At 33.1% G+C, this 71,662-nt stretch overlaps 6 protein-coding genes across 7 annotated transcripts; 3 read left to right on the forward strand and 3 right to left on the reverse strand.

The window, feature by feature from the left end:
- Positions 1–8,552: 8,552 nt before the first annotated feature.
- Positions 8,553–15,108, forward strand: LOC126661057 (beta-amyrin 16-alpha-hydroxylase CYP87D16-like). Its single transcript, XM_050354813.1, has 9 exons — positions 8,553–8,796; positions 9,120–9,447; positions 9,750–9,899; positions 10,310–10,558; positions 11,384–11,473; positions 12,807–12,885; positions 13,143–13,249; positions 14,187–14,314; positions 14,793–15,108. The coding sequence occupies exons 1-9, from the start codon at positions 8,588–8,590 to the stop codon at positions 14,884–14,886; spliced, it is 1,434 nt and encodes a 477-aa protein (XP_050210770.1). The 5' UTR covers positions 8,553–8,587; the 3' UTR covers positions 14,887–15,108.
- An 8,410-nt stretch (positions 15,109–23,518) lies between these two features.
- LOC126661904 (uncharacterized) lies at positions 23,519–25,875 on the reverse strand. Its single transcript, XM_050355785.1, has 6 exons — positions 25,524–25,875; positions 24,888–25,381; positions 24,457–24,773; positions 24,280–24,379; positions 24,058–24,205; positions 23,519–23,976 (listed from the first exon to the last, which is right to left on the reverse strand). The coding sequence occupies exons 1-6, from the start codon at positions 25,873–25,875 to the stop codon at positions 23,519–23,521; spliced, it is 1,869 nt and encodes a 622-aa protein (XP_050211742.1).
- Positions 25,876–31,124: 5,249 nt separating this feature from the next.
- On the forward strand, positions 31,125–33,515 carry LOC126662322 (OVARIAN TUMOR DOMAIN-containing deubiquitinating enzyme 4-like). Its single transcript, XM_050356265.2, has 5 exons — positions 31,125–31,703; positions 32,217–32,338; positions 32,446–32,486; positions 32,570–32,668; positions 33,095–33,515. Exons 1-5 carry the CDS (start codon positions 31,205–31,207, stop codon positions 33,270–33,272), a joined length of 939 nt encoding a protein of 312 aa, XP_050212222.1. The 5' UTR covers positions 31,125–31,204; the 3' UTR covers positions 33,273–33,515.
- A 1,039-nt stretch (positions 33,516–34,554) lies between these two features.
- LOC126662320 (glucomannan 4-beta-mannosyltransferase 9-like) lies at positions 34,555–39,771 on the reverse strand. The gene is made up of 9 exons (XM_050356262.2): positions 39,180–39,771; positions 38,632–38,730; positions 38,025–38,277; positions 37,261–37,371; positions 36,655–36,791; positions 36,409–36,522; positions 35,708–35,907; positions 35,405–35,599; positions 34,555–35,030 (listed from the first exon to the last, which is right to left on the reverse strand). The coding sequence occupies exons 1-9, from the start codon at positions 39,498–39,500 to the stop codon at positions 34,868–34,870; spliced, it is 1,593 nt and encodes a 530-aa protein (XP_050212219.1). The 5' UTR covers positions 39,501–39,771; the 3' UTR covers positions 34,555–34,867.
- A 9,167-nt stretch (positions 39,772–48,938) lies between these two features.
- On the reverse strand, positions 48,939–54,402 carry LOC126662319 (ATP-dependent RNA helicase DBP3). The gene is made up of 7 exons (XM_050356261.2): positions 54,121–54,402; positions 52,482–53,111; positions 51,937–52,025; positions 50,998–51,097; positions 50,604–50,858; positions 49,799–49,968; positions 48,939–49,589 (listed from the first exon to the last, which is right to left on the reverse strand). Exons 1-7 carry the CDS (start codon positions 54,268–54,270, stop codon positions 49,289–49,291), a joined length of 1,695 nt encoding a protein of 564 aa, XP_050212218.1. The 5' UTR covers positions 54,271–54,402; the 3' UTR covers positions 48,939–49,288.
- Positions 54,403–67,693: 13,291 nt separating this feature from the next.
- LOC126662321 (uncharacterized) lies at positions 67,694–70,357 on the forward strand. Of its 2 annotated transcripts, XR_008789774.1 has the most exons (4): positions 67,694–68,160; positions 68,678–68,854; positions 68,946–69,042; positions 69,569–69,657. XR_008789774.1 is itself a non-coding variant. In XM_050356263.2 (3 exons), exons 1-3 carry the CDS (start codon positions 67,779–67,781, stop codon positions 69,899–69,901), a joined length of 1,080 nt encoding a protein of 359 aa, XP_050212220.2. In that variant the 5' UTR covers positions 67,694–67,778; the 3' UTR covers positions 69,902–70,357. The 2 variants fall into 2 exon arrangements, 1 of the variants encoding a protein (XP_050212220.2); XM_050356263.2 differs by having other exon boundaries at positions 68,678–69,042; positions 69,569–70,357.
- Positions 70,358–71,662: the final 1,305 nt, after the last annotated feature.

Consider the following 71,662-nt stretch of genomic DNA (forward strand, 5'->3'; position numbering starts at 1 on the left):
AAGTCAAGTACACGAGTTTCGGTAGAATATCCACGAACCCGATGTTTTGGTCCGATATACGATAATCTCACCCATAAGCAAGTGATGTTATCTAGTCGGTAGAAAAGGCATTTCCTAGCTGAGTTAGGTGGCGACTCTATTTTCAAACCTTTGCAGATCCGAAGTCAGCCATAAGTTTGGGCAAGCGCCTCCCGAATCCCGTTATGCTCACAAGTTTTTTCTCTTTTAAAAATTAATGATTATCACTCTAAAAATAAATTACAAAACCATCATTGATAGGGTCAAAATAAGAAAAAACGATACACACAAAAAACAATCTGGACTCCAGTCCGAGATAAACTCGTCAAAAAAGGGCACCGAGCCTCTCAGTATGTTCGTCAAGCTCCCCAGCAGAATAACATGGGCTCTCCGTCCCAATAGAGTTGTCCACTTTAAGAAATTTTTAGTCTTAAAACTCTTGTCCACTTCTAAAATGTAATAATTTTGAAATTTAATCTTCTTATACTACACCTATTTAAAATCGACTAATGAACTAATATTTACTGATATCTATGAGTAAATTAAAAGTGGACCCTATATTAAATAAGGGTATGATAAGAAAAGTAGAGTAAATATTACCAAAATCAATAATAATAATTGTATTTTTAAAACTATGTGATAATGATAAAGTAGACAAGTCTATTGGGACGGAGAATAGTATTTATTGTATTCCTAAACTATAGGTGAACGACATGTGTCGCCTTTCAAATAGAATAGAGGGAGTATTTATTTGTTTAAAAATATATTATTGTTTTTATTTTTAAATTTTAAATTTGGATTCCTCTGAAGAAAAAAAAGTCAATCACTGATTTTAGGACATTTGGAAAGCAATTTGCTTACATCATACATATATTTCTTTATTACTCTCTCCGGTCTATAATATTTGTTGTATTTGAGAAAAACAAAATTATGGTCCATAATATTTGTCACTTTAAAATATCAAGAGATCAGTAATTGCTATTTTCCCATATTTGCCCTTCTTTAATTCGCTGCAAGAATACAATAAATAAATAAAAATAATAGTTATAAATATAAAAAAAATTAATATCGGGTTGATTTAGTAAAGTGTACAAATTAAGACATATCAATTGTTTTCTTAGTTCTTGTGTCAAATCTAAATACGATAAATAATATGGACCGAAGGGAGTATATAAAGCCAACCATTTCTCTCTATTAAATGCAACCCAAATTTAAGGAAAGAACTTGTGAGCGGAACGGGATCCAGATTTTTGACAAGTTTATCCTGGACTGGAGTCCAGATTTTTCTCAATATAAAACTTGTAATGGGAAATCCGGTTATTGTATCATCAGATAATGGTTTTAACCATTATCTTCTTCAACAAGAGGGGAAATTGGTTGAGATATGGTTTATGGAGTCATTTTCTAAGCTTCTAAATCATGACACTACCAAAATAATATCAAACCCAAATATATACAAGTAATTAAGAGACTTTATTTTGAGTCATTTTTAACAGAACATACGTAATAAGCTGCTTCAAGGCTGTGAATTAGTTGCTTATGTGGAAAAGACAACTAATTACATAACATAATTCCTAATGATCTTGCTGCTGCAATACGACATTCATCTTAAGTAAATCTAAGGTCCATAATTCCTTAGAAGTGTGCTTCTTCTCCTCCAATTTAAAGGTTCATATTGAACATGTCATCAATCCGTGTGAAGAACATGAGTTATGCATTTGTGATATGCTGAATTTGACTTACTTAGCTCATAAGATATTAGCTGTTAATTAACTAGCAAGATTGGTTAGTTAGATTTTTTGTGGCACACTGTCTATAAATAGTGAGAGCATTAGCTTGTAACAATTTGATTTTCTTGAATAGAAATCCGAGTTTCATTTCGTAACATGATATCAGAGCGGGTCCGAGCCCGGGATCAGGCATTGCCGCCAGAGTTGCCGCCGCGTTATTAGTTTCTTCTCTGGTTAACTATTCTGGAAGTCCGGTCCCAGCAGTTCCGTGATTTCAAATTTGATGATTTTTTTCACCGTTGTAGCGAATTGGATGTCCAGTCCAGCGGTCCGAATTGAGTTTAATTCAGTTTACAAGCGGTGACTCAAAGTTCAATTTCAAGTTTTTGTCATTGCTATCAATGATTTTCAGCTTCAATTTCAAGTTCTTTTTGATCAATTTTGATAAGTTTCGATTCGTTATTGGTTCAGTCTCAAAGTTTAAGTTTTGTTTCAGTTCAATTTGATTTTTTGATTGATTATTCATTGATATTGATTGATTGATTTCTATTCTTCTCTGTTCTTGTTTGGAGCTGCATTAATGGCGGCTAATAGATCAATTCGATCATTCCTATTGTTCAGGTTCCTCTCTGTTTTCTATTTTCTTCATTCTTCTTTTGATTATGTGTCTTTGTTCTTTTGCTATAAGATCATTCTTCTTCAAGTTTTAGTTTGTTCTTCGTCTAAATGACTTTGAAGACAATATCAGGTTCTAATCATTAAATCAATTTCTATTTGTTCTCTATTCATCATCTAATTCATTATCGTTTTCAATCCTATCAATTTCTATCATTTCAATTTCAGATTAATAGTTGTGTTGTGATTGGTCTCATTTTCTAGTTCTCTTTATTCAAGGTTCTCTTTAATCAAGTCTACATATTTATATAATTTACTCTTCTATCGATTCTTTTTAGCTGATATGAATTTGTTTTGTTAGGTTTTCTGAGAAATTACAAAAATCAATTCGTCACAAATAAATTTTTCAGTTATGCTCCTTAACTGTTTGTTAAATTTCCTCAATAAAATTGTATTCACTCTGAGTATTGTTTAGCCTTTAGATCCTTTAGTTCAATTCAATGCTTTATTTGCTTATTAATGATCAAGTAAAATATAGAATTAGTGCATTCTACTGTCCATCACAAGAAGAGGATAAATCCTTGATTGGAAGAGACAATTTTAATGAGTATCTCACTGCTAGGAAGGCTATGGATATGGTTGAATAGATGTTGATGCACATGATGTAAAACAAACTGGAGTTGTGGTTGTAATGTTACATCTAGGTCTGGAGCAGAGCATTCATGGTCAGTTTATGACTGAATTGTAGCATCTTCCTATGTGCAACAATTCTTGCTTTGTGGTTCAGGAATAGAGGCAACTTTTACAATCTCATAGGCTATTGCTTAAGTTTGAGCACAAGTTTTTGATGCTTGAGCTGTTATGGGAATTGGCATTTGAAATGGAATTTCTATTAGCATTATGACCAATAGATGTAATCAAAAGTGAATTAGTTGCTGATGTGGCAAAGGTGCTGGTTTCATTTTGATTATTTTTTCCTGCAATTCACCAAGCTGCTGCACATCAAGGCTGAAATGGTTCTCTTATCAAGCTCGGCATATATGATATATATGCCTAGCTTGAGGGGGATAACATAAGATATGTATTAAGTTGCTGCAAGGTTGTGAATTAGTTGCTGATGTGGAAAAAAACAACTTATTACATAACAGAATTCCTAATGTTCTTGTTGCTGCAATACGACATTCATCTTCTTCTCCTCCAATTTAAAGGTTCAGATTGAACATGTCATCAATTTGTGTGAAAAACATGAGTTATGCATTTGTAATATGCTGAATTTGACTTATTTAGCTCATAAGATATTAGTTGTTAATTAGCTGGCAAGATTGGTTAATTAGATTCTTTGTGGCTCACTGTCCATAAATAGTGAGAGTATTAGCTTGTAACAGTTTGATTTTTTAAAATAGAAATTTGAGTTTCATTTCGTAACAATTTTGGCCTCGAGCGGACATAAATTGAAAATTAAAATATATGCTAATTAACTATCATTTACAAGTTGATGAGGCAAATTGCCTACTAAATCTGAAAGTTGACAACACGTTCTGCGTCTGTGCAAAAATGAGTCAAATTAATAAAAAAAAGGTGATATACTAAATTGATCACATAGTTAAAAATTATGTTAGTTGACCATAGTTTGCAAATTGAAGGGGGCAAATTTCTACTCAAGTTCACCATTTATTATTATTAAACGCAACCCAAAGTTTAGAAAACAAAAAGATTAAACTTGTCTTCTACATTGTTTTGATAATAATGGATATATGGTCTATTTGTTGGATTTCCATAACACATTATTTTCAGTTCAGAAACCATAAAATTCATCAATCCAAGCAAATCTAGACATTCCTCATTTTGTCACGAAGAGAACCAAAAAGTCTAATTATATTTAGAGAACTATTCATTTTAAGTTGGATAATTATATTCTAACTTTAAATTTTTCATATATTGAAGTATTTTATATTCAAAATTCAACTTTACTGAGATGTAGTCTAAATAATTGATATAAATGTAATTATTTTACTACTTTAAATATATAAAAATTAATTGAAAAAAGTTGATGTATATAAATTAATGTTGAAAAAATATAGTATATTTTACATTAAATATAGTAAAAATATTTTAGCATAATAAAAGGATTAAATTGATTAGAAATAAATAAACAGATAATTAAATAATTATAATTTAAAATTAGGCCTAATGGTATCAAAAAAGCCAAAGGTTTTTTGACTTTTTAAAAATTTATCTAAATTTTTCAAAAATTATAAATATATTCAATTTGTTACTTAGCTGAAAATTTTGTCCATTTTTTTTTGAAATTGATTCAATTGTTCCCATGAGTAACTTAGAAAAACAAAAAAAGAGTTTTCAATTGGAATTCCACAATATAGTTTGGATGAATTAATTTTAGACTTAATTATTTAAAAAACCCCCACCTTGTAATATTTTTTCGTTTATACCATGACCTAGGAAAAAGTTCATTTGTACCTTTTTTTTAATTTATTGTTTTCAACTCTACCATAAAGCACTAAATTGAACTTTTTTTATCTAGAAAAAGCTTAAAATAATCCTTCATTTTTTAACTTATTTGTATTTTTTCAAATAGAAAAAAGATGGCATAACCCTTCTATTTAATTGTTTTTAATATTTTCATCCTTTAATTAATTAAATTGTCAAAAAATAAAATTTTGGGGTACAGTTGAAAATAAAAAATCAAAAAAGGGTACAAATGAACTTTTTCCTAGGTCAGAGTATAAACGAAAAATTGTTTCAAGGTGGAGTTTTTTTTAAGTAATTAGGCCTTAATTTTAAGAAATAGGGAAAATTACCCTCTATACCTAACTTTTTGAAAATTTTGCAAAAATACTCCTTTTTGGTAGTTTATTAGTAGATTATACCAATAATCTACTAATAAACTACCAAAAAGGAGTACTTTTGCAAAATTTTCAAAAAGTGAGGTATTTATGAAAAGAACCCTAAGAAATATTAGCTCGATTTTGCAAAACTTGATAGGTTTCTATTGAATTGGGCAAATTCGATAGATGTATAGTTTTTAAAAAGTTTAGATAGATATTCTAAAAATGTAAAATATTTACCTTTTTGGTACCGTTAATTTTTTAAATTATAATGATTAAAATTCCTTCTCTACCTACCTTGAAGAAAGGACTCAATCTTCTCTGATAAATATTAAAAAACGAACTTTTACCATTATAAAGCATTATAGTTAAATATAATTTTACCTATTAAACACAACCCAAAACTTTTTATTATATCAAACATATGTATTTCAGCTCTCTTTTTTCTGAAACATAATTAGATTCTATTGATTTTTGTGAGTTTGAAACCTGTATTACTGTTGATGATAATGAGGGTTTGATTCGTCCTGTTACTGACCAAGAGATTAGAAGTGCAGTCTTTAGTATGCATGACGATAAGTACCCTGGTCCCGGCAGATTTAATCTGAATTTTTATAAGAAGTATTAGGGAGTGGTGGGTGATGATATAATTAAACTATGTAGGGATTTCTTTGTTAATGGTTGTTTTCGAGATGGGTTGAATGATACAAATTTAGTGCTTATTCCAAAAGTGGGCAATCACGAATATATTTCTGATTTAAGACCGATTTCTTTATGTAACGTGTCTTATAAGATTATATCGAAGGTTATGACGAATAGAATGAGGTTTAATGTCTAATATTATCTCTGAAAATCAAAGTGCTTTCATTGAAAATAGATTAATTATAGATAATTTGATTACCTATGAGATCGGTCATCTTTTAAGACATAAAAGAAGGGGAAAGTTGGGTTTGGCCGCTCTTAAAATAGACATGAGCAAAGCATATGATAGAGTGCGTTGGGATTTCATTGAGTTTATGCTTCGAAAATTGGGTTTTTGTGACGCTTGGGTAAATTTGGTGATGTTTTGTGTTTCCTCGGTTATGTACTCGAGCTTTGGCGATGGCGATTCTAGTGACCCAATTATTCCAAGTAGAGGATGACACGGAGATTCGCTCTCTCTTTATCTCTTTATAATTTGTGCGGAGGGCCTTACCTTGATGCTTAAGAAGGAAGAAAAGATGGATAACTTGCATGGTGTGGCGGTTTGTAGAGGAGCTCCTTCGATTAGTCATCTTCTCTTCGCGGACAGTTGTTTTCTCTTTTTTCAAGCTTCTATAGAAGAGATGTGTGTGGTTAAAAGGGTTCTTGATAAATATGAGGAATACTCGGGGCAAAAGGTGAATTTTATTAAATCGAACATTATGTTAAGTGCTAATGTGGTGGCGGAGGAGAGATTTCTCATTAGCTCGGTGATGGGAGTGAAAGAGTCAAAAGATGGAGGTAAATATTTAGGTCTTCCCTCACTGGTCGGTAAGAATAAATTCGCAATTCTTAGCTTCCTTTGGGAAAGAGTACGGAATAAGGTGAAAGGGTGGAATTCAAAATTCTTATCTAGATGAGGAAAGATATTTTAATCAGGACGATTGCCCAAGCAATGCCTAACTACGTCATGAAAATTTTTTTAATTCCTCTCCAACTTTGTGAGGAGTTCAAAAGGATGCTTAATTCTTTTTGGTGGGTTAGGAATCGAGAAAATCGGAAAGGTATCAATTAGGCAAGTTAGGATCAGTTATGTGCTCCGAAGAAGTTTGGTAGGATGGGGTTCAAAAAGATTCGAGATTTTAACGTCGTAATGTTGGCTCGACAAGCTTGGCGTCTCATTAGCGTGGAGAACAATTTGATGGTTAAAGTGTTTAAAGCTAGATACTTTCCTAATTCCTCTTTCCTTGAGGCTAAATTAGGTTCAAACCCGAGTTACGTATGGAAGAGTATCTTTGAAACCCAATCAATTATGGCTAGAGGCAATAGGGTGCATATCGAGAATGCTAGAAGGACTACGGTTTGGAACAGCCCTTGGTTGTTGAGTGAAGGCAGCGAGTACATATATAATATGCCTATGCCTAGTAGACTTGTTAAGGCTAAGGTGTGTGATTTTTTTGAGGTTGGAGGATGTTGGTGGGATGTGGGTCTGGTCGCGGACGTCTTTGACAGCCAGGACGTGGATCAAATCCTCATCATTCCAACTAGTTCTCAAAACGTCGAAGATGGGTGGCTGTGGAGGTTTGACGCAAAAGGCAAATTTACCGTCCGCAACTGCTATAGAGCAGTTTTTGGCGATGCAGGAGGACAACCGAGCAAGCTGTGGGGCCTTAATTGGCAGTTAAAAATTACGTTACACATACAAAATTTCTTATGGAGAAGCTGCAAGGGTTTTCTTCCTACGTTGGAAGCTCTAGCATCTCGGAAATTTTTTGTGTTTAACCAATGTGTATAAGTTCATCGAAATCTATATTGGCGGCAGCAGTTCCCAATTGGCAGCGTAGAACGTTGCTCATTCTCCGGTAGTTCCTCTCCATGTAGCAGGGATATGCAAAGAAGACAGTTGTATTCAGTGGAATCCTTCAAAGTTTGGCTTCTTGAAAGCTAACGTTCATGCAGCAAATTATTCTGATGGGATTGGGACTGGATTGGAATACTTGTGCGGGAATGGAATGGAAGGGTGGTGAGTGATCGTCAGGTCCATTTAGTCGGCAGCCCGAGTTCTAGAGTGGCGGAGACCATCGACATCAAGGAGCCGCTTAGCTTTATTAAAGAATGGCCAAACTTGATTATTGAATCTGATGCGATGGATGTTGTGTTGGAGTTGAGGAACCTGAGCTTGGTGGATCCAGACTTTATTATTGGTGATTGTTTAGATTCGGCAAAGCAGTTATGTAATGTTATTTTTGTTTTCGTGAAAATATCTACGAATCAGGCAGTACACTTATTTGCGCAAAATGCCCGTTTCATTACAAGTCATTAGGAATTGTTTAGTCACTTCTTATTTTTCTCACAAATAAAACTGTTTTGTATTATCAATAAAGTCTAAGTTTACTCTTAAAAAAAATATAAAGCCCACAATTTCTCCAAATAAATATTAAAAAATTACCATCATATATACACTTCTTTATTATATAAAGTCCACCATTTTTCCAAATAAATATTAAAGAATTACTATCATATATACACTTGTTTATTATATAAAGCCCACAATTTCTCCAAATAAATATTAAAGAATTACCATCATACATACACTTCTTTGTTATATAAATCCCACCATTTCTCTCTATTAAACGCAACTCAAAATTTAGAAAACAAAAAAAAATTAAACTTGTCTTCTACATTACTTTGATAATAATGGATATGTGGTCTATTTGTTGGATCTCCATTACAAGTTTGAGTGTTATAGCTGCGACACATTGGATATATAAGTGGTATAACCCTAAATGCAATGGAAAGCTACCTCCTGGCTCCATGGGTCTCCCTTTAATTGGAGAAACCATACAGTTCATCATTCCCAGCAAATCTTTAGACATTCCATATTTCATAAAAAAGAGAACCAAAATGTGAGTTTATATTCCTACCAACTTTTTTTTCTTGATCTTTAAAATATTAGTATATATTTGGTAAAATGTTCTCATATACTTAAAATTATAGGCGTTTGTCAAATATATCACAACTTTAAAATCGTATCAATTCGATCCTAGTTTTTGATTTATGTGGCGAGATGTTATATATGTCAAGTAGGATAAGTTTTTACACGTAAATGTATTATATTTGACAAAGATCGGAGAAATGATGACATTTTTTACAAACCATGCATAGTTGGAGGTAGCATATATATTTATTATTTAGGGTTTGACATTTGAAATTCGACTCGTGATTGTAGGTACGGACCCTTATTTCGAACCAATTTGATGGGAAAGCCGGTGATTATATCATCCGATCCTGATTTTAACCATTATCTTCTTCAACAAGAGGGAAAATTAGTTGAGAGATGGTTTATGGATTCATTTTCTAAGCTTTTGAAACATGACGCTACTAAATTAATGTCAAACCCAGACATATATAAGTATTTAAGAAACTTGGTTTTGAGTCATTTTGGCCTCGAGCGACTTAAGAATAAGCTTATACCTGAGTTAGAAGCTTGCATCAGAAAGAGACTACAAATTTGGTCTAAAAAGGCATCCATTGAAACCAAAACTGCATGTGCAGCTGTAAGTATTTAATATATAGTAAAATTTTATTTTATTTTTATTTTGGGAACAAATATTGATAGATGATTATGTAAAAATTTGAAGCTGAGATGATTTTCGGGATAGTCAAACTACTGGTATAATTTTATATCAATTTGATAATCAAGCTTTTTTTATTTTGATTACTAAAATCTTAATTTCATTTTCACGATAAATTTGTTGACTAAAAATACATACGTGTCAATCGATATTTACTTATTTTTATCACATGGCAACCGATTTTTCACATTAACTTTAATTTTTCATTTATTTTGTGATTACAGATGGTGTCTGATTTTTCAGCGAAAATATTATTCGGTTACGACTCAGAAAAATCAGGGGAAAATTTAGGTGAAAGTTTAAGCAATTTCATGGAAGGATTTATGTCAATCCCCTTAAATATCCCTGGCACAGCTTTCCATAAATGCATGAAGGTGAATATATAATTATTTACTTTTCTTGAATATATACGTATTTTTTCTCTAAAAATTGAACTGTTACTGAATTTAACTATTATTACGTTTAGGGTTAAAATCACGAACTTTATACGTTTTTTCATTTTAATCACGCAATTTAAAGTTTTTATTTTCATGCACGAACTACCACTTTTTCTCAAATTCATGCACGGTGCTGAGTTGCGACTCATTCATTGGTGTAAAATGATCTCCACCTCAGCGAATTACACCAATGGAGCCGTGACACCTCAGCACCGTGCATGAATTTGAGAAAAAAATGGTAGTTCGTGCATGAAAATAAAAAAATTTAAACTGCGTGATTAAAATGAGAAAACGTGTAAAGTTGGTGAATTTTTATGACATTAACCCTATATTCTTTATAATGACAGACTCAAAAGAGGGCAATGAAAATAATTAGAGAGTCAGTAAAAGAAAGACGGAATAACCCTGAGCATCGTAAAGGGGATTTTCTTGATCAAATTCTGGAAGAAATGAAAATAAATAGCTTTTGGACTGATGAAATAGCGATCTATGTGATGTTTGGGATAAATCTTGCAAGCTTTGAGACTATATCTTCTACTCTTGGGGTCGCTATTCAATTTCTGACGGACAACCCTTATGTTGTACAAAAAATGAGGGTTAGTTACTAAATTACTCCAATTCTTTAAAAAGTTTATTTATTTATTGGTACGTAATGACTTATGTGCTTCATACAACGTAATATAACACGTAAACGATATTATAATTTTGATTAATAACTCAATTCAAAGTTAAACTAAGTAATAATGATTTATTTAAGAATTAACATTAGTTTTTAAAAAATTATAGTTGATAGAATAGTAGTATTAGTTTTTTTTTAAAAAAATATTAGTATTAGTTTCAATATATCACTGTTATGCATATGATATTCAATTAAATAATATTTATATAACGACTTTAGATATTGTAAATTTTAATGTAGTAGCTTTGGTTTTTATAACCTCCTTAGATCATAAAGAAAAGAATTATTTATACCTCTAAAGTTTGACTCGAGAAAAAAATGAGCCTCATACGTCTAGAAAACTTTAAAAAGTGAGTATTCATGTCCCAATTTTAACTCATAAGTGAGGCATTGGGTTCCTAATTATCAAAATTGGAGGGTCTGGTTTTGTTTATTTTTAAGGTGTTAGGGATATATTTAAATATATATAACTCATATATACTAGACATAAAGGACGTTTTTGAACTTTTTTCCAAATGAACAAGACGTCAATTTAATATTTTAAGGTACAATTGAATATAAAAATACAAAATAGAATAAAATTGGTGATTTTTCAATATCAAGATAGAATTGAGAAAGGGTTTAAAGGTTGGAGTTTTTAAGGCATTAGGTCAAAGAAATATTAATAAAAAGTATCCACATATCCACTATCCAGAATGTTTTTGAAATTTTAGTATAATTGCATTTGTGTGTTAAATTGCAGGAGGAGCATGAGACAATTATCAAAAATAGGGAAAATAAAGATTCAGCACTCACATGGAATGAGTATAAAAGCATGACCTATACGCATCAAGTGAGTTTTAAACTTGAACCTTTTTCTTTTGTTCTTTTCGTACAAGAAGACTAATTTTAGGGTTAGTATCATAGTAATTCACCAATTTTATAATTTTTTTTCAATTTAATCACAATTTATAAAAAATAGAGAAAAGGTTAAAAAATGACTCTTATGTATACCTGTGTCTCTTATTGACATTTCATGTATTTTGGATTTCAACTATGACCCTAACGTTATTTAAAGTATCAAAAAAACACAAAAATGGAAGGCGTTAAAACATAAATTTGTACGGCATTAAACGGAAATGTTAACAGAAGGGTCATTTTTGATACTTTTTCAAGACGTTAGGGTTATTTTTAAGATCAGAAATACATGAGGTGCTAATATGAGACGCAGACTATACATTAGGGTCTTTTTTGCACCTTTTCCCTAAAAAATATCTAATTGATATACTAACTTTCATTTTGTATCAAATCAATAATTTCAACTTAGTAAATTATGTCGAATTTTGAAACAATATATTGATTTGACACAGAAATAAAAGTTTTTTTTTGATGAATAATATGTATATTAAGCCACAAGAAGTGGCGAAGCCAGTTCAAAGCTTTCGCACAAGAAGTGGCACGCTCAAGGCGGCGCACTAGAGGCTATGGCTAAGAGAAAGGCTAAAGATCAAAATCATCGAACAGAATACAAGACGGATTCCGAAAGAAATCCAAACCAGAATAACAAAAATCCTTATTGCTAAACTTATAAAGGAAAACTGCTTTGTAGAAGCAGTTAAAAATAATGGCATCCTTATCCTGTAGCTTGTTCTGAAACACACGGTCATTCCTGCACTTCCATATCTCCCAACTCACAAGAAAGCATAAAATCTGCCATAGTTGCCAGTACGAACCTCTTGGAACTATAGACTGCCATTGCAGTATAAAATCTCTGAAGGAAGAAGGGAAAATCCAAACTATGTTTAGCTTTTGAAGAATGCCACACCAAATGCTTCTAGCCATCCTAATGAATTAAAATATGGTCTTGTGTTTCTATCTCATCACAAAGAGTACATAGCGAATTTTCTATAGGTATAATCGATCTTATCAACAAAAATTCTAGCGATGGAATTCTGTTGTGCATAGCTAACCATAAAAAGAATTTAACCCTTGACGGTACTTTTGAACTCCAAATTTGAGTGAATGGAGATGACGCTTCTCTGACAAGAAATAAAAGTTAGTGTATAAAATTAATACTTTTTATAAATCGAGTGATTAAATTAACAAGACGTATAAAGTTGAATTTATATAACAACCGTTATAATTGTGAATGATACTATGATCATATATATGTGTGTTTACTTTAGGTTGTCAATGAAACAAACCGATTGGCAAGCGCTACACCTGGAATATTGAGAAAGGCAATAAAAGATATCCAAATTGATGGTATGCAAAAAATACTCTTAACACTTTCCTTTGTTAATTAGCTTCAAAAGGTCTTATTTATTTATATAAAAATCATCATTGTTTCTAAAGTTCTGTTACAAATAACTTAAAAATTTAAAGCCAATCCTGTAATGAGAGGGGGCATGTCCCCTCGGATGTTTATGACTATGTATTGGCCGATCAAAGGGTTCAAAGTTAAAAAAAATTAGAGATTTAAAAATCAAATTAAAATTTAACTAATTAATTTCAAATTTCAGGATATACAATTCCGAAAGATTGGATTATAATGGTGGTTCCGACATCAATCATGCTGGATTCGAACGTATATAAAGATCCTCTTACCTTTGATCCATCGAGATGGGATGTAAGTCTCTACATAATGAGTATGGATGGATGAATTTAAATTTCGAATTTCAATTCAATCCTCACATTTTAAATTTTATATTTAAAATTCATAATTTTAAATCTTTTGTTAGGATAACATATAAAACTTGAAGTATCAAATTTTAATATAATATTTATATAGCAATTAATTCCAAATTTAATTTTTAAATTAAATCTTTTTAAATGGTAGATTAGAAAAATTGAGAAAACTGAAGGAAAAAATTAAATATTTAATTAAGATTTCTTTTATATAATTTAAAGTTGTTTTAGCCCAAACAACAATCCCAAATAAATTAAATTTAATTCCAAACTTCTGAACAATTCCAATTTGTTTCTATTGAGTTTCGGGATTGTATTTCAGGTTTTGACTTTTGAGATTTGAATCTTTGACTTAAATTTAAAATTTTGAAATTCAGATTTTGGGCTTTTGTTTTTATTTGAATTTTGGATCTCAAGTTTCGCGTGGTTAAATCGGGAATTTTGAGTTTAAAATTTTGGATTTTGGGTTTTGAATCGTAGATTTTGATATTTTAGATTTTGAGGTTTAAATTTTCAGTTGTAAATCATTTTATATTATAGTTTTAAATCTTTAATTTTAAATATGTAAAATGATAAAATAATTTTTGTTTTGAAACTATCAAAATCATTTTATATTATAGTTTTGATCTTTTTGACAGATACATCTCTAAAATAATTTAAACATTTTATTCTGTCAAATCAAATAAATCTACGTAACGTCTGACCAAAAAAAAAATAGAAATGAGCCAAATTGACGGTTTTTTTTAATATTATAGATATATAAAATTATTATGGAATTAATTCAAATAAAATACATACAATTTTAAATATTTTGTATATCAAGTATAAATTACAAGAACTTTATTTTGTCCTCATAAATATTTTGTTGATGAATAAAGAACGTGGGTTCTATTTCAATGGGGAAGAACTTCGTGGCATTTGGAGGAGGCCCAAGAGCTTGTGCAGGAGCAGAGTTCAGCAAGGCTTTAATTGCTATATTTTTCCATGTCTTCGTCACTGAATACAGGTACTTTACTCAACAATTTATTTTTGGCTAAACCTATTTTGAAGTCCCTAAACTATATATTTTTTATTCATTAGGTTCCTTATCTTTTATTTGATTTTTTTGGATCCTTAAATTTTTATATTTTGGTTCATCAGGTCCTTAAACTTTTATTTGTCTTTCCCAAACTCCCAATTGTTTATTTTTTAATTCATTGGGTCTTTAAATGAATCTTCGTTTAAGGACCAATTGAACCAAAAAACAAAAATTTAAGGATCTGAAAAAGTCAAATAGAAGTTGAGGAACCTGATGAACTAAAAAATGAAAATTTAAGGATTTCAGAAAGCCAGATAAAAGTTGAAGGATTTGATGAATCAAAAAATAAAAATTTAAAGACTTTAAAATAGATTTAGCCTTTATTTTTACATATTTTTCTATACTACAATAAGCAAGATCCAAAATTAACTATTGCTTTTGAAAATCTTATTAAAAATATATGAAGGTGGACCAAAATCAAGGGAACAGACATGGTTCGAACTCCAGCTCTTGGATTTGGAAATGGGTATCACATCAAAGTTACAGAAAAGCAAGGATAATTTGTTTTCGAAACATATTTAAAATAAATGTTTTATCTATTTTCTGTTGTGTAATAAATCCATATCGATGGGTAAATAACAAAATGTCGTGATGTCATTATTCATCACAAAGTATCTGTGTATTTCACTATTTTATTTGTCGTGTGTATTTAAAGAGTGTTTATTCCATGGATTGTTTGTGTCATGTCATATTTATAATAAAGCGATGAACATTTACAGTAACGAATTTTTTAATTATTTTTTAATTTTTTATTATCAATTTTTCCACAGAGCTAACGCATCACTGGTTTGTTGTACGAATGATATGGCGCAACAGTTACGTGCAATACTTTTCGTATTTATTATAGACAAAAAAAATTATAAAAAAAAACTATTCAGATAAATTCTATTCAGATAAAAAAATCTATTTTGATCACTTACAAGTTACAATCATAATTTAAGGCATTTTAGGAATTTTATATAATAGTAAAAATATCATGACTATAATAATCTTAAGTAAAAATGGTAACAATTCAAATTAAAGTAAATCATATATTAGATAAACATGACAATTCAAAATAATTCAAACTGTTTATTTTCTTTAAAACTATCTCAACAAATTAATTGTACAACTATCCCAAGTACATGTTGTATTTATTTGGGATTAGACAATTTAACTTTTTATTATAGATTAATATTCCGTACATAATTGTTAGTGGATTTGTTTTTAGGTTAATATTAAAAAAAATTACAAACTTTACACGTTTTTTTATTTTAATCACACAATTTAAATTTTCTCAACATGCACGAACTACCACTTTTTTCAAATTTATACACGGTGTTGAGGTGGAACTCATTCATTAGTGTAAAATGACCTCCACCTCATCAAATTATAGCAATAGAGCTGTGACACCTCACCATCGTGTATGAATTTGAGAAAAAAATGATAGTTCGTACATGAAAATGAGAAAATTTAAACTGCGCGATTAAAATGAGAAAATGTGTAAAGTTAGTGAATTTTTATGACATTAACTCTAGAAGTATCAAAAAAGGCTTCCGGGACCGTATGGTTTGATATGGTCAATTTTAGTCCGTCAAACATACAAATTAGCTCATAAACTTCTAATATATTGCAATTAGTCCAATTTCTGGACTTAGACTAAAATCTATTTGAATTTTTATATGCTATTTACGGCTAATTACGTTTTAATTCTCCAATTTCACAGCTACGCAGCGATTATGCCTGTTTGGATTCCAGCAAGTAAGTTTATAGCTCGTCACTCGGACGATTTTTTCTTAAATCATCATTGAACGATTCAGTCTCTTATCACTTTTTACCTATCCGGATAATAAGTGTCTATAAATGGGTTGGTACCTATCCGAACAATAAGTGTCTATAAATTGGTTGGTGTGATTTAATTTGTAGACAGGGAAAAAAATTGCCACCTCTAGAATAGGTAAAGACACACAATTAGAAAAAGAAATAGAAAACGAAAGTATTATAAAAGACTAGTCAAGTTTATAGGTATGCATCGGAGGCAAATTAAACGATTCTAACATGTATCTTTGTAAGCATCATTATTCTGAAAATATAAACTTCATTATGCTGAAATAGGACGAAACTAAAAATTCTACTATGAAATTGCTAATTCGTATAAAATAAAATTTGAGAGGGCTAATTGTATAAAATTTAAAATTAAGTAACCGTATTTAAAAAAAAAACACTTGAAGGGATAATTTTGCACATAAATGCACTGCCACTTTATTGTTCTGAAAATGTAAACTTCACTATGCTGAACAAGGACGAAACTAGAAATTCTACTATAAGATTGCTAATTCGTATAAAATAAAATTTGAGAGCGTTAATTGTATAAAATTTAAAATTAAGTAACCGTATTTAAAAAAAAATAAACTTGAAGGGATAATTTTGCACATAAATGCACTGCCACTTTATTATTTTGAAAATGTAAACTTCATTATGCAGAAAAAGGACGAAACTAGAAATTCTACTATGAGATTGCTAATTCGTATAAAATAAAATATGAGAGGGCTAATTGTATAAAATTTAAAATTAAGTAACCGTATTTTTTATAAAAAAAACCTTGAAGGGATAATTTTGCACATAATTTTTTTTTGCAGGGCCGGTCACTACCCCAGCCAAAGGGATGCTTCCGCCCCTGCTGTAGCAACACCTGCAAGAAACCAAAAAGCAGTAAAAAGTTATTTCCATATGCATCTAAATAGCATGTCTAAACGGCAGGATCTTCGCCGGACCCTCGCTAGAAGCTACTGGACCTTCAGGAGTTGCTGCCGAACCAACTCGTGAAGACCCAAGATAATTTTAGTATTGAAGGTTAACAATCCAAACTAAAAGTTAAAATTGTCATTTTTTAGTATAAATTTATTTTATTTTGGGTTATGGATGATTTATGAAAATTATTCTTTTTTTGATTGAATTCTGCACATTTCTATTTTGTGAGATAAAAACAATAGAAAGAGACTCTTTTAGGGGATTTGTGTACACTATCCTAATTTGTATAATAAAAAGTTCAAATAAACTCATAATTGAAAACTAAAATTTTAAAACCAAATTGAGTGAACCCATAAAATTTATCGAACACAACCGATCAAAGTCATTCAGTCGGTTAAATATGGCCATATGTCCCGCTCACCAGTGATATAACTTGAAATTATCATTAGAGGGGGCAAATTGTAAGAAAAAACTGTAATTGATGAAATTTTCATACCAATTAGGACAAAATTTAGAATCAATTTTTTTCGAAATATATTTACATTTTCGATCAACTCCAATTAAGACGGTCGTACATGTCTGTTTGTGAGTGGCTCCGCCACTCTTGCTCACCTATAATTATGTATTAGAGAATGATAGAATGAGTATTATGTATTATCCATATCCAATTATCTTGCAACTCACATATCAATAGACTATAAAAAGATTGACTTATTTATCATTCAAGTCCTATAATTCATATTCTATATAGTGGACGGGTATGATTTTATAATTTAGACGGGAAAAAATTGCCACCTCTTGGAAAGGTAAAGACACTCAATTAAGTGTTAATGTCTAGAAAAAGAATTAGAAAACGAAAATATATGAAAGACTAGTCAAGTTGATAGGTTATTGCATTGCAAGCAAGTTAAACGATTGTATTAAAACATGTATTCTTTGTAAGCATCTCCTGCCTTCCACGACTCTACAAACAATTAGTTGTCATTCTACTTACACGTATTCCACTAATACGCCGCATATTCTATGAAACAAAATGATACGGAATATCAAATAAATTATTTTCGAACTAAAAAAATTAAATAGACCTACAATTTGTTACTTTCATATCAAATTCACCCCTCTAGAAAAAAGGGTGGGATTATTTGATTAAAAAATTAATTTTCTCATGAAAATTCTAATTAAAACTCTGATTACTTCTATCTCATTAAAACTCTAATTAATAAAAAGTTAAGAATCTTTTCTATTTTTTTTCTAATTAACCTAATTAAATTTGACTAACCTAATTAAACCCAAATTAAATCATAATTAATTTTAATTAGAACTAATTAAATCTAAAATCTTAATTAACCCTAATGTATCGCCTCTCTTCTTCGCCAGCCACCAAGAACCCAACGGAGTAGACGATTCATATGGGTTCGTCTCGATGAAGACAGCGATGGCGGAAGAAACACATAGACCGGCTGCGGAAGAAGATGTTGGACAGCGGTGGAAAAGAAGAAGAAGAAGAAATGAGGAAAAAAAAAGTCCCTAAACTTTTATTTAAAAATGAAATAATTACTGAACTATTAAAATTAGAAATACATAATTGAAATTTAATAATGATTTAGAATCAGCTTAAGAAGTAAATAAAATTTTAAGAATTTTTTTAAACATTTTTCTATTGAATTGGAGAGTGTCATACACACATGAGGGTGAGAGTGGGGAGAGGCTTTTTGATATGAAAGTGATAAACTATGAGTTTTTTGATTCTTTTTGCTCAAAAGTAACTTATTTAATATTTCGTGCCGAGTTGAGGGGTGAGTTGATCCTTTATTTTTTATAATCTTATTACTAATAGACTATGAACAAAACTATTACCACTTTGTCATTATTATCATCACATATTCAAAATTCTATTATGTCTATTTTATAAAATTAGTTATGTAATTTATTTAAGCTGAAGTATTTTAGTTACGCAAATTTCAAAATTTATTTATAGGTCGTTATAGAAGTATATTTTAGACTAAATTTTATGTTAGCCAAAATAATACATAAATAAAAATAAAATTAATTAATCAAAAAAGTATTTATAAATGAAATTAAATCATTGATTCACGTGAATCGCACATTTTTCTTAAAACAAAATCACTTTCACTGATTTGCGAAGTACACCTGCTGCTTTGAGGGATAAATCGAGCTATAACAATCACATAGTATTGTTCGCACCAAACTAGTATTTTTGTTAGAACTCTATCAAGAAAATAATTAAAATATGAAGTGGGATTGTGTAAACCTTTCTCATATCAAAAGTGTCGAAAAACAAGATATATGTAACCAAATGAAATCGCAACCTCCAAATTAATAAGGAGATAAAACTTCCTCCTTAATCAAGAGACAAAACCGTTACTATATTAATTAATCAGAACTTTTCATTTATAAAGAGACAAAATCGTTATATAATTTATTAATCTGAACCTCACACGTTCTTCTCCAAAGAACAAACTGAACTCTGAGACTTTGTATCCTCTTGGAAAAGGGTAGAGCTTGTCTATCCAATCGGGATATGGTTTCATGTAAGAGGGACGAGGCGTTGGCCTTAGGACTTCTTCAAGTTTCTTTCATAAATCCACCAACTGTCCTTGGTTGTATGCAGTTGGCTCGCCCATCACTGTGGGTTGGTACTCGTCAATATGCGCGCACTTCCTGCATGTTGGCTTTGGACGCGCTCCTTTAAGGCTTAGTTTCCCCCTGAGGGGCCGATGTACTTGAAGCCATTGGATTCCCTTTGCTAGTCGAATTCGCCTCAGGTTTGGTCAAAAGCTTGACGGATCCGTAAGTGTATCCCAGCTTGCTGGACAGCTGTTTTTGTTTGGTCGAACCACCCGAGTACCCAAATCTATTCGATGTTTGGTTTTCTTCGGCCAGTCCATAACTCTGATCGGCCACTGATTGTTCGGAAAAGAATTTTTCCAAGTTTTCCATCGCCTTACTCAAGCTGTCCAAGTTATTTTAAATTTGTCTTTGGACCGATGCTTGATCATACATGATATTCTTCATGACCTCGAACATTTGATGCATGGCGTCATCAAACATCTGTTTGTTTTCTTGGGCGATCTCGCCTCTCATAGCCGAGAAATTGGCTTGTAAAAGAGAGAGGCGAGATGGTTGAAACTGGCGAGAATAATCTCCAGAATCGTCGTTCACCTCAACAGGTTTGTCCGTAGTGGTAGTTCCATCAGCGAGAGGAGGAATCGTCCCCTTGTGCGACTGTGGTTGCGGTTGTGGCTGCTTATCCTTGGCCATAATCTCGAAGATATCCAAATCCGATTCGTTTGTTACCTTATTACCCCACTTCAGCTGGTGTCGGTGTATGGACCGAGCGTGCCTGGAATCGTCTTTAAAGTCTGTTTTTGTGCTAACCATAAACAGGTGCCCATTTGAGTTGCCAAAAGATGTTCGCCCAGAAATATTCCTGACTCAAATCTTTAAATTTATAAGTGGGATCGGTTTGAGGTCTGATACTTTAACAAACTTGTGAAAAGATACTCCTGGGGCTTTTTGGTTAAAAGGCTTAACTGAATAAACTAATAGAATTAATGTAAAGAAACTCAGGCGAGATTAATATCAAAACTACTCCTAAATTAAAACAATTCGGGGATTACGAGATAAAAAGCACTGTTTTGATTAATTGATTGATGATCCCTAATAATAATAATCTGAGCTATTTATAGCTCTCATAATGATAAAGTCCTAATCTAAGTCCAATTATTATTTCTAATAAAAGAGTCCTAATCTACTTCTAACTAGTGTTGGACAGAACAATTTAACTGAAAAAGGCTTTATTTTGGGTCCTATGCCCTGATTTAAGCCCATTTTACTCATCTGAGATCTATTTTTAGGCCTGTGTAAACAATTTCCAAGTAGGAACATAATTGTGAAATCCATGTCTTCTTTTACCAATCCTCTGAAATTCAGTCCTTTCTGTAGATTTGAGCGAATTCTTTCGGATTTCCTTTGACAGGCGAGTCCTTGAATTCGCTCTGAAGGAAGGATCTTATACGAATCGGTTCCCTATATTATTCTGAAATTCGATTTCCATCAGTCTATTTTAGAATGAGAAATTGAAATCAGAGATAAGGAAGAAAAGATAATTAACGAAGAGAGAGAAAAGTAAAAAAAAATTATGAGCCAAACAGTTGTTCTAGTTGTATTTATATAGATAATATAAATGAAATTTTTACCTTTGTGTGTTGTAGTTTTATAATGTAAAAATATGAGCTGTATACTTGAAAACCAAAATATTAAGTTGGTTATATGTTTTTTGAAGCGCTTATTTTTTTAATAGGAGGTTAATCAAAATGATTAGTTTTTCATAAATTTAAATTAACAAAGTTTTGCATTATTTTTACATTATTATCATTACGTAAATAAAACTTGAATAAATTACTATGAGGGTTCCAACATACGTTATAACTCATTTTTCGTCCCTCTTATTTGAAAATCATACAATATAGTCTCTCACTATTATTTTTGTTAACAATTTGATCCTTCCGTTCATTTTGGTATTAGTCAACTGGATAAAAGGATTAAATTAAAAAATATATATAAAAAAAACGATATGGTCTCCCCACTTTTGTTTCTGCCAACAATTTCATCCTTCATGTTTAAAAATTAATTTATTTTTAAGTTCTTTAATTCAGTTGAGTAACACCAAAAATGGCGGAGGGATTAAACTATTGACCGAAACAAAAGTGAAAGACTGTAACGTGTGATTTTTAAATAAAAGTGATTAAAATGTGAATTGTGACATCTGTGGGGATTTCATAATAATTTGCTTATAAATATTATGTAATTTATATAAAGGATGAATATATAGTTTGATCAATAAATTTGTACTTTTTTACCCGTCTAACTTCTTATCTTAACGTTTCATCTATCGAATCTCTGAATTTGTTAAATAATTTGATTTGACCCTTAAATTTGATAAATACATAAATATTAAATTCTTTTAGAATGTTTCAAGTGCTGGGTTGATACGAAAGGGTTCTTACACATCAGTCAAATTGAATTCACTACAAGAAAACAGAGATTTAGCGACGGAAAAATCCAACAAGCATTTTCAATCTAATATATCATTTCCGAATTATTAAATTCAACTTAGAGAATTACAAGTTTAATAAAAACTTACAGTCATATCCTGAGCCCGTTTGTTGACCGGCTTCTTGTCAGCCTTCGTGGAGTGAAAGCGAGTGTACAACTCTGTCGCACTCGGTATCCGGCCAAGCTCCCTTTCCTAACAGAAAAAATACAATTCAATTAGTATCAAAATAAAACAAATACGTTATTTAAGTATTTTAATTACTGAATTTTAAAAAAATCATCACATCCATATGCTTGAGAGCAGAGCGAGATCCACCAGCATGGCGGACAGGTCCAGAACCGGCGCCCGCTGGCTCGCTCATCCGATTTGCTCGGGCGGTTTCTGACCTTTTCTTCTCTTTCTCTGAGTTCCAGAACACGTTCCAAGCATCCCAGATATCCTGGTCACAGAAATATGCTTATGTTGCGTCCTCCTCATTCTGTGGATGTTGTCTTTGTAGCGGTTGGCTGCGTGGACCATGAAGACATGTCTGATGACCTCCTCGCTGTACGCTGCACTATCCCACCAGAACTCTTCCTGCAAACAGTACAAACATGTTGCATGAGTTAGTTTTTTTCAAAAAAAACATAATTTAAACGTTACGAAGCTGTAAATTGAATTACCTGGAACTCTTGGAAGTAGAACTCTCTCTGCTCCGCTGTTAGAAAGCGCCATGCTGTTCCATTATCGAACCAGCACTTCCTAAAAATCTCCCGCATAGCCCGTGAAACAGGCCCAGAGTCGATCAACATCGTCCTGTGATTTTTTAAACATACTTTAGTATATAGACATATTACAATTCACATGTGGATAACTAAATTGTAAACATACCTGCTAGGGTCCGGGTGAACCCTCGCCCTACCCCGGTCGTCCAGAACAGCAATGGGCTCGCCAGGCTCACGCTGCTGCCGAGGCTGAACAGGTGCTCCAGCCTCCAACTACTGCTGCTCCTCAGCAACGTCGTCATCGCCAGGAACAGGTTCTGATCCCCGTCCGCGTCCTCTGCCTGAGGCTGATCCTCGGCCTGTGCCTGATCCTCGACCTCGACCCCTCATACCTGCACATACATCAATTTTAAATGTTCGACAAACAACCAACACATTATATTAATTAAATTATACACTCCTTCGTGAAACATAAAACTAAGAAATATAAATTCAAATTCAACAAGTATACACTTGAATAATATAATTAAAAAACATAGTTTCGAGCAGCGTTAATACATCATCTTTAACAATTGATTATGTTTGCAAAAAATCTAATACATAAAATTTACTAAACTACTAAAGTTCTTCGCTTTCATCTTCGTCTGATGAGGATGCGACGAACTCATCTTCTGTTTCTTGTTCAGGAGCCATGAACAACGCATCTTCTTCAGCTTCTCCAGTTTGATCAGCTAAATATGTCGGATTGTCTTCTGTTGCATCAACGAGAGGATTTTCTTCTATGTCATCTTGAAAGGCCTGGATAATCCCCTCGGGCATGTCAAGCTCTGATCGCGCCTTTATCCTGCAAACTGCCCACCAATTTATTTTATCCCTTCTTTTACTCGGATATGGCAGGTAATGAACTTGGTCGGCCTGTTCGGCTAAGATGAACGGTTCATACTTGTTGTATCTCTTTCTGTTATAAATATCCACCATGTTGTATTTTTTGTTACTAATTGTGCCTGAATTTTGCGCTGGGTCGAACCATTCGCATTTAAATAAGACAGTCGTTTTCATTGGAAGCGCTGGATACTCTAACTCAATTATGTCTGTCAGAAATCCATAAAAGTCATTTTCGCTATCGACATATTGAGTTCCCCTTACGCAGACTCCACTATTCATTGTAAGTTGTTCCTCCCCATAAGCTTGAGTCTGAAACTTGAACCCGTTTACACGGTACCCCTTAAATGTTCTGAATGATCTAAGAGGTCCTTTAGCGAGACTAAGAATGAAGGGATTGGTACAGACAATTGGATCTTGCACCTGTAGCGTAAAAGTGTATTATAAATCGGAACTTTTAACTAAAAGAATCAAAATATATTATGTAAAATACTTACATATTGTTGAAACCAGTAGGCAAAGTCACTCTCGAACTTTGCTTCAATTTGCGAGGTGCTGATTTCAGGGTTTCCTCTGCGCAACTCGCCTTCGAAAACCCTTTAGTTACGAAGAAAACAATAATAAGAAGCTAAATAATCATTGTTAATTACATTGACATATATATTAAAGCTTACTCTCTGTAATTTTCAATTTCTGAACAATTCAACAGAACATATGTCCAAGCAGCAACAATCTCAGCATCTTCAAGATATCTCTTGCGGCAAGCACCCACTGATTGCCCGTGCGGCTTGAAAATAGATAGTCTGTCAACATCGTCGTCGACTTCAATGTCAGAAACTTCATTTCTTTGCAGCCGCTCAGGTATCATTGGGTCACCTTCTGAAAAATAATAAGCTGCAAATTTTGCGGTTTCTTCATTTAAGTATCTGCTACTAATACTTCCTTCCACCCTCCCTTTATTGCTCACTTTTTTTTCAGTTTTCTCAAATATCTGATTCCACATATGCCACAGTTAGTAAACATTACATGTTAATATACTGATACACATAATTAAGAAACTTCAGTAATATTACCTTTCAAATGGGTACATCTAGCGATACTGAACCGGCCCTGCCATCATAGCTTCGTACGGTAGATGTACGGGTAAATGTTCCATGGAGTCAAAAAAGCTGGGAGGAAAAATACGTTCGAGCTTACACAATATCTTTGGGATTTCAAGCCTCATACGATCTAGATCTTTCTCTGTTAGAGACGTGGAGGTTAACTCACGAAAGAAGATACTCAACTCTGTTATAGGCTCACAAACTTCCTTCGGTAATAGCTCACGGAGAGCGATTGGCAGAAGTCTTTGCATAAAAATGTGGCAATCGTGACTTTTCATTCCATGCATTTTCATACCGATTGTATCGACACATCTGGACAAGTTGGACGCATAGCCATCTGGAAATTTTATTAACTTAATCCACTCGAGCAAAGCCTTTTTTCCGTCCATGTCCAAAGCATACATTGCCTTATGAAATCTCCCAGTAACCGGATCTTTTGCTAACTCAGGCCGAGCACATATGTCATTCAACTCTTCTCTAGATTTTGCATGGTCTTCTGTTTTCCCGGGAATATTTAGTACAGTATTGAAAATGTTGTTGAATACGTTTTTCTCAATATGCATGACATCGAGATTGTGACAAATGAGATTCGTTTTCCAATACGGCAAATCCCAGAATATACTTTTTTTTATTCCAACCGTAATTTTCCGACTTCGCAGCATTATTTTTCTCAGCCCCAATTTCATATGCCTTCATAAACCCTAGACTGTCCACCTCTGCCAACAATTCTTCTCCGGTTTTTGGCTGTCCGAATTCTTTGTTTACGGTTTTTCCTTTTCGGAAATGAGTTGTATTACGACGGTACAGGTGACCACGAGGTAATAACTTTCTGTGACAGTCAAACAACGACTGTTTTCTACTCCCTTTAAGCGTAAAAGCATCCGTATTTTCCATGCAGTGTGGGCAAACCAGTCTCCCATATGTGCTCCAGCCAGACAACATCGAATAAGCAGGAAAACCATTAATTGTCCATATAAGTGCCGCTTTCATTTGGAAATTCTGTCACCTTTGAACGTCGAATGCCTGGACTCCGAATTCCCACAGTTGGTTCAGCTCAGCTATCAACGGCTGCAGGAAAATATCCATTTGGTGTTTAGGATTTCGAGGCCCAGGGACAATAACAGTTAAAAACATGAACTCATCTTTCATACACATCCCTGGGTGAAGATTGTAGGGTGTCAAAATTACTGGCCATGATGAAAAATTCTGCCCAAAGGCTCCAAATGGTTGAAACCCATCAGTACACAGGCCCAGTCTGATATTTCAAACTTCTTCCGCAAAGTCTGTATGCAATTCACTGAAATGTTTCCACGCCGGGGAGTCTGACGGGTGACACATCTTTCCATCAACCATTTCGTGTTCTGCATGCCACGTCATATGCTTGGCGGTGGCTTTAGAAGCATACAACCTATGCAGTCTCGGAGTTATAGGAAAATAAAACATTTTCCTATTAGGGACGTTAACTCGTCTTTTCACATAATTTCCTTTAGGGGGCGGTTTTCATCGTTGGTGATTGCAAATTTTGCATCGCGTTAACTCCGCGTCTGACCCCCAGTAAATCATGCAGTTGCGGAAACAACAATCGATAACTTCAACCGGCAACCCAAGACCTCTAACAATTTTCTTAATTTCAGCAAAGTTCTTCGGCATCTTGTTGTCTTCTGGGAGCAGCTCTTGTATAAATTCGGTCACATCATCTACTAAAACTACTGACCGACTATGTCGACATTTGATGTCCAACATTTTAGCAGCTGCAGACAAGGGAGAGTGTTTGCTATTACCGGCGCATACAGGTTCTTCGGCCGCACGCATCATATCATAAAAATGTTTAGCTTCATTATTCGGCTCCTCCTCCGTGAACACTACTTCTAGATCGGCAGCATCGATAACCATTCTCTGAACTGAGCTGAACTCATCACCCCCCCCATATTCCATGTCAACGTCATACTCCGGTAGTTGTGTAACAGGACGGGGATTTAAAACATTTCCCTCCCCATGAAAAACCCAAACTTGATAATCTTTGACAAACCCTTTCTGCAAAATGTGGAGCTTCACTTTCGACATCTCGGTAACTCGTATTTTTACATCCCACCCTAGGACAGGGGCATTTAATCTCGGGCCCGCTCATACACGCTGGATGGCGTAAAGCGAAATTAACAAACTCTTGGACGCGCTCGTCAAAACCAGGGTACAGCAACCCGCCCTGGAGCCGCCTATACATCCAACTTTGGTTTATATCCATTTCTGTTGCACGGATAATTAGGAGGGTTTTCGCTCGAAAATAGCAAAGTCAATGTAATTGACTGCTTTAAAGGTATGGACCTATCACTACTAGAAAACAGTCATTTAGCGAAGGATTTTTCCGTCGCTAAATGACCAAAATCCGTCGCTAAACACATTTAGCGACGGATTTGCGACGGAAACAGTCCGTCGCTACATTTTTTGTCGCAACGTTTGACAACGACGGAAAAAAAATTTAGCGACGAATTTTGGTCTCGGTTTTAGCGACGGAATTTTAAATCCGTCGCTAATTAGCGACGGAATTTTAAATCCGTCGCTAATTAGCGACGGAATTTTAAATCCGTCGCTAATTAGCGACGGATTTAGCGACGAATTTTAATCCGTCACTAATTTTAAAAAAATTAAAAAAAAATTGAAATTAAATCGTAAAATAAAGTTTTTATTTAATTAATCACTCATCCGCGGCCTCCGTCACTCACCCACCCGAGTTAAATCACCCACCCGCATCCACCTGTCAATTTTCGCTAACTTTCCAGTAGGTCACTCATCCTTCCATTGCTCCCTCTCAAGACTCTTTAACCTTGTAGTTCTCCCGCGCGTAACTCCACCTTAACCAGCTCATATTCATGTTATATATTTATGTATATTATACTTACATGTAACTAAAAACAAGAAATATTTGTTTCCATAATTTAATCCCGCATTCTAAGATAATTTTTTTTTATAATTAATATTTTTTTAAAATATTTAAATACTTTAAATAAATAAATAATCTGTAATTATTATTTCATAAATAAGGTTTAATTATTATTTTATAAATAAAAACGTTATATTGAAATAATATAAATTTAATTCAAAAATTTTAAAATTATTTTTAATTAAATACTACCTTAAATAATATTTTAATACCCTTTAATTTTTTTTGACATTGCAAATTAGCGACGGATTTGAAATCCGTCACTAAACTCCGTCGCCAAATGATAAAATTTAGCGACGGATTTTGAAATCCGTCGCTAATTGTGGAAAATAAAAGGCGAGAGCATTCCCGCCAATAATTAGCGACGGATTTTAAAATCCGTCGCTAAAGTTTATCAAAACAATTGGCGGGACAACTGCCGCCAACTTTAGCGACGGAAAATCCGTCGCTAATGTTGGCGGGATCAATCCCGCCAATTTAATTGGGTGTTTAGCGACGGATTTTAGATCCGTCGCAAAATCCGTCGCTAATCACCGAAATAGCGACGGATTTTAGATCCGTCACTAAAATCTGTCGCTAAAACGCTGTTTTCTAGTAGTGTATCCCATTCGCAAAACTGGCTCCCCTTAACTCGGCCACGATATATGCCTAATAACGGAGAAAAATATTCGGCAGCCTTCCGGCGTCGTTCTCCTTCAGTGCGATATTTAGTATATGCGATGTAACGCTAATTATATATTCTGCGAGGAATAAGCGTTACAAAACATATACTATACATCCACCCGGAGAACAAACGCTGGAAAACAACCGAATATTTTTCTACCGCCACTAGACATATATGGTTTTCGTGATCGAGTTACGGGAGGACTAGTTTCGCAAACTGTACAATCCCGTGACGTTCAATCTCTTGAACACACGGGACGGGAACTCTAAGGTTAGGTTTGCGATTTTATTCGGTGGGAATAAAATCGCGGTCAATTTAGGTTGAATGTTTTAATTATAATTCAATATACCATAAAATAATAATAAAAAAATAACACCTACTTGTTGACGTGCAGAACCGCAAAAGATCGAAGAAACAACAAGATCAGTCGGAACAAATATGTGCGGCAATAAACAGCTAGCAACAACCGTCAACCAATGCAAACCTATCAATTTAACTATATATTAATATTTAACAACTTTGTTTTTCTAATAAAAATTTGGCAGCACTTCCCCTAAAAATGAGCATCACCCATTTTTCAGGGAAATCCTGCAAGTAAATTACAATACACAAATCACTATACTACAATACACAAACCAACAAACTACTAATATTCAATTTAATTATATAATTAAGTTAAACTAATATAACCTAATTATCAATATAACAATTCTTATTTTATACAATTTTTATTTTAAACTAAGAACTTAAAAATAAACCTAATCATTAAATGAAATATTCATTTAACGAAACTAATAACAATTAAAACTAACAATTTACCTAATAAAAAATCTAACAATTAAAACTAAAAATTAACCTAAAAATAATATAAAAATTAAATTAAAAATTACAAAATCATATAAATCATTTAATAAATAACCAACTAATTATATTTAAACCTATATTATATAACAATTTTTATTTTATACAATTTTTATTTTAAACTAAAAACTTAAAAAAAATCCTAATAATTAATTAAATAATGATTAAAAAATTTAACAATTAAACTAATAATTAAGAGTAAATTGTATTTAAACCTATATATTACTCATTTACTCCAAATCTAACTAATAACATTTAATAAAAGAAATGTAAAATAAAAAATAAATAACTGAAATTTACCGGAGCAGCGACTGAGTTCGTCGGAGGTGGCGGAAGCAGCGACTCACCGGAGCAGCGGGGGCAGCGGGCTGTTTCCATTTTAAAATAAAAAAAAATTAACTAAAAATCATATAATAAATAGAAAATAAAAAATAAAATTAAATAACCCAAAACTTACCAAAAGTCTGACTAGAATGAAGAGGAAGGCGCTGGCGGTGGTCGGAAAATGGACGGCGGCGGCGATGGTGGAATAAGAGTGAGGAGAAAAGTAAATCCCTAAAATATTACAAATTAATTAACCTAAATCCCTAACTAATGAAATTAACAAACAAATTGAAGAAATGGAGGGGAAAACTTACCTGAAGAGAACGGCGCTGCAAAATGAAGGAGAAGGAAGAAGGAAGCGGCGGATTTCAATGGGAAGAAGAGAGAAAAAATGAATGAGTTCAGCACCCTGGAAGTTAAATGGGTTCGATTTTAGCGACGGATATAATCCGTCGCTAAAATCAACCATTCCGTCGCAAAAGGATAAATGAAACGTTGCGTTTCATTAATCCATTACATTAGCGACGGATGATAAGTTCCGTCGCTAATTAGTGACGGCATTGAGCATCCGTCGCTAAATTCTCTACATTAAAATGCTGTGTTTCAAAATGAAGTCCAATTTAGCGACGGATATACCAGTCCGTCGCTAAATTTGACCAAAAACATTGGCGCCAACCTTCCCTCCAAGCTCCCGCCACGTTAACGACGGCCTGCCGACAGATAGTCCGTCGCTAAAGTAAATCTGCGACGGATGTATTATCCGTCGCAAAGTCCGTCGCAAAACAATGAATTTAGCGACCGATTTTAGTTCCGTCACTTAAAACCGTCGCTAGTTCACTGTTTTCTAGTAGTAATTATTGAACAAATTCATGGGTCAAACTATATATTAGCCTTTACATAAAGAGCAAATTACTTTAAGGCCCCTTACGTTTATCATAATTCACAGTTTGGAACCTCTTGTTTGCAAATCAAACGATTTGGTACCTCAGTTTTGATTTTTTAAACTATACGGCCCTTCTGTTAGTTCCGTTAATAATTTGATATTTACTTTCAAATGATTTGAAATCTCAATTTCAATTATGTAAACAATTTGATACCTCATATTTAATTATTTTAACGATTTGTTACCTCATTTTCAAACGTTTTGCAAACGATTTGGTACCTCACATTTCATTCCGTTAACGATTTGGTACCTATATTTAATAGAAGGACCTTATAGTTTATAAAATCAAAATTGAGGTACCAAATCGTTTGATTTTCAAACAAGGGGTACCAAACTGTCAATTATGACAAACGTGAGGGGCCTTAGAACAATTTGCTCTTACATAAATAAAACAAAAAAAAGTAAAATGGGACACCCCGGATCAAACCAATTGTCCGCCAGATATTCCTAATGGACCCACCATACAGTACATTTCATTTTTTAATCAGATTATAAAAAAGCTTCAACGTGTTTCAGCTATGGCTGCGGAGTATCTTCCAATTTTTTTAAAAACAAACAGAGGCGCAAATTAGCATCAACTACCACTGATATGCTTGGTGTACTCTGCGCACGCTCTAAGCTTTCGATTCTCACTCACTTGCACGCCTTCTCTCTCTACAACCACCGCCTATCTCAACCTCCCGCCGCCTTCTCCTCCACCTCCTCCGCCTCTACTTTGCAGCCCCACCACTCCAGTGGCTGCGCCGCCTCAGCTGCGGCGGCGGCATCTATATGGCGCGTGATCCAGCCGTCATCGGGGTTTAAGAACAAGAAAAGGAGGAAGACTAGGGGTGACGTTGAGAGGCTGTTACTGGCGGTGGAGCCGAGAGGTGAAGGATCGTGGAATGTAGCGTGGGATGCTAGACCGGCGCGTTGGCTTCACAGGCCTGATTCGGCGTGGTTGTTGTTCGGAGTTTGTGGTGTTGATTGTAGGAGTGGCGTTAATCCCGAGATTGCTGTGAGTGATGGAAAGGAGAGTGATGGTGATGAGACTTTGAGTTGTGATGTTAGACATGATGATGATGGTTCTAATGATTATAAAGTTACAGGTTTTTGATACTTAATTTTAACTAATTAGTCAATTTTCATGTTTATGAATTACTAGGTAGCATGACACGAACACGGAAAAACAGGACACCTCAACACGGACATGGAGAATCTATATCATTTTTTTAGATTTTTTTATGTTAAAAATGAAATTTTGTATTTGAAACGTTTAAGTTTTAGATTGAATGAAATGTCTGTGCTACCTGTATGAATGATTATAGTTGCTAGAATTCTAACTTTTCAGCTTAATTAAAGATTTTTTTTATAAGAAACGGAAGTTTGATTGAATGAAATGTATGTGTTTACTAGATGAATGGTTATAGTTGCTAGATTTCCAATTTTTTTTCATCTTGATAAAACGAAATTTTTGTAAGAAATGACATTTATTTCAAGCAAAGGCCTCCGATTATGTGCTTATAATTTTTTATTTTTTATTTTTGAATTTGTTTTTGTATTGATAGATAGATGAACATTTAGAAATTGTTAGATTCTAATGATGGAGAGGATAAGTGCAGGAGTGCTTGCTGATGGGCGGTGTCTTTTTAGAGCAATAGCTCATGGGGCTTGTTTGAGAAGTGGAGAAGAAGCTCCTGATGAAAATCGTCAAAGAGAACTTGCTGATGAATTAAGAGCTCAAGTGAGTTTCGATATAATTATGCCAAAGTTATTCATTATAGTTGTGTATATTAGGCCTTTGCTAAGATGTTATCTTATGACTTTGGTAATTGATACTTCGTTTTGCAGGTGGTAAATGAACTCTTAACGAGGCGAGAAGAAACTGAATGGTATATTTACATATATTCTACTTGTAGAATCTGCAAAGTCGTCCATAAAATAACTTTCGTTTTGGTTTTTATAATATGTTTAGGTTCATAGAAGGAGATTTTGATGCATACGTCAAGACAATTCAACAACCTTTTGTATGGGGTGGAGAACCTGAGTTGTTGATGGCTTCTCATGTTTTGAAGTAAGTTTTTAGACTTCTCATTAATAACGTTGATCATTTGCTTTGATCAGTATAACATGAATTTAGAGCACTTCATACATATGCCAACACTAGATTACAGCAAACTGATGAATTTAGAACATATGACTACAATTTAGCGAGTGTCAATTAAAATTTGATCCTTTTCAAATTGTGCTATTATTCATTAGTTGAGGAAGAGTATGTTTTCATTATTCCATAATTATTTTTGAATAAGATCCCATCAAAATTTTAAATGAGGAGTTGATGAATAATCTTGAAGGAAAAACAATTCTTCTATTCCAATAATTTGTTCAAAATTGCTTTCAGCTCAGTAATTAGGCTTACATGTAGGTTTGGCTTCCTTTTATTTCTTTTGTTTTACTTTGCCCTTCAAATATTGACAATTCATTTGACTCGATGGCTCAGGACAATGATCTCAGTCTTCATGATAGATAGGACATCAGGTAATTTGGTAAACATAGCAAATTACGGTGAAGATTATCGAAGAGATGATGTGAACCCCATTAATGTGCTGTTTCATAGATATGGTCATTATGATACATTGGAAAACTTAGGCCAGAGTTACCAGAAAGTGAATTTGTAGAAAATTTGAGGTGGTTCATATAATAATACACCCTTTGCATTAGTGAAAATAATGCTACAGGGAGTTATGTTTTTGGATTTATGTTCGATCTCGATAGGTTTCGAGTAGCAACCTCAATTCAAACAATAGGCTTGCTAAATTTTTGTAGGTTTCAGGATTGCTTTTACAATATTTGAATTAAATTAATACATCAAGTTGTATAATCATTTTCCAGATGTAGAAAATCTTATATTGTTTCCCTTATTTTCCTTTGTAAAAGCAGTTTTCTTTTAAGTATCAACTAACATTTTAGTACATTTTTTCCATTGTTTAAACTAGTGGATGAGATCTTAGCCTGAAAGTGTTGTGAAAGATGCTATGGAGAAATAATGTATTTGCTATTCACGTAATAAACTAATTTCGAGCTATTAGAAGCTCATTTTTTCTGTATAGTTTTCTATCATTTGGGGAGCGGGGATTTTTAGTGCTTCTGGGAGGATTTGATCCCACAAATTTAACAAAATGTTGCCCAGTGCACATACCATTCGAGCTACAGCTCATTGTTTATTTGATCTGACATTTTGGTCTGGCCTTTATAATATTTTGCATTTTCTTCTGAACTGCTGGGCATTAGCATGTTGATAAATTGGGGGTAAGTTTAATGTTATTGACAGAATTACTCACGAGTCACGAATATCAGTCAGAAATGACAATGCTGACAAACTTATATTATTTTGTAAGCATCTGATTGTATCTGCCGATGCTTTTAAAGCTGAACAGTGAGTTTTGGCTATCGAAGCCAAAATATTTAACCGTTTTCTTTGGAAATTTAGTTGGAGTTTGTTTAGGCGGTAGACTTCATATAAACAGAATTTTTGAATTGCTGTTATGAATTAGGCTGCCTTTTTTTTTTACAGAAAAGTCTGTCTTCAGTCTCCCTTTTTGTCCGTTTTATTCGGATTTCGATTCGTCGGATTTCGATTCGTTGATCATTTTAGCTAGAAGATGAAACTGGAAGGTTAGATGGGAAAAGTGTTGGGTGTAATGGTTCATTGTTAGGTAATTTAGTTGTGCAATATTGCAGAAAGATTCCCACATGAGGTTAGGACCATACTCAATCATTCAATGAAAATTGATGATTCTTGGGTAAGTAGTACTTCCCATTTTTATTCAATGAAGAAGGCTTATCTTAGCTGATAAGTTTATTGACCACATATATTTTTTTGAAAGGTGGTAAAGAAAATTGAAAATAATGATAAAGGGCAACAAAGTGTAGATTTTTTTTTTTTGACAATTAACAAAGTGTATAATAATAATTTTCTTATTTGAGCATTATTTTTAAAACAACACATACAATTCAAAAAATCTACATCAATTACATGGGGCCATCAATCCCATATGCTACCTCCCACTAGTTTGCAGCTTCTTTCAATTTTCTACTTCAAATACAAACTATATATGTCATATAAATAACTATTTCTTGTAGATATAAATTCTCTTATGTTCAATGCTAAAGAATTTCTCTTATGCAACAATTACAAAAAAAAAAAAAATTGCTTTCAATATATGTAACCTTATGGATATGCTTTTCTTGGTGCAATGAGAAATCATTTTTGTTAAGAATTGGGCACAAAAGTGCCAACATAGCCAATTCCTGCAATGAAAAAGGCCATAGATTGGGCAAAGAGGTATATGAAGTAGCCATTCTTTCCAAAGGCATAATCATAGCACCCACAAAACAAAAGATACCCTCCAACTCCAAGCTCTAACAAATGAAGTCTGCAAAAAAAAGAGTTATAGTATAAAAAAGAGGGTAAAACTACCCAAAAAAAATTATTCAGAAAGAGCACATACATTCTTTTAGAGTTTTTGATCATTTGGACCATCAAAAGTTTTTAACATTGTAAAAAAGAATCTATTAGATCCATAAGAAATATCATTTAAGTTCTTTCGATTTAATTTTTTTTCAACCCTCAAATTTTTAATTGTATTTGTGGGTTTTTTCAAGCGTGATGGTTTATTGGCACTATTTGAAAACATTGAAGGTTCAAGTGGTCAAGCAAAACTAATAAGATCTAAGTGGGTTTTTTTGAATAATTTGAAGGGTTTTTTCGTACATTCTGGCAAAAGAAAAGTTAATATCTTAAGTTTACCTTTCACCAAATTTAATTGGAAGTGTCTTAAGAGATTTAGCAGTTGATTTAGTCTTGAGAGCATCTCCAAGTTTTTCAGTGACAACCCATTCATTCACTCTTCCTACTTCAAGCAATCCAATAAATGTTGCCTTTGTTCTATGCAATGACATTACATTCTCAAATAGAACCCAAAATACCACTAGGTGAAGTGATCTGCAACAAATTTATACAATCAGTATTAAAAGAATACTTTGACCTAAATTTAGGGAGATGATTGTAATTTTTTCTTAAATGCTAACATCAAATTAAAGAGTTCCAAACCTTGGAGTTCCAACAGCATTAAGAATAGTAATAGTTGAAGGAATATAAACAGATCCCCACTTGGGAACTTCTACTTCAGGAACCAATACAGTTGCAGGCAACACAAGACAGTAGAATACGAACGTAACGATATGAGCTACGATCTTTCGAACGAAGAAGAAACTGTAGATCACATACAATTTCTTCAGTAATGATACTTTCTGCAATATATTGTAGATCAAGTAAGTTAAAGCTGAAACAATGGAACACAATTGAACAACAACACATATATAAGGATAATTGATCATAAGGGTATCTAAATTATCGCTTCTTTGCATTTAGCTGATCAAATTTTAATTTGTTATATTTTAGTTATTAATCTTTAATTTCATTTCAAATGAAATATTTTCAGTCAAAATGCATACCTAGCAGCCGGATTTTGCCATATGATATTCGCATTTTGCTAGTTTCTCTTTAAAAACTCGTCATATATGTATAAATATTTTATTTTAAAAGAAACCTTTCGGGTCGGATTATGCATAGATGATACGTTTTCAGGTAAATAAAAATCTAATTTGGCTATCACATATATATTTATGGTCAGAAAACCGCTTGTTAAAATAAAATTAAAGTTTGATAACCATATTTTAAAAAAATAGTAACCAAAATAAAATAAATTAAAGTTTAGTCACCAAACTGCAAAAAAAAAACGTATAGAGTACCTTGTTCCTATATATTTCCATTGCCATTTTCTTGAAGAGATTTGCAGGGCCGCAAGACCATCTATGTTGTTGGTATCTGTATGCTTTGAAGGTACTTGGTAATTCATTTTTAACCTGCAACATTCAAATCACTCATGTTTGCTTCTACATATTTTCATAATTAGGCTATAATTAAATGAAATCAGACTAAAATTGACAAAATTAAAGTTTTGATTAGAATTGATAAAATTAGAGAAATGTAGGTACCTTGAGGTCAGAAATGTAAACAAATTTCCAGCCCTTGAGAGTGGCCCTGACTGCCAAATCCATGTCTTCCACGGTTGTTCTATCCTTCCACCCTCCTGCTTCATTCAGTGCTGAAATTCTCCAAACACCAGCCGTTCCTGCATTGCCACAAAAATGTATGTATTAAAATATAAAACATTGATATTTTGGCATAATTGTCCAAAATTATCTCACATTTATCAATTTTTTTCCATTTATATTTCAAATTTTTAAAATAGTCAATTTTACTTTATTTTTCAATTTTCAGTTTCAATTGTATCAATTTTCTTAAATTAAACTTTTTTCACTTCGAAACAAATTCCAGTCTGCTTTTTATATTTGACACATAGTTTAAACAAACCCTTAATATTTTATAAAGAACTAAAAATTTGAGAGTACATGTCAAATATAAGGACATATTTAAAGTTTTTTCGAGTAAAGAAATTTAAATTTTAAAAAATGGTTACAATTAAAACTGAAAATTAAAAAATAAGGTAAAATTGACGATTAATAAGTTTGAGATATATATAAAAAAAAAAGCCGGATTTTTTCTTTGTCTATTAAGGAATATATATATATGAATTATACCATTGAAACCAAAGAAGGCATAGGTTGAAGATCCAACTTCTTGCTCCACCGTGAAATGGTAATCCAGTGACATTTCTTGCATTCTTGTCATTAAACATTCATCTGCATTTACTGCAAAATCACACCTTCGTCACATTTTATATTATACAACCTAATACATTAGCGATCCATAATTTTTCTTAAGTTGGCCAAAAATTTAAATATATATATACTTTTTTATAATCTTGTAGAGGTCTTCAAAATAAAAATTCCAGATGAACAAAACTATATGAATAAATACATCTTCACGGTGTTATTCGAAAATTAAAATTTTTATGACAGGAATCGCCCGTCATATGCTCTTTGTAGGTCCGCATGTTCGGTCGTACATTTATTATTTCCTCCTGGGTTAAGAGTGATACTAAATTTTTAACCAATATTTTAGTTTGATACCAAAACTTAATTTATATCAAAATTGTAAATTTTTTTTAATATGCATTTCAAGCAAAAGTACTTCAAATATTTCACATCAAAATAAGTTGATGCAAGATTTAGTGATAGCATATAGTAAGAATTTATAATTATATTAGACATCAAGTTTTGATGATCATAGCAACCTATGTGATGAAAAGAATTTTGTTGGTACCATTTTGATATGAACTAAAGTTTGGATACTAAATAGAACATGTTAAATTTTTAATCTCCACTTGTTAAATATTTTAAAACGTATAAAAAATAATTCAGTAAGGATGATTAAAATTGGATGATGAATAACAATAGGTTACCAAATTTCCAGCGAGCTTGAACAAGAGCAATCTGTGGATTATGGAGAAGAAATGGTATGGTTCGCCAGAGAAAATCAGGCTCAGGTTGGAAATCAGCATCAAAAATAGCCACACAGTCACATTGTTTGACATAGCTATGCTTCATTCCTTCTTTAAGTGCTCCTGCCTTGTACCCTTTTCTGTTCCCTCTAATCTCATACTTTATATTTATGCCTTTGCTTCCCCATCTTTCGCATTCTACTTCCACCAAACTCTGTATATAACATATATCCCAATATATAAAAAAAGAAAATACAGGCTTTCGCATGGAAACCTAAGTAGCACAGTCGACACAGACACCGCAAAACAGCATTATTTTAAGGTTTCGTATGTTAAATTTGAAATTGCGTTTAAGAAATGGCAGGTGTCCAACGCGTTTTTGATACAGGAAGGAAACGTTGATTGAGTGAAGTGTCTGTGTTACCTAGACGGAAACATAAACGTCTAAGCAAAAACACCGATAAAAAAATATATTATTATAATAAGTTATAGAAGTAGAATTTAAGTGTATTGTTCATTAAAATATAACATGTTGCTTTTACATAATTAGGAGGTATCTGATAAGTACCTTAATGGTTGGATCTGTTGAGTCATCTAACACTTGAATTATGATTCGATCCGACGGCCATGAAAGCCCACATGCAGCACCAATGGACAGTTGATAAACCTGCATTCATATTTACATATTTCAGACTAACAAATTATTCTGAAATATATTCTCAAAAAATTATTCTGAAATATAATCAAATAAAGGAAAATGCTAAAATGTAGAAACATAAATAATTAAAATTTTGTTTATGGAACATAGAGTTTTTGAAATGTTTTAGAAATAGGTGAATGAAATTTCATTTGTTAAAATTATAGTCTTAATTTGGCCACTAAAGTTGAAGCTGATTTTTAGTTACCTCTAAGATTAACTTTGTTATCAATTAGTCCCCAAAAGTAGTGAAGTTTGGTCGACTAGCCCATAATTGAGTTAATTGATAAGTTTAGAGGGATAATCGATCGAAATAAATAAGTTCCGAGGCTAATTATTACTTGAATAGGGTAAAACAAATTTGGCCATGAAAAGAAAAAGATATTTAGAGGACTAGATTGCAAGTTTTAGAAAAGTACCTCTTTTTCATTGTACATTGGAATTTGAACAAGAACCATAGGATAAGTAGAGTTACCAAGCTCAATATCATCCTTCATAGCCTCCCATTTGTATGATTTGCTAGGTTTTCTACCAAAAATCTTCAAAAAAAGAATAACTATGCCCATATACACCCTTTCAATAAATAGCATTATTGACATGGCTAGGCACATTATTACCATTAATTGCAAAATTGGCACAACTAATGGTGCTTTTAACATTTGCCAAGTCAATCCAATTTGACTCCTAATATCATTTGAGCCATATATTGGTAAAATATTTATGGGTTGTAGACTATCCATAGTAGTACTAGCTAGTAAATGTATATAAAAGGAAAATTTTAAAAATATTTGACAAATCAATGTGTTATATATAGGGGTCTATATGTATAAAACTTTGCGAAAAGAACAAGAATGGTTAATTTTTTTTGTGCTTTTGGGTGTGTGTCTTGATTTTTGCTTTCGAGTTAAGTTTAGGCAATGTTGTGGCTAGGTGGACTTGTGTCAGTGAGTTTGATTATTGAAGTTATGGTGTCACTCATGACTCAACCATTGAAGAAGTAGACCCACAATCTTTGCTCAAACATAAATTATTAATTGCTCTTTGGGTGTCACAACTAATTGTGGTATATGCTTATATAATGCTTAAGAGAATTGAAGAAGAATTTATGTAGTCAAAGACTAGATGAGGGGATGTTTGATCTAAAACCAGCAAATTTGTCGTTTTGTTAAGTATTAGAGTTTTAAAAAAAAAAGATTAATTTCGAAAATAAATATATATTTAGGGTGTTACATCACGAACTTCGAACATTTGCAAAATCAGTTGCCAATTATTTTGACAAATCGAAATATCGACTTAGTTTATGTTGAAAAAAGCTGATGTGACTGTCATAACAACATATGTCAAGATATCCGCATCAGCATTATTTCAATGAGAAATAGCTCGATGTGACTGTCATAACAATGTATGTCAAGATATCTGTATCAGCATTATTTCAATGAGAAATAGCTCGATATTCTGATTTGTCAAAATATGAAAGTTGGTGATTTATTTTGCTAAGTTTTAAAGTTCAAATTTTATTTGCCAATCAAGCTAAAGCTCGTAATTTAATTTTCATCTTTTTAAAAAAAATCATACAAATGAGTTTGACCAATTAAATTAAGGGTTAATATCAAAAAAATCACGAACTTTACACGTTTTCTTATTTTAATCACGCAGTTTAAATTTCTCATTTTCATGCACGAACTAGCACTTTTTCCCAAATTCATGCACGGTGCTGAGATGACACTCATTCCTTGGTGTAAAATGACCTCCGCCTCAGCGGATTACACCAATGGGGTCATGACACCTCAGCACCGTGCATGAATTTGAGAAAAAGTGGTAGTTCGTGCATGAAAATGAGAAAATTTAAACTACGTGATTAAAATGAGAAGGCCTAATGTCTTAAAAACCCCCGACCTTTTAGCCCCTTTTCAATCATACCCTGACGTTGAAAAATTGTCAATTTTACCCTATTTTGCATTTTTGTGTTTCAATTGTACCCTGAAAAATTAAATTAACGTCTTTTGCGTTTGGAAATTTGTTTAAAATATTCTCCATGTCTCGCATATATTAATTGTATATTTTTAAAATTTATTTAAATTTAGTTAAATTAATTAAGAATTTAAATTAGTGTTAATTTGATTATGGTTTTTAGTTAGTTTTTAAAAATAAAGGACTTATTTGTACTTTTTTGAATAAAAAAGAATTTAATTTCATGTTTAGACTTAATTAATTGAATTATTTCATCATTTAAGTAAAAAAATTAACAAAAATTAAAATATTGGGGTACAATTGAAAACGGAAAATTCAAAAGTGGGTAAAATTGACAAATTTTCAATGTCGGGGTGGAATTGAAAAAAAGTTTAAAGGTGAGGGGTTTTTGAGTGATTAGGCCAAATGAGAAAACGTATAAAGTTGGTGAATTTTTATGACATTAACCAAAAATTAAAAACCAATGGTTTGTTGGATTCAAAAGCAAAAGAGAAGCCAAAAATTTGGAATGATCAAGATTTGACATGTTCAAAACTATGATTTTGATTTTGTTTTTTTTAGAGAGAAATGATGGAGACTGTTTTCTGATCCGGTAAGTAACCTGCAAAATAGGGTACAAACTAATCGGACGGTGGTGGTCCAATTAATTCTCTGATGCTAAAATCAGTTTAGGTTTGAGCAGCGTTTAGAGTATATGAATGTAATTGTGCTTTTAGACATATCTCAAACTCTTTATATAATAGTTGAGTGAATACCTAATAGACTTCGAATAGAAAAGTGATTCCTATTTAGTAGGATTCGAGCTTGAATAGGAAGTATATTCCTTATTCAAGTAAAAGTCTTATTCAGGAATATCTTTCTGAATAAGCTTATCTTATTAAGTTGGAGTTTGAGTCTAAATAGGAAAGATATTCCGTAGATCTGGTTCTTGGACGAATCCCTCAGGTGACGCGTTTTCTCCGAGTTTTTGGGGATTCTGGCTTATCCTGGGGATTCTAATTATTCGTCCTTCAATCTTTGGTTAAGGCGAATTCCATGGACTCGGCTACCGATATCATTCAGGTCTTGCCCTTTGGGCGAGAACTATTCTCTTAAAGAGTGTATCTCGTGTGACTCGGCTCCATTTGATAGGATTTGGTATCCATCAAGAATTGAGAGGATTTTAATAGAAAGAGATTTCTATCTTTTGGACAATTTAATAAAAAAAAGCTTTTTATTATAAATGTACTTAAATTATTAGTTCTTTTTTTTTATAATTGAAAAAAAAGTGCTTATCGAAGATATTAAACTCGCGACTTAGTGTATACGAAACCCTAGCCGTCTCTCTTTTTTGATAAACCTCTAAGTTTTTTCTTTTTTTTCATTTGGGAGGTGGTTTTTGGCCATTCTTGGCCAAAAATCACCTCCCCAGTTTCTTAAATTCAATTTTTAGCCTTTTCCATAGTTTTATCTTTAATTTTGAATAAAATTTCTTTCTTGGCCAATTTTGGTCTAGATTTAGAAATTATTTTCTACCTTAGTATCTTAATTTTATTAGATCTGTTCTAATCGAAATTAAGAATAGTTTTTTTCATCGTTGGAGGTGAAATTGTTTTTTGCGATGCAAGCGATTTGGATCTCTATAACAATTAGAGCCACCATCTTACGACAGATTTCACCAAATATCGGTATATTTTGCGTCAGTATAGATGATATCTTTAATGTTCAAGAGAAAAGATATGTCACAGAAGATGTGATTATGGACTTTAACGATCAAGTTATAACTGCTAGCTGTAGCAATCATGCGACTAAAGTTAGTATTATCATGGCAAGCGAATCTAATCTAATTCTCTTTATTTCAAAAGTTGTAATGGATGCCTTCAACAACAACTCTTTGCTTTGTAATATTATCAGTTTGATAGCACATGACTACTTTAACTTAATTGAGATGCATATATGTTGTTTTAATTACGATAGAAAATCTCATGTGGTAGCATGACTATTTTAATTTATCTAATTGGTTGGGACAATGTCTCTCCGATTATCAAATTCTATGTACTGCCTGATCAATCAGCTTTTGATTAATATAACTTTTATGTCAAAAAAAAAACTCACGACTTAAGTAAAATTGTTACATTGCGCGTATATTTGCTCATTGGTATTTAAATTATTAGTTAATAAATACTCCCTCCATTTTTTTAGTTGTCATTTTAGATAAATGTGTTTTTCCATCAATAGTTGCCTTTTTAGAAATTCAAGATAACATTAGCTAGTATGTTCCAAATTTATCTCTCCCCTAATAAATGACTCTATGACTTAATTTATAAAAGCATTTATTAAATAGTAGGGTTATTTGAGTATTTACTCTCATAATTTAAGACAAAAATCTCACTTTCTTAATATGTACAATTTTAGCTAAATGGACAACTAAAAAAATGGAGTGAGTTTCTTTTAAATTGAATTATAGCCATTTATTAGAAAGAAATCCAAAAAAAATTAAACAAGAAATAATTAAATTATTTTGAAATTTCAAAAGAATAAATAATTCAACGAACAATATGACTATTTTGGTGAACTGATAGCTCATCTTGTTTGACCATGGGTCAATTTTTAAGGTACTGATGAAATGTTAATTATTAATTACAATACATTTCTCTTCAATTAATCTACGTTTTTTTTAGAATTATAGCAAAAGAATAGATTTTCTCACACTTGCATTTAAAGCTGGTAATTGTTAATTATTAGAGGGATGCAAGTTTTTTTACGACAAAATGTTATAAAAGTTTATTAATTTAATATATTTTTTCAATTTAATTACGTATTTTAAAATTTGTTATAATAATATATTAATTTTCATTTTATTTTTTTCAAATTCATATACGGAATCATAAATTGCTGAGATGGCAGCCGAAAAATAACCTTCAATTCAGTAAATTACACTAATGAATGGGTGTAACTTCAATACTGTGTAAAAATTTGAAAAAAAAAAGTTGTTGTATTTTTATGACAAATTTTAAAATGCGTGATTAAATTAAAAAACGTGTAAATTTGATGAATTTTTATAACATTAATCTTATTATTTTTTGGCATGATTCAAACATTAAATTGGTGCCAATTGAATTGGCAATCTCCTTAAAAAGAAATTGTTCATTAATAGTCACGTGTTTTAATTATACACTCTCTACCATAAGCATATTTAAAGATAGATATTACAACTACTTTTTTCTTTCTCCAGATTTTATAAATTTAAAAATCTATCTTTATGGACATAAAAGTGTAATACAAGTAGTTCGTGCAAATATGTGCATTGCTCTATTAGTATTGTTATCACTTTAAATTATAAAATATTGAACTTAATTTTCAGCGGCGAACACTAGAGGTGTGTATTCGATTAAACTGAACCGACCGAATCGAAATTTTTGATTTTTTTAAAAAACCGAACTAAAGTTCGGGAAAAATTAATTTTTTATTATTCTTCAGCTAAGAAGCACGGAAACTTCGATAAAGTTGCGTTTCCCGTTTCGGAAACGTTTCGGAAATTGGAAACTCTTGAACACCCGTACGAAACGTTTCGGGCCGTTTCTGTAAATAATAAAAATTAAAATTTGTAAAAAATTAAAAATTATTACCCACAAATAAAAAAATCTAACTAGTTACCCATAAATTTTACATTCGCATTGCCCACAATACAACAAATATACTTATTTGTGTTGAATTGTATTATATTTTTTATATATTTATAAAATTTTAAATATTTAGTACATTAAATTGAATTATTTTGTTAATTATCATAAATATTTAAATAATATTTTTATAAATATATCCCTAAATTTTTGTTATTTACACGTTTCCCCCACGTTTCGTGTCCTTCATTTTGAAAAATTTTCGTTTCCCCGTGTCCGTTTCGTATCGTTTCCGTTTCCCGTTTCCGTTTCCGTACTACTTAGTTCTTCAGATATTTTGTTGCAGTCAACATTTCTATACCGAAGTAGAAATTATTCTGTTTTGCTAACATATTTGATTATAAAAATTATTTAAAAAAATAAACAAATGAAAGATCATAATCATTTGAAATTGAGATGTTAAAATTGAATCCAAGCACAGTATGTTTGACTAATAGGTGGCGTGGGGTTTTGAGAATCATGATTGGAAGATGAATTGTAGTTGTGATGTGTGTCCAGTAAATCAATTCGAATACAAGCATTCATGGGACCATTCTCACCATATTATTCTCTCATCACAAAAATGCTTCTCACATTATTATTTTACAAGGCTTCTCTTTTTTTATATGTGGAGAGAAGCACGTTGGCATATGCCCTATAATCAATATATGGGTATTAAAACATTCTAAATTAGTTAAAGAACGTAATTTTAATGTGTTTTCATAGCAATTGGATTAAAAACATGTTTATGGCAAGCAAAAGCGTAAAACAGTATTAGCATGTATTCTAACTATCAGAATTGAATGAAATCTATAACACATATTGAAACAGTCCTAACATGTTTCTAATCAATTTTGTATGGAAATTATGACAAGGATACTAAACAACGCAATATGTCAGTTTATGAAAATCTATGACAAAAATAGATAAAACTACAAGAGATTTTTATATAAATTCAGTCTACCAAGTTATCCGTGCACTGAGCCAATCATATCATAACACCTCATTACAATGAGGGTATTTTTGTAATTTCCTTTGTTATTTGCATACACTTTTGAATAATGATATTATAAGAATACCCTCATTTTAATTAGGTGTTATGATATGATTGGTTTAGTCCACGGATGACGTGGTCGACTGAGTCTACCTAAGAATTTCTCTACTACCTTAACATGGATCCTAAACACACTAAATTAACACTTCTAATTGGAAAATGCTATTTAACTCAACAAATTTAACCCATCTTATTGTACCGCCTTATTTGTCATGTTTCTATCTGTTCAATTCCAATCCAAAAGCGTGTGCTTCAATTTCCCACTTTAAATTGATCCACTTGTTTGTTGTCACATCAGGTGGTACAATAAGGTGGGTTAAATTTGTTGGGTTATATAGCATTACTCGTTCTAATTCCTGAATGTCTCGTTTCCCACTTTAAATTGATCATTCAAAAGTTTATGCAAATTACACATCAATTTGTTTATTATTTGCATACACTTTGTCTCGTTTTCTGTGATCCAGATGTGTAATTCAGTTTCGGATCAATGCGCTGCTGGACGTCTTTGAGTGATTGAATCGTCGTTAGCTTATTTAATTGAACTATGTGTGTGTGGTGTGGTGTTTGGTTCGGCCAACACTAGAGTTTTCCTAGGGTTTGTATTTGTTTTCTAGTGATCAATTTGCCCATCTTTTGATAAGCTGTCCTAGGGGTCTATTTATAAGGGTTAGATGGAGTCAGGGTTTATTAGAGTCTGTATTGTATTAGGTTTTTGAAAGAGTGTGAAATGATAGGATTAGGAGTGTGATGTGATAGAATTTAGTGTTAGGATTAAGATAAACTTTTATTTGCTTAAGTAAATTTGGATTATTTTTGAAAGGCTAAGTTTAGTATGTTTAAAAATCATTTTTGGTGCCTGAAAGTGTTAAAGAAAGGTTTATAAGACCCTATGAGTTTGGGTATGGTCAATTTTAGTCCGTCAATTGGCCTATAAATTTTTAAGATAATACAATTAGTCCAATTTCTAGACATAGACTATAATTTTATTGGATTATTATAGGATATTTACGGCTAATTACATTTCAATCTCTCAAGTTCGCAGATGTGCACTGATCACGCCTGCTTGAATTCAAATAACGAATCGATAGCTCGTTATCAGACGATTTTTTTTGGACATCATCATTGAACACTTCATGCCTTTATCCATTTTTACTTATCTGGAAAATAGGTGCCTACGGTAACTTTTTCTTTTATTAGTTGAATATTTAGTTTGTCTTTATCAATGAATACATATTTATATCGATTATTCTTTCTGGGCCAAATGATTAAAAAAGCCAAACTTTTTATAAAAGTTTCACAAAAGTCCAAACCTTTCAATTTTATCCAATTTGTCCTGAAACGCATGATATTGTTTCAATTATGTTCAACTACACAATTTTACTTATGTGGCGCTTATGTGGCAGAGGCGCCACATGAGCAAAATTACATATTTGGATATTATTGAAACGAAATCATGTGTTTCAAGACAAATTGAATAAAATTAAAAAGTTTGAATTTTTATGAAACTTTCATAAAAAGTTTGAACTTTTTTTTATCATTTGGCCTTCTTTCTGTGTAAATTTTCTTCACAAGTGTCATATTTTCCTTTATAAAATCTTTTATAGTATTCTTGATAAACTTTGCTATTTTTTTCATCGCTATACTAGTAGAGCGAGGATTTGAATTGTTATTGGTAGTTTCACTCGGAGTCATTTAAAGGTCAAATCGTCGACATATAGTCTGAAATAATTATTGAGTGGAATAGATGGATTGTAGGGTGACATATATAAAGAACTATATCAACATGATTGAAAAATACAAATATAAATTTTTATTATTTTTTTTAAAGAAGTTATATTTCTTTGAGTGTATTTTATATATAAATTCATATGATTATTGAATTAATTTTGTTTGTATTTCCTTATTAATAAAAAGATTAATAAAGCTGAATATTGAGTGAATAAATTTCAGCTTAATTTTGCAAGTCTTGAGTTGCTATTGTGGGGTCATCAAAACAGTTATAATTAGGGGAAAATATGCAGTCAAGCTTAGAAAACAAGTATTAAAATGAGTGTTAGAAGTATGCAGACACGGCATCGAGAGGTGCAGTGTCTGGCTTAAAGGAAAGAGATGAATGGATGGATGGTCAAAGGAATTTTTAGAAGTAACTATATCATCATCACACCAAAGGCTTCATCAAGGGATCTATTTTTTGGTGACGAGGACTCACTCTACTGAGCCGAATGCCCGCAAGCCCACATACCTGGTAATTTCGGGCTATAATGGCTAGCAATCCAACCTCAACCACTCCATATTAAGAAAGGGCGTAGCCGGGGTTTGAACCCGCGACCTTTGGCGCCCAGATGGTTGAGGTTTAGACCTTTAGACCACACCCGTGCGGGCCAAGGGATCTATTTCAACTCATATTTCTTTCCTTTTCATTTTTGTTCTAGAGTTATGCATTTTACTTTTATTCTTTTGGACAACCTTTACCTACACCAACTATATGTAATTGCTTACATTGTTTGTGAGAAACATTTTTAACTAAATCGGGTTCTTTGTTAACTCATAATTGATAGCATTCAACCTATCAGTCACTTTCCGATCCTGTTTCTTCGGTTCTTGGTCTTCCATGAACCTTGCCGCCTCGCATAGTACGCTTGCAAACTCTTGTATAGAACAAGTAGTGCTTCGCTCCATTTTACCTGCACGAATCTCGGTTTAATCCTATAATCCTAACCCTATCAGCCTGTTCCTCAACATCTCCTAGTAGAATATGGCAGTATTCCTCCGTCGATCATTATCTCGAAGTATTTACATGCCTTCTCTAATTTACCTTTTTTCATACACCATCCATGAATCATAACAGAATACGTTGAGACTGAAGGATAAAATCCATTGTTCCCCATACTCTCCCATACTTCAGTTGCTCTAACAAATCTCCCTATTCTTATCAGCAATTTAAGCAGCATCTTAGTACGTAGTTTTTACTACCTAAACCGAATCTTTATAAACACCTCTTACATAAAATCTACTATTTTTAAATTATTACATTCAATTCTATAACCAAGTTAGTAAAGCCTCTTAGAGATGATAAAACCAATAGAGATGCATGTTGCAATAGTGCTGCCTTGTAATGTAATTCGCAAACTGACAATGCCAATGGATTTGAGAACACACAGCATTGGATGTTCGCCCCATACAGCAATAAATCTTATTAAGCAATATTCGAATATAATAATGGCTTGATGTCTTAAAAATACTAAAAAGATTTCAGATAAAGTCAATTCTAACCAAACCTCAAAAACACTAATTTTAACTAATTTAAAAAAATAGCTAAAATTGAAATATACTCATCAAAAATTGACGAAATTTGATGTTTTAAAAAGGCTTGGTTACAACTGACTTCATTTAATGATACAGATAAGTTTAGGCCAACATGCAATTACTGCTATTTGTTTTTATCATCAACATACATAAGGATCAGTAAACTTAACAATTACAACTGATAGCCATACCAAAATAAAGACATCTGCCAAAATTTCTCAGGTTCTAAAGAAATATAGATTTTGCAATTTTACATACACCAGTCAAAATTTGAGAACATATGGAAAACTGTTAACTAACAGACTAAAGAAACTGAAAAACAATGAATTTCATCACCTATATTGGCGAATTCTGGTTTGCTACATCATCCGTTACAACTTCCTTTACTTCTGGATCTCATCTTATATTTTCTTCGGAATCACTAAAGAGTAAATGCCAGTCATCTTACAGCCCAAACTATTTGCAAGAGGCGTAAGCATTTACCTTTCCCTGGTAAAGACAGCTTGGATGAAGAAAATATGGCAGTAATTAATCAAAATTTTAAAATGAAAAAACTTCATTCCGACATGGATGATCTATCATGCAAGGTTCTAAGAGCTTCAGGCACTTCCTGCTCACATTGCTCAAGGATTTCAATCAGTGGTTCCGCTAGCAACGCATCTTCTTCAGTTATAAAGCTATGCAAAACGCCATGGACAGTGTTCCGCGCCATTTTTGTCAGAATTTGTACATAACTTTCGGTTGAATGAACAAAATCTGCTAAAATTACAATCTCGAAGACAGATAAATCAGCAGTGCTAATGTGCTCTTCATTTATCACAGAGACAGCTGGTTTCATTTCGCAACTAGAATCAATGCTGAACAAACAATAAACATAAGAATTAGTTTCATGAATTGGACACTAAATGCATCAGATGCTGAGGAACAGAAGTTGCAGCAAAAGTCTATCATAAATACCCATAAGACAAAATTCAAGAAGTATAAACTTTAATAATCATAACAACAGATCCAATCTACTCTACACATTATTAGGTAGTAAGTAAGCTTCGGGTAATTGAAAACTAACCTAGTGTTGATATCTGAAATATCAGAATTGGCGTCGGTCACATCAGAGTAATTGTTGCTTTTGAGGACCTTAATCAACTTAGACTTGTTTTCGTTTTCAACTATGAATAGCACCTTCAAATATTGGGAGGAAAGCTGATCGTCATAAGCACCGTTCAAAACTTGCATTCCCTGTAAAATGACATTGTTAATGTTTTCAAGGGAAAAAACAATAAGAAAGTTAAGCTGACCAAACAAATGGAATAAACAAGGGGAAGCGAAGGGAAGAAATAAAAAAGAAAACACAATTGCAACCACGGCCGGTAGGACTACATATCGCTTAAAAGGCAAGATTCTACCCACTAACGACTACAGTAGACAGACAAGTTTGGCGAGATGATGAAAACTGAGCATCTTTGAGAATTTTATAATACAGCACACATATTCATAGGGGCTATCTATAAACTTTGAAGAGCACATTCAGGGGCATTATGGGTTATTTTGAAACAGTTTAAATGCTTTCCGACGAATGTAAAAAGGCTAGTTTTTCAAAATTCCAATGCAAATATGACCTTTGCTCATCGGCTTTAAGGGTTCACATACGCAGCCAACAAGTTTGCCCCCACAAACTTGATAACATTTGAAAATGTCGAGTTTCAAAAGCAGTTCTAAGAACAGTTTCAAAGAGTTTTGAAAGCAGTTCCAAGAGTTTCGAATATTAATAAACACATAATAGAAACAATATGCATAACAAAATCTTGATTATATTAATTAGCAATCACACAGTAATAATCAACATGGGTATCAAGTTACAGCAATGTATCTACCTTTGAAAGCTTTTCTTCTTCCGAAGAGCACACTTTTACTGTTTGCAGAATGCATGCACTTTGACTGCAAATAGAATCATTGAGAGACAATCTAGAGATTGATCCCACGAAAAGATTTTGCACAGATGGTACTGAAGCATAGTTAAAGTTGTTGTTGAAAACTATAGTCCGAGGATTTCCCCAAATAGATTGCCTAATGGATTTTAAAGCATCAAAGAAACCATCCTGATGAAGAGAATCCAGTCCATCAACAACCTATCCGAGCATAAAATAAGTGAAATCAGAAACATATACTGTTACAATAATCAGAGACAAGATAATATGTAGAATAGACTACTTCTGAGTATTGGAATAAAGTACAAATGGATATTCATAATAAAAGGTTAAAGTTTACCAAAAAGGAAACTCGAGATATGTCGATGGCTTTCAAAGAAACAAGTTCCATAAGTCTCTCAGGTGTGGACACGAGAAACTCAGGTTCACAACTCTTTAGACTACATAAAATGCAAAGCATTTAGTGAGAAGAAGAAAAATTAAAAGCGGAACTTTATTCCAACTGTTCAAGAAGCATAAAGCAAATCAATGACTTGATGCAAAATATAATCACAATGACAATTATAAAATAAAGGCGTAATGTCTTAAAAAACCCCGACCTTTTAGCCCCTTTTCAATCATACCCTGACGTTGAAAATTTGTCAATTTTACCCTATTTTGCATTTTTGTGTTTCAATTGTACCCTGAAAAATTAAATTAACGTCTTTTGCGTTTGGAAATTTGTTTAAAACATTCTTCATGTCTCGCATATATTAATTGTGTATTTTTAAAATTTATTTAAATTTAGTTAAATTAATTAAGAATTTAAATTAGTGTTAATTTGATTATGGTTTTTAGTTAGATTTAAAAATAAAGGACTTATTTGTACTTTTTTGAATAAAAAAAAATTTAATTTCATGTTTAGACTTAATTAATTGAATGATTTCATCATTTAAGTAATTAAATTAACAAAAATTAAAATATTGGGGTACAATTGAAAACGAAAAATTCAAAAGTGGGTAAAATTGACAAATTTTCAACGTCGGGGTGGAATTGAAAAAAAATTTAAAGGTGAGGGGTTTTTGAGTGATTGGCCTAAAATAAATATAGATTGTAAATGTATATATGAAAAGAAATGATGAGCAGATAATTACTAGGAAAAAGAAAGAAATGAATATACGAGGATAAGTTCACCAGCAGACACACAGCCATGTGCATGCACGTGAGCTATCCATACAGAGAAAGATAAGAAAATAAATGCTTGTTTAACATGAAAAAATGAAGGGCAAGTTTGTATTACCCACGTATCTGGTGATCCAAAGAGGCACCAGGATGTAAACTCACTGTGTGAACGCCAAGATCTTTCAAAGGCTTGCACACTAAACGCACCTGGAACAATTTGGAGGATAAACGTTTAGAAAAGAGTGTAAATTCAAAGCAAAGTAAGTAGCACGCTTCTACATATGTGATTGGAAACCAAATTCCTAAATGAGCATCCCTCGTCTAATTAAATAGATTATTAACAGTATGTGTCTATAGAATTCACAAGGTAATATTCTTAGAAGGGGGCACACAATGAGTCTCCTACTGATTATTCCATTTATAAATTATATTGATGAATTATGGAGCTACAAAATGTGCAAGCATGCCATAGAACCACCTTAGTAAATTTCTTTAAGAAGCTAGCTGCAGAGAGTCCTAGAGTAACTAACATCATCAAGTACTTAAGTGTAATGTACAAATAAAGCAGGGCCAGGACATAGCCATCGCCAACGAAAAAGTATCCACTGCCAAATAAAGCAACCATAGATATAAAGAAAAAGCTTTTATTATGACATGACAAACCTTGGCAGCTTTTTCTTGAGATGGTACAAGGAAAAGAAGAAATGGACTCGAAAACGATAGACCTTCCTTTTCTTTTCTTGCAATAGCATCAGCAGCAATAGAAATAATCCAAGCAACTTGCTCAAAAGTACAAGTTCCACTTGTTTCCAGTATGTCTTTTCCCATTGAAAAAAATTTCAAAAATTCAACTCCCCAAGGGTTAACAAATAGAGGTTTCTCATCATTACTATAAGTAATATCCTGGCGCAACGATTTCTCTATCGCATTTAAGCAAAGCACAAAAAATTTGGATGGACAATCTGAGTACTCGCTCGCCTGCTTTTTCTGATTACAACCTTTCCTGTTTAGATGAACCTTTTTGTTTTCAAGGTCGGTCGCTTCATTCTGCCCTAAAACACCACTGGAAGTAACTGAACTTTTCATCTGAGTTCTCAAATTCACAGGCTTCTTGCTTTTCTGTTTCGTGTTATTTATCTCTCCATTTTCCCTGTTAATAGTATCTTTATTCACCAAACCCTTCTTTTCCTTGCTAGATTCTCTTTTATTAATCTTTTTCGCATCTTTAAATTCCGCTTTACCATTTCGATCGCAAAATGGATCCTCTAGTGTAGGAAGGCCGAAACACATTCCCTATTGCATCCAAAGTGACAAATTAGAGAGACATAACAACATATACCCAAATACATTATGTTTTATGGATAGAGCTTTTGATTTTTTTCTGAAACACTTGTACCAATACAAAACAACCAGAATCAATCATACGAGATAGAAAATCTCAAACCAAAACTAGATTTAAGTTTCAGAACTTGTTGCTTGGAAAATAAAGGCTAAGATTACATGCGACAACATTAAAAGTTTAATATGGATAAACTACCATCAAACTGCTGATGCAAGTGTTTCATTCATAGTGACTTAATAACAACCCATTAAAGTAAACCAAATGTATCATTACGTTACTCTAAGTTTGTCAACCGCACAGCTACAAATCTTAACATATCAAAAAGTTCAACTGCAAACAGTATCCAGGCGACAAAAACAAAATAATCAATAGAAGACAATTCTGACAGAATAACCACATCTAATCTATTTTTTGTATATCCTAGAAATTATATTTATTCTTCTTCTATCGCGTCCTGTGGATCTTTTCTTTTTCTATTATTCTCGTACTTAACATGAAAAACACTATCAATTAAAAAGCTTGTGGTTTATTCTCACCCTAAGTAGAATTTCTAACTCAAAATACAATTCAACTCTTGAATCCCTTCCTCTTATTATTGAGATTACTCTCAAAGCCTCAACTAAGCGCGGAATATTTAAATTGTACTGAGAAACAAAAAAACTTTGTTCTAATTTGATTCTTGTAAATTCAATTTCACAGTGCTTAGGTCTAAAGTTGCAAAACACTCAATTCTAATTTATCCATAAATCGCATAGTTACTATATATCATTTCTTCCATTTATTTTATATATGTAAAAAAAATTAATAGCAATAATTCAATTCAATTCAATTCTTGCAAATGATATTTAATTCTTTAACAATGCTAATAGTAACGAACTAAAATTACTGAATCACAAAACAAAATTACTGACATATACGCAAAAGAAAAATGAATGAAATGAGAGTTAGTAAGATTCCGACCTGGCACATACTACGTTTACCGGAGAGACGGCGTTTCTTAGCGGCGATAATGGAAGCTACACGAGCGGATACTGAAGAAGAAGAAGCGTTGAGTTTCTTTCTTTGTGCTTTCATTTTCTTTTTTGCTCTTACATCGTCTCCTTTTGCCATTTTTTCTTATGTAATCGGAGAGAAACGGCGGTTTGAGGTTTATTCGGGTATTTATATGTGCGCCACTGGAAGACAGAATGAGAGAGAGTTGTGAGCCTGAGTGGGGCGCTGTTTTGAGAGTTTTGAAGGCGGTTATGGGTACAAGTGTCATTTCAACAAAATTGGATGGGGTTTGTTTGCTTTAGGGCTATTCATGATTTTTTTTTTAGGAATTTGCACAAAACACTCCTTTTTTTTAACTTATTTGCTCTAAATATCTCAATTTCAAAAATTTACTTTTTTACTCTATTTTTCTATTATTTTTAGTTGTACCTCAATTAGCAAAATAACTTATTTGTATTTTTACTCTCCTTCTTTTAAACACATGCATATCTCATTTTTCTTTTTTCTCTTTCCTCTTTCTTCTTTTTTTTTCGTTTTTTTTTCTCTCTCCTTTTTCTCTTTCTTACTTCTCATTTTTTTTTCTTTCTTCTTTTTCTTTCTCTTCTTCTTTTTCTTCTTCTTCTTCTTCTTCTTTCCTCTGCAACTTTTTTTTTCTTCGTTTTTCTTAATCTGCTTTTTCTATTTTCCACATTATACAAATGAACTCCAAGACAAAGAAATTTGAATAAAAAAAGAGTTTAAGAGATAATATGATGGTGATAGATGAGAAAGTTCTTCTTCTTCTTCTTCTTCTTCTTCTTCTTCTACTTTTTTCTTTCTATATTGTTTTAAATTATTTTAGCATCGTTTTTTAGAATTTTTTACAACTTTTTTTAAAAAAATCGTAATGTGTTTGGCGACGTGCCAAGACGCCATTGGCGACGGAATAATCCGTCGCCAAAGCCCCTCCTATTTACAATTGTTGGGTTTAGCGACGGAACTAATCCGTCGCTAAACCTAACAATTCCGTCGGGAAAACGACTAAACCCGAGCAGAATTTTGCTTTTTTCCGGCCTTTTAATTAAATACAAATCTGTTTAAATACACATAAATATCAGAAAAGATAAATAACATAGAAAATAGAAAAAACATCTAAATATATATATATATATATATATATATATATATATATATATATATATATATATGAATATATAGCGTATAATACATGAAAACTGTATACCAAAAACGTCCCTACACTACAGTACTACAAGTCTGTGGTGTCGTCATCTGTGACACCATCATCAGTAGCCGGTGGAGGCGGTGGTGGAGGCGGTGGTGGAGGCGGTGGTGGAGGGGTGGGTAGCACATCTCCCTGGGCCCGCTGCTGCATCGCCGCTGCAACCGCAATCTGGACCTGATCGCGGATCGTATCCGCAAACTGAGCGATGAGATCAGTACGGAATCTCTCATCGGCGGCTGGCGACACGGTCTGAGAGGAGCTGTCGGGTCGTCTACTAGAAGTACCCCGCTGCGAGGCGACGAACTCAGAACCAACTGAGCCTAATCCGTAGACACGCCGCTTCTTCACCCCCTCAACAGCGAGATAAACCTGGTCTGGGTCCACTGGGGTAGATGCAGTACTCCCCTCGGCTGTCTGTGTGGCGGCCAACATCTCCTGCTCAAACCGCTCCTATAAAAATAACGTAAAACAATTAGTTCAATATGAATTCTGATGCTTGTACAACTAAAACTTACACGTTATTTTTAATAAAAATCCGGCAGCATTCCGTTTATAAAATGAACACCACCCATTTTTCAGGGAAATCCTGCAAACTTAAAATTGTGCAACATATCACATATCAACAACCAAACCACTAAATTCTAAGAAACAGCAAAGTTATTTAATTCAAACAAAATATATTACGCGATTCAAACAATTAACATATTATATTCAAACTATTTAACTACTGAAACTATTTAAAAACTAATTTCAAACAATGAAGTTAAAAGAAATACTTACAGCTGCAATCCTCGCGCGCTCATCCACGAATCGCGTCGGGTCAGCCTTCAGAGTATGCATCCGCTTGTGCACCTCAGCATGTGTCGGCTCACGCCCCAGCTCCCTAGCCTGCCACAACAATTTAGTGATTTGTAAGTTCAATTAACAAAAATATATAACACAAAATGCAATAGTAATTAAAATAAAGGAAATTTACCAAAACGGCCTTATGCTTTAAAGCAGACATCGAGCCTCCGGTGTGTCGAACCGGTCCAGTACCAGCTCCGGCTGGCTCGCTCATCTGATTGGCCCGCGCCTGGGCCGATTTCTTCTTTGCCTCGTCAGAGTCCCAAACTCTCTCCCAAGCCTGCCACACGTCGTCTGTAATAGACACGTCTCTCTCACGAGAAGTCTTGTAGGTGGACAACCTGTCAGAATACCTATTCGCAGCATGCTTCTCGAATAATTAAATTAACAATACTCTTATTAAAAATAAAAAAAATAAAAACAATACTAATTAATTAAAATTAACAAAGAAAATAAAATAAAAGTAAAACCTAACCTAATTAGGGGCAGACGGCAGCGGCGGAGGTTGAAGTTGAGCCGGACGGCGGACGGTGGACAGCAAGGGCGGAGGGCAGCGCAACGAATTCCTGTTTTTAATTAAAAAAAATAAACACCCGGAGGAAGAGGAAGGAATGGCCGGAGGAAAAAGAAGAGGAAGGAATGCTTACCTGGACGCCGGAGGAAGAGGAGTGAACGGCAGAAAATGGTGACCGGCGGAGGAAGGGGAGGAGGAACGGATTCTGCTGCAAAAGAAGGAGAGGGAACGGCAAAATAAAAAATAAACTGATTCTGGAATTAAAAGGGTTTTGTTTTAGCGACGGATTTATGTCCGTCGCTAAAACAAAACAAATCTGTCGCTAAGGCAAACGATGCGTTAATGAAACGCAGCGTTTCATTAACGCGTCGTTTAGCGACGGATTGCTCGAATCCGTCGCTAACGTTAGCGACGGATTCAAGCAATCCGTCGCTAAAATGGACCCGGCAAAACGGTGAGTTTCACTGGGTCCATGTTAGCGACAGATTGCTTATCCGTCGCTAACTTTAGCGACGGATTCGAGCAATCCGTCGCTAAACGACGACGAAAAAAGGGCGGGATGCTTCCCGCGTTGAAATTTTAGAAATTTGGCGACGGATTTATACTCCGTCGCCAAATTCGTCGGCAAATGTGGATTTAGTGACGGATTTACAATCCGTCGCTAAAATCCGTCGGGAAAACCGTGATTTTTAGTAGTGAATTGAAAGAGAAAGGAGAGAGAAATTCGAGGAGAGAGAAAATAATTGTAATTTTGAGGGTTTGTGTTATTAGGGTTCTATTTATATGGATGGTATAAAAGTAATAATTTATCCCTTGCATGGTAGTTTTAAAATGTCAAATATGTGTTGGTATAAAAGTAAATCAAACATGAATGTTGGTTATTTGAGTAAAAAGCCCTTTTTTTTGGGCTTTGGACATAAATGCTTGAATTGGACTTGGTCTTTTCAAAAACACTCTCCTACTAAAAAATTAGCACAATTACGCTTTTTGTAATTGAAAGATAGCAAACATACCTCAACCAGAACAACAATTCAAAATTGTCTGGTTTCTACTCTCCATCAGAGCTGCGGGATTTCCTCTTCATCCGCCGTTGTTATTAGGTTTTCCTTTCAACGGTGGTTCAAGCGGTGGTTTTACAACACTAGTAGTGAATTGCGTGAATAATCATCATCAACATCAGGTTCTTTATTTTGTTCTTTGATTTGAATCAAAATGTAACCACTAATCCACCATGTAGATATTTGAATTTATGTTTTAATCTTTGTTATTAACTTCACTTTCAGAAAAAATTTCATCGTAGAACAAAGATCTAAACAACTCTTGTTTATAGTGGATCAAGTTGGAAAATATATATATAGAGATTTATTTTTTGATGTAGAATTCTATTAGAACTCTAACTTCTAATCTAGTTGGATCATGGATGTGTAATGCATTATGAATAAAATAAAACTTTAATTCGCTCACAACTGATTGCTTTTGTCCCTGTATATTTTACAAGTTTTTGTTTTTCATTAGTATGATATTTTATATTACAATTTTGGATTTGAGGAAAGAAAAAAGAGGCAATTACAACACTATTTCTTTGTATATACATTTTACTTATTTCTTATAATGCATGCAACATGTTCGATGAAATGCCTAAAAAACTATTTGAAGTTATTTTTCATACTTTGAATATTTATGAATGTTACATAATTTTATATTAGTCCCTTAATTTGTGATTTATGCTATTAATTTGTTGAGCGTATGTTACCGGTTTGAGAAATGGGCATCCATTTGTTTTTATATTTATTCAATGGTTATATACACAACAATAATATGTCTATTTTAGTATTAACGAATGTATATGAATATAAAATAAAATATGAAAAGTAGAAGGTAAATAGAATTACGTAATATTTTTTTATTTAAAGTGTTTATATTTTGTATTTGCTAGAGTATTATGTTGCTAAACTAATGTTTTTTTGTTGCTGCTTCTGTTGTCTCCTTAGTGCAGTTTCTTGCAGTTATGTAATATATTACTCTAGCATGATTTGAATAGCTTTTGAGTAGTTTATAAGTAGATCATTAGTAGCTTTTGAATAGCTTGTTAGTAGCTTCTAATATTTATTATAATTGATCAATAATTGCAGGTCTCAAAACCAAACTGATTATCTCAAGTTGGCAATCAAAATATGTCATACATATCATCAAATGTGACTTGCAAAAAAGTGCACTCGCCACATGATAGAACTAAAGTATGGAAGATTTAAAAGGAGAAAAATTAAGAAAGCATGAATACTTAAAAATCAGCAGGGATGTTGCAGAGGAGGAGTGTTCAAAAAAATATATTTAAACTTATAAAATATTGCTAAATAAAAATGATCACACAATCATTCTAGTCATATTATGACTATATAATTATGTATAGATTTTAAAAATATATTTTTTTTAATTTATATTTATTGACTTTTGTACTAATAGGTAATGGTTCACGTTCTTTTAATAGTATGTCTCTATCATCTTAAGAATCTACTTGGTGTCGAACTTGCCTCATTCATGCTAGTCATTTTAAAGCTACGAGTCAAAATAATGTTCATTGCAGATATAAATGTACATTTTACTTTTAACATCTTTAGTAGCTTTTCAGTAACTCGCTAGTAGACTTTTAGTAGCTCACCAGTAGTTTTTTAGTAGCTCGTTAATAGCTTTTAACACTTACAATTTTTTTGTTTAATATAGTGATATTGAAGTAGTTCAAGTAAATCTTTGGCATATTGATGTATTTCTACAACATGTACTTATAATTAGTATCTTTTTCAACTTAAATGACAAAATTTCATAAAATATAAGAATTTGAAGAAGAAAAATAATAATTCATATTTAATTTAAAAATACAAAAAGTGTAATTATTTTTTTGTGTTTATATATTTGATAGAAAAAAAAAACGAACTATAGTGAGTTGGTATTTATTTTTACTTAAATACTCAAATATCAAAAAAAAAACTAAAATACAATAAGATTCTATTATAAGTACTTTTTGAAAAGGAACAAAAAATATCATATTAATAGTATAGTAGTAAAAGTAATAAATTATTAATAATTATCAGTACCTATTGCTAGTAATTACTAGTGTATGCACTTTTTGTTTTTCGTCAGAATACTTTCTTACTTTATAAACCCAAATATGGTACACGTAGGAAGAAAAGAACCAAAACTGATGTGAATAATAAAAAGCGTATATTTGCATACTGAACTTTGAAAAAAGGTACGCTTGATAAGAAAAAAGATGGTGGAGTATTTTTGTGAATATTGCAGAAAAAGAGGTAGAAGATGTAATTTCCTCTTTTTTTTTTTGCCAAAGATAAGCTTTCATTAATTTGAAAAATTCGACTCCGCGAGTCTCACATCCAGCCACAGAATCTGTGCTAGAGAATTAGTGAAAAAAACAGAATCTCGAAGGGCTTTCTTGGCAACGGAATGTGCCGCCCAATTACAATTTCTATAAACAAAAGAAAACAAGCACGTCACGAAGGAATAGATTAAACTACTACAATCTTGAATAGCAACATCGCAATCTAAATCCAACGATGTGCCCAAATTTAAAGCATCAATAACGCTTTTAGCATCTCCTTCCACCTGAATATTAATAAAACGGAGTTTCTTGCAAGCCACAAGGCTTCTCTGAGAGCTAAAGCCTCTACTAGCAGCGGGGAGGCTATTTGGAAAAATCTTCTCGCAACTGAACCGATGACTTTACCCTGATGATTTCTTGCCACTGCTGCTCCAACCCCGTTCTAGAGCTCGAATGATAGGCTCCATCAAAGTTAATTTTGATAGAATTTTTATCTGGAGGTCGCCATTGCTGATTCTGATCCTGACGAGTGCCGGCAGCTGCTGAGTTGCTTTCACGAGGAGGAGGATTTCTATTAACCATTGCATTTTCAAACTCAACTTGCAAATCGGCAGCCCTTTTCAATACCCCCAAGGGATCCATATCCTCCGCTTTAAATATAAGCTCATTTCTCGAGAGCCAAATCGCCCAGAGAATCCAAATCGCTTTCATCTCCAACTTTCTGCCATCTCTCATAGTGGCCTGGACTTGGTGTAGCCTGCACCGGAATTCTCCCATGGATAAGGCTGAGCTACCCACCTCTCTCAATCCCAAACATGCACCCATCCACACTGCTTCCACAAAAGGGCAATGCAGTAGCATATGTGTGATTGTTTCAAATCCGTTACAGCAAGGACACAAAGCCGAAACACCATTCAAACGAGCATGAATATTACCATTAGCTGGTAGCCCATTATTTAAAACTTTCCATAAAAAAATTCTAACCTTTGGGGGTGTTGAGATGGACCAAATTTCTTTCTAAGTTGCTTTATCAACTACCCTGTCTACCGTCGCATCAGTTCGACCCGGGGAAGAAAGCTCCATAGCCAAATGATAAGTTGTTCTCACTGATAAGCTATTTATGATGGAATTCTCTTGTTCGCATAGAAAGATTTTCTTTTTTTTAATTGAAAGACTTATATTAAGAAAGCTCAAAATAGAGCCTGAAAATTACAACCGGAAGCTCAACAAATTTCAGGATGAAAATTTAGAAAATCTGCTCACCCTCGAAAGTCTTGGCTATAGAAGCCATAAAATGCGCTATATTGTTACAAGTTCGGGAGAAATTCTTAGGTATACTCATTCGACCACATCATCCGTAAACTAAACCTATTACATTATGACACTTCATTAAAATAGTGGCACTATCGTAATATTACTATTCAAAGGTATAAAAAAGCAATAAATAAAATTACGATAGTGCCACTATTTTAATGACATGTCAAAATGTGATAGGCTAGTACACGGATGACGTGGTAGACTGAATCTATCTAAGAATCTCTCCAAGTTCGGGGAACAAACTTAGAAGAAATTGAAACAAACAAAGGGATAAAAGAGCAAATGTCTTTGACAACATGAGACACAATATATCTTTGATTTCTTGAGTCATGGATAGTGTCAATCACAAGGAGGGAATCTGATTCGAACATCGCATGCTTGATGCTAATATTAACTGCATTAACCACCCACATCTTAATAGCAAGAGCTTCTACTAAATCGAGTTTCCAACAGGCTTTAACTCCACACCCTGTTGCTAAACGGATATCTCTTGTTGAATCACAACCAACCACTATCAAGCTCACAATTCCATTTTCATCACACTGCAGCATCAGAGTTGAACTTGAAGAAAGGAGCTTCCGGCGGGGTCCAATGGTGAGGCTTACTGATCTATGCGTGAATAGAGCGAGATCGAGTAGAATAGAAGTCAAGAAGAAGTTGTGCCGATTAAAAGGACACGTCTTGGATGGAAGCAGCATGTCTACCATGAAATTTGTTATTTCTTTGATTCCATGAACACCACAAAATAACAGCGAACACCCAAAAATCTTGTTTGCTTAAAATGGCCTTCACGTCCCTAACCACTCGGCTATACAAGCTGGAGCATGAGTGGTGAGAACCATAGTAATTGAGGATTTCTGCCAAACAGCTTGTGCAAAAGGGCAGTATTGAAACAAGTGCAGCTCTTCAACCCCGACACACGAGAGGCATTTAAATTCAAAAATCAAACCTCTTTTTTTAAAGTTGTCCTACGAAGGCAGGCTTGGTTAAGCATCTTCTAAATAAAATGGCATATTTTCATAGGAATGTTCAAGTTCCAGATAAACTTCCATATCCCATTCGGAGATGATGATTGACAAGCCCCGAGCGCATTTGGGGAAGACTGTATAAATTCCATCCTTAAGTCAAGCTCCAAAACAGAATATCATTGCCCGCATTGCTGCTACAAGGGATGGCTAGAATTGCATCAGCCTCGCAAGGAAGGAAGAAGTGCCTAAGTAGCGGGCTGATCTAAGAAATCCGATTTTCATCCATAAGACAAGAAACTCTAGCATTGTCATCAAGGGCGATAGGAGGGATTGGAGAAAGTAACTTTTTCGTAGGGCAAGCAGGGAGCCATTAATCTTTCCAAATGCTAATATCATTTCCCGAACCAACCTGCCAACAAGTCTCCTTTTTGCAATAAAAGGATTGCTCCAAAAATCCTCCTCCAAGTGAAGCTCAGACAGTGTCCCAACTGAGCTGAAAAAAATCAATTCTAGGGAAATATTTTGACTTCAGAATCCTAGCAAATAAAGATCCAGGAGACGTGCCAATACGCCAAGCTTGCTTAGTGAGGAGGGCGACATTCAATGCCTCAAAACATCTAAACCCCATTCCGCTAACCATCTTAGAATAACACATTTTTTTCCACCAGACCGAATGAATCTTAGAGTCATTATACATATCTCCCCACCAAAAGTGCATCACGATTTTCTAAATTTCTTCACACAAGGTGATCGGGAGCTTGAAAATTCTCACAACATAGGTGGGAATGCTCTGAGTAGGTTTAGACACCCCGTTTTGGACATGTTCGGTTATTCTCATCTCAATATTCATGCAATTCACAGTATAATTTGCTGGAAATTGAACACGTATGAAAACGGTAAAAGGACACATATAAGACGCGCATATGACTCAATCTGGCATGTGAGGCAAGTATAAAGTACTCTTAAGCATACATTTAACCCTGGTGGTTTCCATCATGTATCAGATAATGGCTGGTCTGGATCATTTTACATGCACAAAGCCTAAAACTGAATTTCTAAATGTGATTGATTTTATTTATTTGTCATCTTGAATATCCTATATAACCTCTATTTACATTTTTGTGGCAATCCTATGATTTCTAGGTGATTTGCTGGATTTACTGAATTTAATTACTAAATTAACGTGATTAGTCCTGATAACTAGTCAGTTATCGAAGGAGATATCGGGCCTAAGGAGTCCTCAAAGCTCACCTGAAATTATCAAAGAATTGTCAAAAGGAACGCCGGAGGTGGGTCTCCAGGCGTTCACTCCGACGCTCAAGTCAGTATTTGTGTAGGAGAAAGAATAGAGAAGAGAAAAGGAGTAAGAGTGTAAAAAGCGTATTATCCTAAACTTACCTTTTATAGGAGTATTTATAGGAAATATTGTCACATGTGTTGGTAGGGGACAAAGTTAATTAACTTGTACCGTTTTTATGTAGTCGGATACGCCGACTTGGTGTTGGGGAATGTTTATTGTCCGAATATTGGTGTATGCTCGGTATGCCGAGATTGGTTATGCTCGATTAAATACTTACCTCGTTATGACTTGTTATTGGCGAACTATGATCCCGGTTGTGGGGTTATGCTCGGTAACTCTGGTTTGCTCGGCATTTGACCATTGGGGTTGCCATTATTTATTATTGAGCTTTGGGCTTAGAGTTTAGGCTTGGGAATATTACCTTATCTTTAGCCTTTTACACGTGTACCATCCATATTGTTATCACAAGTCCCCCCCTTCAGGTATCAGATATTTATGTCCGAGCTTGTTTTTATTTGGTGGTGTTTATCTTATGATGTTTGTTCGGCGAATTCGAACTCGGTTCTTTTGTTTTTGGTCAGGTGTGCGGAATTAATCAAAGTTGATAAGCCGACAGTTTGCATTTTTGGTAGCTATGCCTTTTAGTTGTCAATGAACCCACGTCGTATGATTTTTGTTCTTTACTATAATTAATATTGAATATGCGCATTTTTCCTTTGGGTTTATCACCTTCGTTTTTTTCATTTTCTTTTTCATTTACGCCTTTCTATTTTGCTTTAGCGATATTAATGCAATATTTTGTATTATAATTTCGGCGTTCGGTAATATTTGTGGATTCACTTAGGATTGAGATATCTTATTTCAATTGATAGTTATCTCGGTTTAGATGGTTTGTTATGCGAAGAGTGTTATCTCGAATGTTTACTGGTATTGGGCCGAGGATACCCTAGTGACTTTTTTGGTCTCAGTTTATGAAGGGCAAGTAATTTCAGTTTTAGTCTTGGGGATAAATTTTGGTATTGAGCTTTTGTAGCTATTCCAGTTATGTTGTTTTCACCAGTCTTCCCCTCCAATATCGGATATTTATGTCCGGGTTATTTTGCTTTTTATTTCATAATTTCAGTGTGGGTATCTTTCTTACTCGCTGAGTTTGTCTAAAGCCGACTTGAAATGTCTTGCAATTCGTAAGCCATACCTAATTTTCCATCTCGGTTATCTTAGCGATATCATATTTTTCTTCTTATAAGTTGTAACAGATAGCTTATTTTTCATCTCATATTTTTTCTAATCGATAGTTTATTTCGGCAAATTTATAAATAATAGCTTAACTCGGATTTGTTAAATGATAGCTTAATTCTATAAGTGATAACTCATTTTTCTAAATGTATAAGCAATGACTTAACCATGTAAGCAATGGTTTATCTCGGCAAATTTATAAGCGATGACTTATTCGGATTTTTAGGATTATTGTGAGTCGGAGTTTTAAGCTTATGTCGGAATTTAAGCGATAACTTAATTTTGGTATGTTGTAAACGATAGCTTAATATCAAAATGTTGTAAGTGATAGCTTAATTTTTATAAGCAATGACTTATCTGAGAACTTTATAAGAGAGAGTTTAATTTTATAAGCAATTGCTTATCTCTAGCTTAATTTTATAAGAGATAGCTTAATCTCGGTTAAGCGATTGGTTAAATTTATAAGCGGTAGCTATATCTTTAGAAGCGGTAGCTTAATCTTAGAAGTGTTAGCTTAATCTTATAAGCGATAGCTTACTTCGGTTAACTGATAGCTTAATCTTATAAGCAATTGCTTAATCTCGGTTAAGCGATTTATAAGCGATAGCTTACCTTGGCCAAACGATAGCTTAATTTGATAAGCGATTGCTTAGGTCGAAGTTCCACGCGATTGCTTAAAGTTTTAAGCGATGTCTGGGGTTAGAATTTTAAGCAATAGCTTAACTCGGAGATTTAAGCGATAGCTCAGCTCGGATTTAAGGGATAGCTTAGGTCGGAGATTTAAGCGATAGCTTAGGTCAGAGATTTAAGCGATAGCTTAACTCGGAGATGTAAGCGATAGCTTAACTCGGAGATGTAAGCGATAGCTTAACTCGGAGATGTAAGCGATAGCTTAGTTCCCAGATTTAAACGATAACTTATCTCGGAGATTTAAGTGATAGCTTAATTCGATTTTTTAGCAATAGCTTAGTTTGGAGATTTAAGCGGTAGCTTGATTCGGAGATTTAAGCGATACCTCAAGTCGGAAATTTAAGCGATTGCTCAAGTCGGAGATTTAAGCGATTGCTTACGCGAATTCTTAAGCGATAGCTTGCTTCTATAGGTTGTCACTTGTCTCGGCAAATTTATAAGCGATAGTTTACTTGGATTTTTTAAGCGACAATTTTATTCTATAAGCGATAGCTTTATTCTATGAGAGAAGGCTTAATTTTATGAGCGATAGCTTATACTCGGTAATTATATGAAATAACTTAAGCAATATCTTATAGTCGGTAATTATAAGCAATAGCTTATACTCGGTCGTTATAAGCAATCGTTTAATTTTTCAAGCAATGGCTTATATTCAGTAATTGTAAGTAATAGGCTTAATTTTATAAGCGATAGATTATACTCGGTAGTTATAAGCAATAGCTTATAATCAGTTGCTATAAGCAATAGCTTAAGTTTATAAGCAATAGCTTATAGTCAGTAATTATAAGTGATAGCTTATGCTCGGTAGTAATAAGCAATAGCTTAGTTTTATAAGCGATGGCTTAAACTCGCTAATCATGAGCAATAGCTTAATTTTAAAAGTAATAGCTTATACTTGGTAATTATAGGCAGTGTAAAAGGAAATCGAGGTATTATCCAATTATCCTCTTGTTACTGTACTGTATATTATCTGATTACATTGCTAGCTTGATTTCATTGGGGGCCTTCTATTATTGCAGAGAAAGAGCAGCATTTGGGGAGGATAATACTGCTTCACCTCGGTAAGCCACATTTTTTAGTGTTGTTAAAGGCTTGGTGTATTTAAAATGTTATTTTGCCTACAAAGATTAAAAGTCTATTTCAGCGGGTCTTACTCTTATTTTGCATGTGGTTTATTCTTGGCATGCAGCAACACTTCAAAGAGGCGTGAATCCAAAAGACGTACTGTAGGATCGCAAATTTCTAATGAAGAAGCCTGGGGATAACTAATTCTAATGAAGAAGCCCTGGGGAAAAACTTTCCAGCTTTAAAAGTCTGCTTGCTTGAATACTGTATGCATGCTTGATTGCAACTGACCGCATATAGTCCTTAGAAAAGAGACGCGGCAGGTAACCTAACAATATCTTAAACTTTTTACCTTTATCTTTCGGAAACAATCAGATTTTAAAATCTACTGAGATGTCATTTAAAGTGACTCACATTTTCAAAGAACTACATTTTTTTAGTCAGAAAGAACTGCACTTGACTAAGAAGGAAACTTATAGTCCACCATCTTCACAATCTTCACAACTATTTAGTCTAGGTACTCCTTCTTCGATGGGGAACATCAGAACAAGGCGGATGTTGCGATTTTTTTAAAAGAATCAACATCATCATCCTATCTAAAACAATAAAATACTAAAATCGACTAATATTATTTGGATTGGGAATCTCTCAAGTTCAAATGAACTTGAGGAAGTCATGTTCACAATCTACACCGTTCATTGTAAAATGAACGGTGTAGATTAATTTAATTAAAATTTTACTTTTTTGATCTACACCGTTCATTTTGTATTGAACGGTGTAGATCGTGAACATGACCCCCTCAAGTTCATTTTGAACTTGGGGGAATCGTAATCCATATTATTTTTATATAGCAATTGGTAATGTTTTATTATGCTATTCTTATAATTTTAACATACTCTATATCTTTTGTAAAACATATTATATTTCTAGCTATAACATATTGAAATAAGTTTTTTCTCAAGAAAAATAGGTAAGCTAAGAAGTACCGGGTAGAAAATACAAATAAAAATAAAAACGGATACTTTTGTGTAATTAGTCCTAATATATGCGGAGAAGAAATTATCCCACATCGATCATCATCAGGAACCTATAAATTCAAATTCCTTCAGCCGCCAAAACCCTAACAAGGCTTTATGTCTCCTTCAATTACAAACAGCACGGGCGACCTCTATAGTGACGAAGATGTCGACGATTATGAAATCGACGACGATCTCGACAAAGACATTGAAGCCCTTGGGCAAGCCTGCATGCGCCCCTATCTTAACACCACCGCCACCACCGCAGCCACCACCACCGCTACTACCAACTTTAATTTGCCTTCTCCCTCTTCTGCGGACGGAGATTTCTCTGGTGATGACGGCGGCCAACAGGAGGATGATTTTGAATTATTGAGAAACATTCAAAAACGTTTCGATTCAAGTTCTCTATTAGATATCTCACCTACTATTGAGGATGATAGTGATTTTGATACTCTTTGTGCTGTCCAGAGGCGTTTTGCTGCTTATGATAACAATGGTGAACTTATAATGTTCATTTTTTTTTCAAGACATTGGGAAATTAAAGTTATAATTTGAGTTTGTAGTTTTTTTATTAGAAATCAAGTTATTTTACGTTAATTTTGAAATTTGAATGAAATCATGACATTAAGGAGGCAATTTTTAAAATTAGGGAGGTCAAATTGTAAAATATAAAAAGTTTTGGTTCTAATTTTGACATTTTTGAAAAGTTGGAGGGGCCATGGTCGCATGGCTCCCCTCCCTTCATCATTGAGCCTATTATTTTTGAAATGAGTTTGAATACATCATTTATGTGCCAGAATTGAATTGAATTGATTAGTTGTTGCCAAATATTGCCAACTATTTCATGATTTCTTCTATTTTGAAATTGCTTGCCTTTTTATTCAAAAGAATTTAATTCCTAGGGACTTTCTAAGCAGAGTATTGTGAAAAAAGAATTTAACTGAATAGAATGTGAATTTTTTAGTCTTTAGAAGGTTTACGTCTTGCATTAATTGGATAAATTTTCTTTTTAGATACTCTAAGGAAAGGAATGCAGAATTCGGCGGAGAATGTAGCCAGTGATTTAGACACTTGCGATGCTCATACTTTTCTGGCGTTGGAGGTAAACGATATTTCGAGGTTCCCAAAGCCTACACAATTGTTACATGATGCCATTAAGAGGAATCGATCATGTCAGAAGTTTTTGGAGAGTAAGTTAGGTCATATTCAAGCAAGAATCGAAGAAAATAAAAAATTGAAGAAACGTGTTGATATCATTAAAGGCATGCAGTTTTTCTGCAGGAAAACTACTGGACGAGATCTTGCATTAGGGAAGGATCCCCGTATACAATTGATCTCAGTGAAAAGAATATTGAGCTGTGAAACATCAAAATCAAAGGTTAATTCTTAGTCATTGCTGACAGATTAGTATTTTATTATTTGCTTTAACTTTTGAGTAACGACTGCAACTTATATGTTACTAACTTACTACAACATATGTCAATGAATTGAATATTGCAGTATGACAAGACATTTATTTAGTTTAGGCTCTTGTGGCATGTTTGGCTCCACTTGGAGTCGGAATGAGAATGAAGTGGAATTTTTATAGCCCAAGATTCAGTTTTAAGCTTCCTTATATAAATCTAAAATAGCATGGTTCCACTATTTCAATTCAAGTCATTTGAATATGAAATGTGTAGATTTTTGTTGTTGATTCCTGTGTCTATGAATTTGAACTTTCAATATTCATAAACATGTAATTCTTGCATTTGTTGCTAATATCGGTAGTTGGTTACATGTTACATTGGCAGCTTAGCTTTCAGTGTTGTCCAAATTGGATAATTTATTATATGAGTTTATTTTTTATACAATATTTTATCTTTACTGATTTACTAATTTACTAAAGATATATTTGGCTCATTTAGGATAATGATAAAAAGGTCTCAGCCATGCATGATGGTCTACTAGAAAATTCTCATGTTGCTTATTATAGAAAAGCATTGGCGAATTCTCCTCATATGATGAAACATAAAAAGTGGAAGGAGGCTGAAAAGGAAAATCTTAGAAAGGGAATAAGGCAACAATTTCAAGAATTGGCACTTCAGTTTTCAACGGAGCAATTTAGGTATCTAAACCGTGTTGTTATTTTTTTTAAGAAGAATAAAAGTAGGGGTGTAAACGAGTTGGACTCGAGATCGACTCGAAAAAAGCTCGATATTGGCTCGAAAAATTCGAGCTCGAGCTTCATCTCGAGCTGAGTTCGAGTATCATATACAAAGGCTCGTGAGGCTAAACGGGCCTGAACGAGCTTGTTATAAGAAAATAAAAATAAAAATTATTATTATATTAAACTTTTATACCTCTAAATTTAGTTATTTATATTATAAATTGATTAAATTGCATACTATATAATAGAAAAAATTAGAATACATCAAATTTGATTATTTTCTTAATATTAATTTTTATTTTTATTTAAATCAAGTCGAGCTCGAGCTCGGGCTAGGGTAGCTCGAATATTGTTCGAGCTCAAACTCGAGCTTAAAAGTTTAAGCCCGACCGAGCTCGAGCTCGAGCTTGTAAAACACACTCGAGCTCGAGCTTGGCCTAACTTGGGCTCTGCTTGGCCCGTTTACACCCCTATATAAGAGAGAAAATATGTCTTGTATGAGGAATTGTTTCCATTTCAATAAGAGATTCCTGCTTTGCAGTTCTTATGATCTCAGACAGTGACCAACATTTTTTTTCATTTTTGGACATATCTTATAATATTCAAATTGGGCAATGCAAGGTTATTTTCAATCTGTTGGAGAAGATTTGATGTAGTAATTGTATTAATGATTTTTGATGACTCAAGAATAATTTCCTGACACCTTTTATTTTGAAGTGGTCCAGAAGGATACTCTAGTGTTTTAAATTGCTTAGATGTTGTTATTGCATCAATCAAAGATTTGGAAATTACCCCAAAAATGTGTAGAGAATTTCTTCCAAAGATCAATTGCAATCAGTTGGCTTCCTTATATGTCACTGGTCGTACTGGTGCAGAATGTGAATCTCAGTAAGTACTTCTCTTTAAATTGTACATTTCTTTTGTACTTCAAAAATATGAGGCTTATTTATGGATATGCTGTTGCAAGCCTTCTCTGAAGCTATTAGGTATAAAGCTATTAGTGTTTTCGTTCCCCCTATTTAATGAGTTGGTTAATTTTTGCTCTTATGTTCGAACAACTTTGTGAGAATGACAGTTAAATAACACTTGCCTAGTTAGCCAGCATGAATTAATAAGACTGAGGTGAAAATTTGCACTTCGGAAAACATGTTCTTTCTTCTGAATATTGTGAATTTTGGCATGACAATCTTGACAGGAGCACTTGTGGAAATTTTGAAATTTTGAGCAATTAACCATGTTTTTATTTTAAATCACCTTGTGTTTACCCAGTTTTATGAGATTTTTAAGCCTTATCGAGCATACTTTTTATGTCTCATTTTATTGTGGTGTGAGTCGATACATGTTAATTTTCTAGAACTTGCCTTGCGTCCACAGTAAAATTGCATTGTAGGTTGAATAATTTGAAAGTGATAAATGGCAATTAGGATAACCTATTCTTTAGACCACTTTAAATAGCCTACCATTGTCCCTTAGTTTAACCAATTTGAGCCTTAGCCATATTTTTGTTGTTTTACACACATTTTACACACTTTACCTTTTCTTATCTCTCTCTTTTCTACCTTATTTTGACTTGACAGATTGATGGATATGCGGGAAACTAGTGTGAGGATGTATAACATCCTCAGCTCATGATATTAGATTGATTATCTCTTGTTTGATATGATTAGTGTTGCCTTTTGAAGTTCAGGAAAGGAGCGAAAAATAAAAGAGATCTTGAAAAAGAAAGCAAAGAAAAAGAAATAAAAAGAGAAAAGCTAAGTTTAAAAGATACAAATCTGAAAATAAGAACTCAAGGCATGACAAGTAAAGAAAAAAGAGATTGATAAAAAGAAAGAGCTAAAGTTTTTATTTA

The sequence above is a fragment of the Mercurialis annua genome, linkage group LG8, assembly GCF_937616625.2.
Source record: "Mercurialis annua linkage group LG8, ddMerAnnu1.2, whole genome shotgun sequence".
Taxonomy (NCBI): Eukaryota; Viridiplantae; Streptophyta; class Magnoliopsida; order Malpighiales; family Euphorbiaceae; genus Mercurialis; species Mercurialis annua.

Coding starts and splice junctions, on each gene's coding strand:
- LOC126661057 (XM_050354813.1), top strand. CDS start 8,588: ATGGATATGTGGTCTATTTGTTGGATCTCCATTACAAGTTTGAGTGTT. Junction 10,559..11,383: donor ATGTTGTACAAAAAATGAGG/GTTAGTTACTAA, acceptor GTTAAATTGCAG/GAGGAGCATGAGACAATTAT. Junction 11,474..12,806: donor GCATGACCTATACGCATCAA/GTGAGTTTTAAA, acceptor TGTTTACTTTAG/GTTGTCAATGAAACAAACCG.
- LOC126661904 (XM_050355785.1), bottom strand. CDS start 25,875: ATGAAAGCGGCACTTATATGGACAATTAATGGTTTTCCTGCTTATTCG. Junction 24,774..24,887: donor AAGCTATGATGGCAGGGCCG/GTTCAGTATCGC, acceptor ATGTGGAATCAG/ATATTTGAGAAAACTGAAAA. Junction 23,977..24,057: donor GGAACAACTTACAATGAATA/GTGGAGTCTGCG, acceptor TAATTGAGTTAG/AGTATCCAGCGCTTCCAATG.
- LOC126662322 (XM_050356265.2), top strand. CDS start 31,205: ATGCTTGGTGTACTCTGCGCACGCTCTAAGCTTTCGATTCTCACTCAC. Junction 31,704..32,216: donor TAATGATTATAAAGTTACAG/GTTTTTGATACT, acceptor GGATAAGTGCAG/GAGTGCTTGCTGATGGGCGG. Junction 32,669..33,094: donor ATGGCTTCTCATGTTTTGAA/GTAAGTTTTTAG, acceptor TCGATGGCTCAG/GACAATGATCTCAGTCTTCA.
- LOC126662320 (XM_050356262.2), bottom strand. CDS start 39,500: ATGGATAGTCTACAACCCATAAATATTTTACCAATATATGGCTCAAAT. Junction 35,908..36,408: donor TGGAAATATATAGGAACAAG/GTACTCTATACG, acceptor AATATATTGCAG/AAAGTATCATTACTGAAGAA. Junction 35,031..35,404: donor CCAATTAAATTTGGTGAAAG/GTAAACTTAAGA, acceptor TTTTTTTTGCAG/ACTTCATTTGTTAGAGCTTG.
- LOC126662319 (XM_050356261.2), bottom strand. CDS start 54,270: ATGGCAAAAGGAGACGATGTAAGAGCAAAAAAGAAAATGAAAGCACAA. Junction 52,026..52,481: donor CTCAAGAAAAAGCTGCCAAG/GTTTGTCATGTC, acceptor AAATTGTTCCAG/GTGCGTTTAGTGTGCAAGCC. Junction 49,969..50,603: donor AAGAAGAAAAGCTTTCAAAG/GTAGATACATTG, acceptor GTCATTTTACAG/GGAATGCAAGTTTTGAACGG.
- LOC126662321 (XM_050356263.2), top strand. CDS start 67,779: ATGTCTCCTTCAATTACAAACAGCACGGGCGACCTCTATAGTGACGAA. Junction 68,161..68,677: donor TGCTGCTTATGATAACAATG/GTGAACTTATAA, acceptor TTTTCTTTTTAG/ATACTCTAAGGAAAGGAATG. Junction 69,043..69,568: donor GTGAAACATCAAAATCAAAG/GTTAATTCTTAG, acceptor TGGCTCATTTAG/GATAATGATAAAAAGGTCTC.